Source organism: Mesoplodon densirostris, chromosome 4 (assembly GCF_025265405.1).
Source record: "Mesoplodon densirostris isolate mMesDen1 chromosome 4, mMesDen1 primary haplotype, whole genome shotgun sequence".
Lineage (NCBI taxonomy): Eukaryota > Metazoa > Chordata > Mammalia > Artiodactyla > Ziphiidae > Mesoplodon > Mesoplodon densirostris.
The window spans coordinates 13246987-13307934 of NC_082664.1; the positions used below are offsets into that span (position 1 = coordinate 13246987).

The following is a 60948-nucleotide window of genomic DNA, read 5'->3' on the forward strand; positions in this document are numbered from 1 at the left end:
TGAGCCACGTTGCCTTTCTGGGCCTCTGTCTCCTCACCTGCAAGGTGAGAGTCTGGGCCTATGACCCGTCAGAACTACCTGCCTCTAATGTTTGAGAGACCATTCAAATCAGAAGGCAGGAGGTTGAGGAGGAAGGATCAGCTGGGGATTCCTAGTGGGTGTGAAGGCAACACCAGCAGAGAAAGGCCGAATTGACACTGACAGGGAGACAGTTAGAATTCAATGTTGAATGAATGAATAAGGAATGAATGAATGAAATGGGAAATGTGATTGATATATAGGACATTTAAAGAGCAACAGTTTCCTCCCAAGGCTGTGAAAATAATATAACGAAATTTGCTTCTGAGGGCGAATTATATAATCCCCACAAAATGGATAAAATCAGAATTATCCATATACTTAAATAATATGAAGAGTAGCCCTTATTGAGCACTTACCAGACCTTGTTCTTTGTGTGTTACAACTAGAACCTCATTTAGTCCCCACAGTAATATAAAGTAGTTAATATTATAACCCCCAATTTAAAGATGTGGAAACTGAGGCACAGAAATGTCCGAGGCTAACCCTGTAGTCTTGCTTCAGAGCCCTTAGGCTAACATTCCCCAGGTTAGCCTCATAGTAGTTAGAAAGGCTCTTAGGTCAGAGCAAGCCTTAGCCACATGTCCCTGAGGTGTGTACTGTTTACCTGAGATCTGCCTCCATCACCTCTTCCAGATTAAGAGTCCTCCACACTGAGCGGGGCAGGAGGTCTGAGCTTTGGACTCCCCAGCTTGTCCAGTTAGAAACCTTCAGGTTCCCCAGTGTCCTGCGCCAGCTCTGCCAGGCACCAGGTTCACAACCCAGCTGCTTGCTGCCTGGAACCCAGGCCACAGTGCTCCCTCCCAGTCACCAGCAGAATCAGGGCTGTGGGGCAGGAGGGTGTCCCCCGACCCTTCCCTGACCTTTCTTGTGCCACAAGCAGGCCTGGACTCACTCCAGAACCCTTACCTCACCACCAGCAGAACTTTTCCTCAAGATGAAAACTCAGGGGCAGGTGCCAGGCTTCCTACAGGATGATCCCATCGACAGACCCCAAATCCTGCACAACGCAGGGGCCTAGAAGTTTGGGAACGAGTTTGTGGGGAGCTCAGGTCCTCAGTCTGGTTCCACTACTTAAAAATGACCTCAAACAGACCACGGCCTTTGCTCATTCCTCATAGCCTCATAGTAGCCAGAAAGACTCTTAAGTCAGAGCAAGCCTTGGCTACACGTCCAGGACGCACGCTCCTGGTTGGCAGCAGAGGGCTAGAATATCAGATGATTTTTTTTTCTGTCACAGGCACATGACTTCCAGCCCACACAGTAGCCCACAGAGGTAAATACACCATTTTTCATCAGTTCTAAGACATGCCATTATTTTATAAGCCACTAAGAAGGGGGAAATGCTACTAGTGAAATTTTGACGTGCAAACAATTTTAAGGCTCATCCCAATTTCAGAGATGTTAAAATGTGGGAAAATGTGCTTTTCGGAATCAATGAAATATGATATAATCCTCATTTGAGAGGTCAGAAAACCAGGACTTTGATGTAGGTGAACGTATTCAAGGTCACATGGTAAATGAGGACGTGTGGTTTTCAAGACCTGTTCTGACAACAAATCCTACTTGTTTCTGCTTTGTGTCCCACTTCTCTGAGAGGTCATGGAAGGAAAGGAAGCGGGAGGGCCAGCCTTGCAGAGAGAGATGCACATTGATCAGCAACGGATTGTTTATGGGATCAAACTTGGCCTCGTGCCCCTTCGGGATCCTCTAATTGCAGGGAGGGCAGAGGGTCACAGGAAGACCTGTCCCTGTTCAGGAGGCAGGGAGGAAGGGACACTGGAAGGGCAGGCAAGCCCCAGTGAGGCGAGTGAAGAAGGAGGGTGGAGACCCCCGAATCTCAACCCTCCTACTCATCACCTGGGTGGTCCCTGCCCTGACCCCATTAACAGAAGAGGAAACCAATTCTGAGGCAGATCATCAACGAGATGGATGTTGAATAACAATGCACTTTGAAAACTGTGAAGCACTAATATTTAATTTCCTAATATTACAAGTGAAAATACACAAACCCGGGCTGCTGTGCAGTTCCATCTCAGCATGCTGTCACCTTCAGAAGAAACCCCAAAATGACTGGAGAGCAATTTAAATCTTTATTTATGCTAGTCTCTTCAAAAATTCCAAAATGGGATTCAATGTCTCTTGTGCTTGTCCTATGTGATACAAGGTGTATCTCTTACAGCATCACCCAGTAGCTGCCTTGAAACTGCATTCAGGAAGTTCAGTCTCTCTTCCTCCCTCCCCTTTCTCTCTCCCCAAGAATTCCCAAAACAAAGGACAGAGGGGGAGGGGGAGAGAGAGAGAAAAAAGAAAGCCTAGCCCACAATGGCCTTTCTCTTTTCTCTCAGTTCCTCCCATTTCGGTATTTACCCCTTTTCTCTTGTATGCAGATCTCTGCCCCTTTGGAAATAACTCAATCTACATTTTCTTTGCCCCTAAAAATTCTGCAGTTCTATCCCCCATCATCATTAGCACACCACCACCCGCCCAGGCCCAGGAGCTGCCCACATAGCAAAGGATTAGTTCTCTTGTGGGTGGAGTATGGGGAGGATGTTAATACTTTTTTTCTGGCATATAAATAACTATCAATGACCTCTTCACCTATCACATAGCAGCTGTTGGATTCATGATTGGCAGGTAAATATAATGCAAAGTATAAGTTCTCCTGGTGACTAAGCTCTTATTATATACACACAAATATTCGTCAAGATTCCCCCCAAAATTATCCCTCAGAAAAGGGAGCTGCCTTAGATCCTTACAAAATCTAACATGTTACAGGAAGCTCTCTTATTTAAAACATTAAAATACTGTTTTGAGAAGACACATCAGTCTGAAAAAAAATCGGTGCTAATTAGGGATGCTTCTAAAGATCCTGATAATCACCTGATAGAAACAGTAACAAAGGAGACAGACACTTAACACAGATTTATTTAGTCTGTAAGGGGAAGGGCCTTGCAATTATGTGAAATATTGTTTTTTAAAAAAAGCTTTTTTACAGACCACTAAAAAGCAATGCGTTGGGCTTCCCTGGTGGCACAGTGGTTGAGAGTCTGCCTGCCGATGCAGGGGACACGGGTTCGTGCCCCGGTCTGGGAAGATCCCACATGCCGCGGAGCGGCTGAGCCCGTGAGCCATGGCTGCTGAGCCTGCGTGTCCGGAGCCTGTGCTCCGCAACGGGAGAGGCCACAACAGTGAGAAGCCTGTGTACCGCAAAAAAAAAAAAAAAAAAAAAAAAAAAAAAGCAATGCATTTCGCAAGGCTGGGCACCTGCTGGGTCCCCACCAATCTCGGGCATCCTGGATGCCTCTCTCCCCCTCTCTTGGGCTTTCACACCCAACTCCACATTGCGCTGGGGGATAAGCTCACTCAGAGAGCCCCCGCTGAGGTCTTGCAGCCTCTACACTCCCTCTCTGTGGGGGGCAGAATAATGGCCCCAGGATGTCCACGTCCTAATCCCCAGAATCTATGAATATGGTACCTTACATGGCAAAAGGGACCTTGCAGGTGTGATGAAGGCTCCTGAGATGGGAGATTATCCAGGTGGGCCCAAAGTCATCACAAGGGGCCTATAAGAGAGAGGCAGGAGGTCAGAGAAGATGTGACAGCAAAAGCAGAGGTTGGTGTGATGCAACGCAGCCGCAGACCATGGGCCCAGCAATGCAGCAGCCTCTAGAGGCTGGAAAAGGCAAGGAAATAGATTTTCCCCCTCAAGCCTCTAGAAGGAACGCAGCTCTGCCAACACCTTGACAGTGAGACTCTTCAGATTTCTGACCTCCAGCACACTAAGATAATAAATTTGTTAGTTTAAGGGGGAAAAAAGGCAAGGCACTTAGTACTTATAATGCAGAGGTTATGAATATGTGTCCACAGGAGGAATTGTTCCCTGTTTCCAGTGACAGCGTCACACACAGTTTCAAAAGAGTTTGCATCTCTACCAGCATGGGCTGAGGTGGTAAACTGTCAGAGGACTCAAACGAGTAAGGACAGAGATACAGATGTCAATGAACCTCCAGCAGAGCTTGGATGAAATTGCTCCATGAAACAAGACAGGGCAAAAAAGCCAATTTCTAAATTAATATATCCTTTTTATATAATGTGTGGCTTTTAGATATGGAGGGTACAATAAAAATTGAATCATAAATACATAACTATTTTATTTATTTCTCCAGAAGTTTATATATTCAAGTTAGCCAAAAACGTTGGTCTTTGTTTCCTTGGTTGTTTGGTTGGCTGGTTTTGTTTGAGCATGTTTTAAATGTTTTCATTGGGATAATGGGAAATTGCTTTATACTTAGAGTTATATGAATTGGGCATATATGGGCATAATAGGAACAGAATTAATGGGCCTAGAGTTTACGTTTTAGTCTGAAGGGAACTAAAACCTAAACTTACCTGCACTTTTAGGTTGATGGCTCCATATTTGGAGGGATGCATATTTGCTTCCTGGGCTGTGACTTGAAGAGCAGTCGTTGAAACGTTTGAGACACGCAAAGGCCAGGTGAGCCCCTTACCATTGTCACTGGAAGCATTAGGCTGGGAATTCCTTCTCTTTGTAAGATCTACAGAAGACCTTATTAGAGGGGGAGGGAAAGGCAAATTCAACTAGCGTTGTCCTTTTTCATCAGAGATTTTTTTTTAGATAAGAATATTGTTATTGTTTAATACTTGGAAGAGTTCTAAGTATTTGCAGATATCAGTAACCAAGGTACTTTCTTTTTTTAAAATTTTTATTGGAGTATAGTTGATTTACAATGTTGTGTTAGTTTCAGTTGTACAGCAAAGTGAATCAGTGATACATATACATATATCCACCCTTTTTTTTAGATTCCTTTCCCATATAGGCCTTTACACAGTATTGAGCAGAGCTCCCTGTGCTATACAGCAAGTTCTTATTAGTTATCTATTTTATATATAGTAGTGTGTCTATGTCAATCCCAATCTTCCAATTTATCCCTCCCCACCTCTTACCCCCTGGTAACCATAAGTTTGTTTTCTACATCTGTAACTCTCTGTTTTGTAGATAAGTTCATTTGTACCCATTTTTTAGATTCCACATATAAACGATATCATATTTGTCTTTCTCTGTCTGACAGCTTCACTCAGTATGACAATCTCTAGGTCCATCCATGTCACTGCAAATGGCATTATTTCATTCTTTTTTATGGCCAAGTAATATTCCATTGTATATATGTACCACAACTTCTTTATCCATTCTTCTGTTGATGGACATTTAGGTTGCTTCCATGTCCTGGTTATTGTCAACAGAGCTGTAATGAACATTGGGGTGCATGTATCTTTTTGAATTATGGTTTTCTCTGGATAATCCCAGGAGAGGGATTGCTGGATCATAGGGTATCTCTATTTTTAGTTTTTTAAAGAACCTCCATACTGTTCTCCATAGTGGCTGTACCAGTTCACATTCACACCAACAGTGTAGGATTCCCTCATCAGAGATTAATTCTAAAGAGAAAATGTCTTACCTGTGACCTAAAAGCCCTGGCTTTCCCAGGGTCCTTCAGAGAAGAGCAGAGTGGTGTAGGGCAGGAAGTTGGGGGAGAGTGATGCCCCCCCACCAGTGGAGGCCTGAGTTCCCCATGCTCTGCCTAGTCCCTGCCTTCAAAGATGTAACCAATGACAATCTATCTCCTGGGATTCAATGTCTAAAGAATTTTCCAGATCAAGCATTAGCAAATTCTAATGCAAGCTACACCCTACCTCTTTCCAATGCTTCATCATCTTCCCTATCATTAAGGAACTTTTAGAAATCCAAACAGAACTTGCTTTCCCCTCTACAGGGCCTGGGTAGTGCTTCTCTTGATGACAAGAAACAAAAGGAAAAAAAAAATTTAAGGAATTTGGTGCCATATTTTGAAATACTAAAAAAAATTTAGGAACATCTCTGATTTAGCAACATTTCTACTCAGAATTCCCCAAAGAATCTTGATTTGAGAGAAGAGTTGACTAAAAATTATTCAGTGGTACAGTCATGTAGTGTTTTGATTTTCAAAGGGCTTGTCAATCTATCCTGTTTGATCCCCTCAACGACCCCTCGAGGTAAGCAGGGCAAGTATTACCTCCAATTTGGAGATCAGAGAAAAATGAGAACTAACAAATATTTGTTTGGCTCTTACAATTGTTTCGTCCTATGGGCTGGGCCCTCTTTAGTTAGAACTCTTCTAGTGCAAGTTTCAGAAAAACCATCTCAAACCAGCTTAAACAAATGAACAAACCAAAAAAAGGAATTCATTGGTTCATATAAGAAGTGCAAGGGGTGAATTCAGAGGAATTCAGCTCTCTCCTCTCCTTCCTCTTGAAACAGAGCAGGACCCTGTGGTCCTCGCCCCCTATGTCCTCAGCCTGACTTTTGTCTGTGGAAAAACTTTAGCCAAACAATAAGTTTAATCAGACAAGTGAGAATATGCAGAAACAAAGGAAAACAGTCAAACAAGACCAAATAATAATAGTTTAGTCATTAAAGCAAAGTCAAGGAACTTAATTCCTCCTCGAGGGCTCTAGATCATATTCTGAGCCGTATCCCGTGAGCTGTCGTATAGATACTGAGATCCCCACCAGGTGGAAGAAGTTACCTACATGATGACCAGACTGCCACCATGATATCAGCTGCCACAGTTCTGAGAACTGGCCTCAAAGAAATGGGAACAAACCGACCCTGGCACAGAGGACTAACTGTACTTAAAATAGCCAAGATGCTGATCAGACCACTGCAGGACCAATTTCAAGATGACGGTCAGAGCTGACTGTGCTCTTTCCGCGTGCAGCCCCCTCCCTCCGTCTATAGCCGCCCCCCATTGTCAGTGGCGGGGAGTCGGCCTTCGGACAGGCGTCCACCCCCTGCCCAGCTCCCACAACAGGTTGCCAGCCTGTGAAATAAAGTAGACTTTCCTTTCCACCAAGCTTGCCTCTTTCTTGGCTTTAGAGGAGCAAGCAGCCAGACCCCACTTTTGGTTACACACACTCTCTCTCTCTTTTTCTCTCTCTGTTCCCCTCACCCCTTCTGTCTCCAACTTCAGCTTTCTTCTGTGTTGCCTTCAATCTCAGGCAGGCTGTCCCCCAAGAAGCAGAGATGACCACCCCAGGATTAGATGCTACCAGTTTAGCAGTCCAGTGGAAAGCAAGGTCCTTTCTCACCACTGTTTCAATAAAAGTCAGATGCTGGGCCTCTTCAGCCCGACCTGAGTCACATTCCCAACCCTGAACCAATTACTGTGGCTCTGCCTTGTGTCAATTGCTCCCGAGGGCGTGGTCATTCCCCTTCCAGTCAAATGACAGGAGACCCAGGAGAGGATGAGTCTCTCAAAGGCAACCTGGCGTTGTTACTAGCAGAAGGGGGAATGGTTGCTGGGTAGACAAAAACTACAGAAGTCTATTCCATTCACCATTTTCATTATTCAGGTGAGAAAAGTGAAGTACAGAGGCATTGTCCTGGGTCTTATAGCCAGATCTCAGACCACAGAGCCCATGGCCTCTTTGCACATTGGTGGGGACAAATCCATTGACATGATACCTGAACTTGGGCTATCTGCTGTTCGGCTCTAAACTCATGCTCATGGCCAGAAATACGAGCTTATATCATCCTACTATGCCTCACATTGTTAGCTCACCTCCCACCACCATCCCAATAAAGCAACCTATCATTTAAAGAGAACATATTCTCAGGTCCAGAGTAAGTCAACCGTCAAGCCTCTTCATGCTCTTCCTTTAGACCTGCTGGGAGGCAACGGGAAAGCCAGCCAGGCCCCAGCCTCCATTTCTTCCTGAGATTGGCCCTGCTCCACCCTTGCTCCCCAGCCAGTAGGAGGCGCTCAGTAGTGTTCTCCCACTTCCTTCTTTCTCTCCACCACTCTGCTCTTGGGTGTCTATCCAATCAATACAGTTCTGATCTATCTAAGAGACTGCCATACCTGTGCTCTTAAACATATAACTATTTAATGCCAGGGATGGCACCTTATTTCTTTTCTCCCCAGAATGACTAGCCCCGCACCCTGAAGGTAGTCAGCTTTCCACAAATGATTCTGACTTGCACTACTCCCACTTTGGTGGTATCTTGAGGGTTAACATTCAGTAGATTAAGAGACGGCATAATGATAGGTATTACTCATTTCTCTTTCTAAATCTTCTGATCACAGATTTTTCCAGAAGCCACAGATTGCTCCAGAGTGGATGGGAACAATTCCATAAGCATTGCATTGGGTATGAATTGGTCTTAGGGTTATTTTTCTAATCAAAGCATCTTTCAGTTGCTTTACAGTGTATTTTTTAGAAAACAATTTCTCCAAATCATGTCTTTTCTTAGCCTAGTTCCTCACAGTAAAAAAGCCCCTCTTTTACGTTTCTCTTTCCATTCTTTGAGATACTCATTTTTTTCTATAGATAGATATAAATGAATTAAATATATTTCATTTTCCTCAAATTTTAATGTATCTTCTTTAGATTCTATCCCCTAGTTCAGGCTGAGAATAGGGAGTTAGAATATCCAGAGCATTAAAGATTTATCACTTCCATCGTAATTTATAGGACTTCTCTTATTTCTAAGGAATATCTCATTTGCTTAGGTGATTTTGCAGAAGAAAGGGGAATTAATATTTTCTGAAGCTCTGTATGAGTTTTCAAAAATCTGTTGGATGGTGAGTTTTTAATAACTCCAACTAATTACCCTTTTTAAGATTAGATGTTAGGTAGAAGCCTTTTGGTTTCCCACCATTGAAAACTACTAATAAAGCCAATTTATAATGAACAAAATGTGGTTTCAATAAGAAGATACCTCCAGGGGACAGCCATTTGTACAAGAATGATTTTCTGCAATTCAGGTTTGAGGAGATCTATAGTAAATCCTTCCAACAAAGGAATGTCGGTTGGAAGTACTAAAATTACGTGAGCAGTTTTCCCCTTTGCTGAGAGCAGTGGGCTGAATTAATGTGATATTTGTTTTCTACCTGCTGGGTTGTAATGGTAATGAGGATGGGGAGGGCCTTGTGGAGGATGAGAGCTGTGGGGGCCCCAGAAAGTCTTCACTTGCCAGGTCTTACTTTTATTACCTATTCCCCACAGTGCCCTGGATCTAAAAAATAGAATGTTGTGCCCTAAGCAGCACAATATGTTTGACTTGGGTGATAGAATCATAATGCAGGCAGGGTCTTATAAATTATGCAGACTAATCCCACCCCAGGTCAACTTTATGGATAAATAAAGTGAGGATCACAGAGGACCAGAGACTTGGCCAGGGTCCCCTAGAAAGTGGCAGTACCCAGCTTTCCGAGTCTCCAATCGGCGTTCTTCCTACACTGAGACTCTCCTTTGTTCTCACTCATCATGCTTGTCATCCACTTTGGGTGGCCAAGCTGAGGACAAGACCCAAATTTTTTGAACATGTCACCTGAAACCACATTTAATATCGGAACTTGTCCAGACTTTAGCATATATTGGAAATGAGATGGACAGGGGTCCATTTGCTGCAAGAGTAGAAATGGGAGGGCAATGAAGCCAAGGGCAGTGATGCTCCAGGAGAAATGCTTCCATGCAGCCTCTCTAGCTTCATGCTCTTTCCTCCTCCCCTACTACCTCTCTGCAGCTCCTCTGTACACTGGCACTGAGGATTGCTGAAGAAAGGGAAGGTGGGAATTTCCATGTGACATCCACACAGTGTCCTCTTAGATGGAGTACTCACTGAGGCAAAAGAATGAGTAAAGCTCATGAACCAAGAACTGGGAAATGTTTCATCTTCAGTGCAGACCTAGGTTAAAACCTTCCCTCAGCCATCTGCATATATGGTTTTACAAAAATGTAGTCATACCTTATGTATTACTCTGCAACTTATTTTTTCTCATTTTCATTAATGTGAACATCTTTCCAGGTCAGTATGTAACATGAATGTCAATCAAAATTATTTTTTTAATGGGTGCTAAATATTCCACACTGTGGAATAATCAATTCAACACCATAATCATCCCAACCTCTCCCTTTACATGGATGTTCAATGTTAATCAGGTTTGCTCTTCAAAAAAATGCAGTAATAAAGTGCTGAGGCCAGTGCCTGCGGTAAAGGCACACCAAATGTCAGGCTCCCTGTCTTCCTTAGCTATTGGTGCCTTCACAACCATAAATGGAATTAAAACAGGAGTCAAAGGTAACAACTCCGAAGACTCACTAATCATTTTGTACATCTCTGCTTCCTGAGTTCTTAAGTTTTTCTTACTTTCTGAATTTGCACTTGACCCCAGTCCTTTTCCTACTTTATTTCAAAGGAGGACATCTCAAAATGTTAAATCTGTCTGGAGCAGCTCTATCAGCAGCAGAAAAATGCTCCAAAGGTGGGACAGGGGAAGCAGCAGCATGCTGTGGAAACTTTTTTTTTTTTTTAACATCTTTATTAGTATGGAGGTTCCTTAAAAAACTAAAAAAATGGCAACATTTAAAACAAGGGAAACATCACATGATTCTGGATTAAACATCAGCTTTAAGCTGACCACTATTTCTATTTTGAAATAGTGGTGAGGAAAGCAAGTTGAAGACCTGGGAATAAACAGATCCTGAAGTTTCAACCCAATGGACAGAGAAACATGGAGGCTTCCTTCTCTGAAAGATAGGAAATACACTTGTTTTATATCTCCACATTCTTTCAATCCATACAACTCTTTCCTTCCTCTTTCCTCAATATCTATTTGTTGCCACATTGGGATAGGCCTACAATTGTAGTCAATCTTTTGAAGTCTTTAATCTATCATACGAGTGTAGACTTTGGAATACTCAGAAAATCTGGATTCATATCCTGGCTACAGTTGTTATTTACTAGTGATTGACACCTGGGAAATCCTTCGCGTGAGTCTTCACTTCCTCATCTGTAAAGGGGGGTAACTTGTTAAATCTGGCTGCTGCGAGGGTTAAATAAAAGTAATGCAGAGCAAGTGTGTGACAGTGTTCAATAATAGTCCTCTTCATTCTGGATTAATGGAAACACAGATCCTTTCTCTCCCTAGTGTATTAGTGTATAGCATACTATTGTTACAGCTTATAATTTATCTCTGTTGTCCTTCATCAATTTCCATAGGACTGCCAAAAGATATTAATCCTTTCTGAGCAACTGGAAGAAAAATATGCTTATACTGACCTCATTTTTCAGGAAACCAAAGTCATGGAATGAAGAATTCACCCAAGACTAAAGCACTGCTGTTTCTAGGAGTGGCTGCAGGAGGCTGATATCTGTGGTTAAGTTTTGTACAGTTGCTCACGTGCTCTGCCTTTTCCCACTGTGAAACATGGTTTGGTTTTGTTAATTTATTTATTTTTGACTGCATTGGGTCTTTGTTGCTGTGTGCAGGCTTTCTCTAGTTGCGGCGAGCAGGGGCTCCTCTTGGTTGCAGTGCGGGCTTCTCATTGCGGCGGCTTCTTTTGTTGTGGAGCATGGGCTCTAGGCGCACAGGCTTCAGTAGTTGTGGCACCCAGGCTCAGTTGTTGTGGCTCACGGGCTCTAGAACGCAGGCTCAGTAGTTGTGACCACGGGCTTAGTTGCTCTATGGCATGTGGGATCTTCCCGGACCAGGGCTCGAACCTGTCTCCCCTGCACTGACAGGCGGATTCTTAACCACTGCGCCACCAGGGAAGCCCATGAAACATATTTTTAATAATTACTAGCAATAATGTAATGAAGAGAGTGACAGTTCTAACAAATCTTTAAAAAAATTTTTTCTGGCTCCCCCAGGACGGTCAGGGTCAAATGTAATGTCATAAGTTTTGAGAGAGAAACCTTGGGTGGGGGAAAGGCAGCAAGAGAAGGAAAGATAATTCACATAGAAGATGCTGGCACTGGAAGCAAATTCTTGGAACAGTTATGTTTGGGGGCTGGTGGTGGGTATACCACTGATGCTCTCATTTAGTTGTTGAATGTTGAAGATGTTACTTTTCTTCTCCAAAGAAAAGGTGTTGACTGCACGTTGAGTACATAAAGCCAGGTCACTATTGGGAAACTGAAGAACACAGCAACTTCCCTGATAGTCAGTTGACTTGGATGCTTTTAGTAAGATCCTTAGCTCATTTCTTTGTAAGGTACCCTCTTTTCCAAAAAATGAGCCCTACTGCATACTCCAACTCATATTCTCAGTTTCTATTTGCAGTGGTTTCCAGGCCATTCAACAAGCTGGTTACTCTCCTCTGGACCTAATTCAGATATTAATGTCCATAAAGAGTGGTACTTAGGCTGTTTGCAATTATGAGCTAGTACTAATACCATCACCATGATGCAGGACTTTATGAATAAATCTCTATGCATTTCAGATTATAGAGAAAAATTGGAAACCATCCAAAAACTGGGAAGAGCTAAGTAAATAATGATACAGCCATATGATGGAATATTTGCAGCCATTAAAAGATGCTTATAGGGCTTCCCTGGTGGCGCAGTGGTTGAGAGTCCGCCTGCCGATGCAGGGGACACGGGTTCGTGCCCTGCTCCGGGAAGATCCCACATGCCGCGAAGCGGCTAGGCCCGTGAGCCATGGCCCCTGGGCCTGCGCGTCCGGAGCCTGTGCTCCGCAATGGGAGAGGCCACAGCAGTGAGAGGCCCACGTACCGCAAAAAAAAAAAAAAAAAAAAAGATGCTTATAAACCTGGGAAATTCTTCTCTAAAGACAAGTGCAAAATTGTACACGTAATACATAAACATTTTATTGCAAGAGATGGAAATTGGCCCAAATGATAAAAGTACTACATTTAGTATAGGGCTTTTTCCTGTTTCTTTATGCTTTTCTGCACCCTCCAAATTTCCTATCATGTGCATTTATTAAATATTAGAAGGGAAAGTAAAAAAAAGGGGATGGGGAGGGAGAAGGGAGTTTTCTGAACTAAGTGAGGCCTTAACCAGTAGAATGAAGTAGCAGGCCCATCACCATCTTTATTTTAAACACTGTCTTAGTAATTACAAAGTCCATGTGTCTATTAGTAATACGGCCCTAAGTCATTACCTTTTTTGACAGTTATCTTTTTTGACAGTTATCTTTATACTCAGCTTATAGTCCACTGAACTTCCCCCCCCGCCTTTTTTTTTGGCCGCACTGTGCAGCATGCAGCATTTTAGTTCCCCAACCAGGGATCGAACCCGTGCCTCCTGCATTGGGAGCGCAGAGTCTTAACAACTGGACTGCCAGGGAAATCCCTGAAATGCTTCTTTATAAACCTAGAATCCTAGGTTTATAAATCTAGAATCCTAGGCTAGGGTTTTCTCTCCGTTATATATTTGTGCCATTGGTTTAGAAAGACAGGTGAAATTTCATTTTCTCAGATTTCACCGTGTCCAAACTTGTCAGGATCCCTTTAGGTACCAATGTTATCTTATCATACAAGAGCTATTTCTTCTAGTGGCAGGTCCTTTGCAAATTGTCTTAACCTACCACCAATGTCCTGAACCAGAAAATTTATAGAAATGGCATGTAAGATGAGGACCAAGCCTGCTAATTCAGACTAGCACATGCCCACCAATGAGCAACTTTTAGAAATGGCTACAGAAGGGTTAGAAACCCACTTGACTAAATCTCACCCAACCCCCATCTCTCCCTCTTATCCATAAGGATTTTTTTTTTTTTTTTTTTTCGGTATGCGGGCCTCTCACTGTTGTGGCCTCCCCCATTGCGGAGCACAGGCTCCGGACGCGCAGGCTCCGGACACGCAGGCTCAGCGGCCATGGCTCACGGGCCCAGCCGCTCCGCAGCATATGGGATCCTCCCAGACCGGGGCACGAACCCGTATCCCCTGCATCGGCAGGCGGACTCTCAACCACTTGCGCCACCAGGGAGGCCCTATCCATAAGGATTTTAAGGGAAAGTGTTAAGTGGCTTTTTGGAATCAATATATAAGCATTCCTGGATAAATATATCCCAAGATTCTCATGCAGCTTGTGGGTTTTCTCATTTTGACCGAGGGAAGTCTGCTTTCTGTAATTCCATGGGGAATAACATCACCAGTAAAGATAAGAAAAGATTCAGTATCTTTAGATTAATGCATTATCACCTTGACCAAAGCAGAAAGTCTGCTGCATTTAAATTGTCTTAGAAAATGTCTAAAGATAAAAACGTCTTTGATCTACATTAGGTCATGTGGGATAAATTCCACTGTTATTTAGAGTAAACTGAGTAATACATTAGAAGTTACTTTGAAGGATCCTTCTCTAGAAGCTAAAAGGATAAATATTAGAGCACTTTTTGTAAATCAAGTGGTAAAAGTACCCGATTCACTATTGATCAGCTATGTGACTTTGAATAGGCCACTTAGACACCCCAGAGCCAGTTTCTTTTTCTGTAAAAATGAGGTGATACGTAGCCTTTAGGGTTGTAATAAAGATTGAATGAGGTGATGGATGTGAAAGTGGCACTAAATGATTATTTATTATTTATTTTTTATTTTTTTGTGGCTATATATATATATATATTTTTTGCTTTATAACAAATTTAATCAGTTATACATATACATATGTTTCCATATCCCCTCCCTTTTGCGTCTCCCTCCCACCCTCCCTATCCAACCCCTCCAGGCGGTCACAAAGCACCGAGCTGATCTCCCTGTGCTATGCGGCTGCTTCCCACTAGCTTACGTTTGGTAGTGTATATATGTCCATGCCGCTCTTTCACTTTGTCACAGCTTACCCTTCCCCCTCCCCATATCCTCAAGTCCATTCTCTAGTAGGTCTGTGTCTTTATTCCTGTCTTATCCCTATGTTCTTCATGACATTTTTTTTCTTAAATTCCATATATATGTGTCAGCATACAGTATTTGTCTTTCTTTTTCTGACTTACTTCACTCTGTATGACAGACTCTAGGTCCATCCACCTCATTACAAATAGCTCAATTTCATTTCTTTTTATGGCTGAGTAATATTCCATTGTATATATGTGCCACATCTTCTTTATCCATTCATCCAATGATGGACACTTAGGTTGTTTCCATCTCCGGGCTATTGTAAATAGGGCTGCTATGAACATTTGGTACATGTCTCTTTTTGAATTATGGTTTTCTCAGGGTATATGCCCAGTAGTGGGATTGCTGGGTCATATGGTAGTTCTATTTGTAGTTTTTTAAGGAACCTCCATACCATTCTCCATAGTGGCTGTACCAATTCACATTCCCACCAGCAGTGCAAGAGTGTTCCTTTTTTCCCACACCCTCTCCAGCATTTATTGTTTCTAGATTTTTTGATGATGGCCATTCTGACTGGTGTGAGATGATATCTCATTGTAGTTTTGATTTGCATTTCTCTAATGAGTAAAGATGTTGAGCATCCTTTCATGCGTTTGTTGGCAGTCTGTATATCTTCTGTGGAGAAATGTCTATTTAGGTCTTCTGCCCATTTTTGGATTGGGTTGTTTGTTTTTTTGTTATTGAGCTGCATGAGCTGCTTATAAATTTTGGAGATTAATCCTTTGTCAGTTGCTTCATTTGCAAATATTTTCTCCCATTCTGAGGGTTGTCTTTTGGTCTTGTTTATGGTTTCCTTTGCTGTGCAAAAGCTTTGAAGTTTCATTAGGTCCCATGTGTTTATTTTTGTCTTTATTTCCATTTCTCTAGGAGGTGGGTCAAAAAGGATCTTGCTGTGATTTATGTCATAGAGTGTTCTGCCTATGTTTTCCTCTAAGAGTTTGATAGTTTCTGGCCTTACATTTAGGTCTTTAATCCATTTTGAGCTTATTTTTGTGTATGGTGTTAGGGAGTGATCTAATCTCATACTTTTACATGTCCCTATCCAGTTTTCCCAGCACCACTTATTGAAGAGGCTGTCCTTTCTCCACTGTACATTCCTGCCTCCTTTATCAAAGATAAGGTGACCATATGTGTGTGGCTTTATCTCTGGGCTTTCTATCCTGTTCCATTGATGTATCTTTCTGTTTTTGTGCCAGTACCATACTGTCTTGATTACTGTAGCTTTGTAGTATAGTCTGAAGTCAGGGAGCCTGATTCCTCCAGCTCCATTTTTCGTTCTCAAGATTGCTTTGGCTATTCGGGGTCTTTTGTGTTTCCATACAAATTGTGAAAATTTTTGCTCTAATTCTGTGAAAAATGCCAGTGGTAGTTTGATAGGGATTGCATTGAATCTGTAGATTGCTTTGGGTAGTAGAGTCATTTTCACAATGTTGATTCTTCCAATCCAAGAACATGGTACATCTCTCCATCTATTTGTATCATCTTTAATTTCTTTCATCAGTGTCTTATAATTTTCTGCATACAGGTCTTTTGTCTCCTTAGGTAGGTTTATTCCTAGATATTTTATTCTTTTTGTTGCAATGGTAAATGGGAGTGTTTCCTTGATTTCACTTTCAGATTTTTCATCATTAGTATATAGGAATGCCAGAGATTTCTGTGCATTAATTTTGTATCCTGCAACTTTACCAAATTCATTGATTAGCTCTATTAGTTTTCTGGTAGCATCTTTAGGATTCTCTATGTATAGTATCATGTCATCTGCAAACAGTGACAGCTTTACTTCTTCTTTTCCGATTTGGATTCCTTTTATTTCCTTTTCTTCTCTGATTGCTGTGGCTAAAACTTCCAAAACTATGTTGAATAAGAGTGGTGAGAGTGGGCAACCTTGTCTTGTTCCTGATCTTAGTGGAAATGGTTTCAGGTTTTCACCATTGAGGACGATGCTGGCTGTGGGTTTGTCATATATGGCCTTTATTATGTTGAGGAAAGTTCCCTCTATGCCTACTTTCTGGAGGGTTTTTATCATAAATGGGTGTTGAATTTTGTCGAAAGCTTTCTCTGCATCTATTGAGATGATCATATGGTTTTTCTCCTTCAATTTGTTAATATGGTGTATCACGTTGATTGATTTGCGTATATTGAAGAATCCTTGCATTCCTGGAATAAACCCCACTTGATCATGGTGTATGATCCTTTTAATGTGCTGTTGGATTCTGTTTGCTAGTATTTTGTTGAGGATTTTTGCATCTATGTTCATCAGTGATATTGGCCTGTAGTTTTCTTTCTTTGTGACATCCTTGTCTGGTTTTGGTATCAAGGTGATGGTAGCCTCGTAGAATGAGTTTGGGAGTGTTCCTCCCTCTGCTATATTTTGGAAGAGTTTGAGAAGGATAGGTGTTAGCTCTTCTCTAAATGCTTGATAGAATTCACCTGTGAAGCCTTAGACACTTAGACACCCCAGAGCCAGTTTCTTTTTCTGTAAAAATGAGGTGATACGTAGCCTTTAGGGTTGTAATAAAGATTGAATGAGGTGATGGATGTGAAAGTGGCACTAAATGATTATTAACGTGTACTGAGGCGCTTACCATGTGCCAGACACGCCACATGCTTTGCATGGTTCATATTATTTAATCCTCATGCAACCCTAGGCAATGGAACCATTACCATCCCTATGTATTTGAAGTGCTAAGATTTAAAGTAACTGGCCCAATCCACACAAAGTGGTACTCAAAACTAAAGAACTCTAATGATATATCTAAACAAGTACATACTGTCATGCCTATTATGTGTCAGAATTGGGAGACAAATAACAGACCATAAGCTTAAGTTTCCACATCTGTAAAATGAGGTAATAACAGTGTCCATCCTGCCCATGATCATTATGGTTAAATGAGACAATGCATATAAAGTACTTGGCACAGTATTTGGTACATAGTAAATACTCAGTGTCAGCTACTACGATAGGGGCTCAGTTATTTTTTAGTAAAAAAGCACTTGTACAATTATTCCCATTAGGTGAACCACATCTCTAAAATGGAAGTGATTATGGCCACAGACTCCATTTTCCCATTGGTAGGATTAAGTTCTAGTAATTAGTATACAGGTTCCACATTTGTTACATAACTGGACTCCATCTTAAGCTTACTGAGGGATCATTTGTCCAGGGGCATATTATTCCTCCCACTCCACATTGTTAAGATTGAGGAATAACTGACTGTTTAATAAAAGAACACCTCAGCACTCGGTATAGTGAACTTGGCTGTGACACTCCTAAAGCTTAAGAGTTAAGGGGGTGGATGATCCAAACGATGAAATGACAGGCAAAGTTTTTTGCAAGGACAGTTATAAAATAATATTAACACAGATCTTAAGAGCTGTAACTGCTAATGTGTTTTGCTTAGACAGCATTTTGGATTGTGATCGCCATGTGTGGTATCCTCTTGCCAGACCCGCTACTCCCCTGAGACGGGGTTTCCACCTCCTTCCTTTTCATACTCTCCTCCACTAACCCCACTCCACAGTGATCATTACTTTGGCTTAACTCTAGAGTAGGAAATAATGAGGAAAATATTGTAGCAAAATAACCAAGACAAATACCCAAAGACTATCAAGTCCCATTCAAAGTAGAAACCCTCAGAACCTGTGCTTATTTCACCACTGCTGGACCATCATGTAAATTGGAACAGAACATCTGTTGAGGCCAAAGGTGCCTTCTTTAAAATACCTGCTATGGGGTTCAATGGGCAGGTGCTGCCATGGAGCGAGGAATAGAAGGAAACTTTGTTCTCGTGGCAGCTGTGTGCAGGGGGCTTCAAGCAAAGCAGCCAGCCCCATGGTCAAAAATTGATTAATTACAGGGGAGTGAACAAATAAGTGACTACATTGAAGATTATGGGAGCCCCTGTTTTTACTATAGGGTAAAAGGAGGTACAAATATGAAGAGAGGGAAGGCTAGAATAAACCTTGTGGAGTAGAGGTGGAACTGGAGATCAGTGTGAACTTGTGGTTTTTAACATAGAAAGATGGATGATGAGGAAACAAGCGTAGATGTAGATATTTCCTAATTGTATACTGAGGACCTGGTAGCAATGATAGCAGCGTGGCAATGAGCACAAGTGAGCGAGTCTTGGTTCTAAATGACATTCTCCACTAAAGTGAACCAGGACTCTGGAGAAATGGCTGATCCCAGGACTGGGGTAGTGAAAATGCAAGATGGAGCCTGGAACATCTTGTGGTGACTGAAAGTTAGGAAGTGCTCAAAGAACCATGGGGACGTGCAGCCATTATGGAAATCAGTATGGAAATGCTTGAAAAATTAAAAATGGAATTACCATATGACCCAGCAGCCTCACTGGATATTATCCAAAAGATGTGAAAGCAGGATCTCAAGGAGATATTTGCACACCCATGTTCACTGCAGCATAATTCACAAGAGCCAAGTGGTGGAAACAACCCAAATGTCCATCGACAAATGAATGGATAAAGAACATGTGGTACCACCAGATGGTGTACTATTATGCGGCCTTTAAAAGGAAGGAAATCCTGTCACATGCTACAACATGGATGAACCTTGAGGACAGTATGCTGAGTCAAATAAGCCACTCACCAAAGGACACCTACTGTACTGTTCCACTCATTAAGTATCTAAAGCAATCAGAACCATATAAACAGAAAGTAGGAAGGTGATTACCAAGGGCTGGGGGAAGGCAAGTGAGAACATTAGTGCTCAGCGGGTATAGAGTTTCAGTGCTGCAAAATAAAAAAGTTCGAGATCTGTTGCACAACAATGTGAATATACGTAACACTACTGAACTTGTACATTTAAGAAAGGTTAAGATGGTAAATTTAATGTTTCGTTTTTTACCACAATTAAAACAAACAAAAAAGAACCTGAGACCATGTCAAAAGAGCACAGAAGCCAGCTTAAAGGTGCTCCCACTAGCCAAATCTAGGAAAACTGTAGCATCAAAATGAATCACGATAGTTTGTAGATTATAAAACAGAATCCATGTTCCACACCGATATAAATAATGAACAAACAAATGGGGGAGAAGAGAATGTGCTTACACTAGAACGTCAAATAAATGTAGAAGCCACAGTGTAATCAGGAAATCACCTTTTGGCAATCTTATCTGATTTCTTCGGATAAGAATCATCAATAGATGCTAAAACTAGAAGATAAATATTTATAAAGAACAGGATATTGACATAGTCTCAAAGTAGCTCCCCACAAAATATTTATTAACTTGACAGTGGAGAAACCTTGGAAACATAACCATGAAAAATTAACATCACCAGCAATGGGGAAAGTTGACACTATGTGCTTCCTGATATAATGCAGAGAAGAACAAAGCATCATTTACTTCTCTAGTATTCCTGTCAAAAACCCATAACCTGAATCTAATCATGAGGAAACATCAGACAAACTCAAAGGAAGGGCCATTTACAAAGTAACTGATCGGCACTCTTCAAAAATGTCAAGGTCATAAAAAAAATAAATTTTAAAAAAGGAAAAACTGAGGAAGTCTTCCAGATTGAGGAAGACTGAAGGGAAAACATAACTAAACACACGCATCATCCTGGACTGGATCCCAGACCAAAAAGGAAAGGATAATTTTAGGGACATTTTGGACTAGCTGGTAACATGTGAACGGGGTTTGTGGATTAAATGGTAGAATTTCATCAACACTGGTTTCCTGACTTTGATGGAAGTTGTGTAGTTATGCAGGAGAGTCCTTGTTTTTAAAAAATACACACTGTAGTGCTTATGGCTAATGGGATGTCATAACTGCTACTTAGTATCAAACCATTCAAAAAATAATGTATATATAGATAGAATGATAAATAAATACGGCAAAATGTTAACAACAGGAGAACCTAGGGGAATGATATATAGGATCTTTTAAACTATTCTTGTAACTTTTCTGTCAGTTTAAAATTATTTCAAAATAATAAGTTAAAAAATAAGACACACACAAGTGGTCTTTTAGCTATTATGAATTTATTACACTGGTTTTTATACTAGAAAAATCTCTGCTTAATGGTTTCCTTATCTCAGGTAAAACTATTCAAAAGAATATTTGAAATAAATGTGAAAGAAGTTTTTTTTAATGGGCAATAATGTAGATATAAGATTCTGCTTAATAGTTAAAAATGCACAATGTTCTGAATCTTTCTCATTAAACATAACTTCTTTCTTCCTACAATAGTCTGTCTCCTTGAAAAAAATTACATATGGGAGATATTGAAAAACCTTGAGAATTTGAATCCTATACATTTAGGTAATTTGTTTTTCTTATAACTAATAGAGGATTTCCATAATCTCATTAGAGACATACATCCTTTGATACTTGAGCAGGAAATTTAACCTGAACAATGACCTATTGATGATGTTGGGAATGACAGCATCTTTATAATTTCTGGTATATTCCACTGCTTTTATTTTCATTATAGTTTGGTATTTAATAGATAACTTTTTAATATCAAAAATATCCTATGATAGCAAATGTCTGTCCATAAAAGAAGAGCTTTTAAATATTTGGGGGGGTCATTTAGAGTCAAATGGTAATGGCATATGTTGGGCCAAGACCACAACGTGTTTCTAAGCTAAATTACATTTCTCATAAGCTCGGTAAATGAATCTGAAGAGAAATGAGAGCTCCAAAAATATTTAAAACAAGGACAGCAGGCAGCACCGTTAGAATAAAAACAGCTTCCCATAGAGACTTGTTTGAAGGACTTCACTAGTTTTGAATGTACAATTAGTGGTGACTTAAAAAAAAAAAATTGTGTCAAGAAGAAAAAGGAAATACAATAAATTAGATATTGAACATTAAAAATAACTTCAGAAAGTGATATAGTACGTCCTTATGAATCCTTTGTGTATTCTCTGCTTGAAGCTATCACTCAGTATCAAATGTGTGAGTAGAATCCATGGAATTCCATTAACAATTTCACAAAAGAAGCACATACACTTTCGGTTCTCTTCAACTACAATGAGGAGAGATTTAAAACTCTCCAAACTCCTATTTTGCTCCTCGAAATCACATTTTGACTTCAAGGACTAAAATGAAACGGGCTTGAGTAGTGAAGGAAAAAGCACCAAAAAAAATAGAGCTGTGTGGGAATGGGGCGGGGGCAGGGAGGAGGGGGGACCAACAGGAGAGAGAAGCCAAGATACCCTCACTTCCAGCAAAGTCCTGGGTTTTTACTGTGACAATTTTGGGTATTTTCTCACAAACACAATTCACGTGGTTAGAGTGAGAGAAAAGCAAAAGAAGAAGGAAAAAAACCTTTCCTTGATCCCCGCCCAGGTAGGCAGATCTGAAGATTCCTTCTCTAGTTCGCACTGCATCGTCACTTAGCCATCCACTCTGTAGTTTCCAAATGGCTGAATAAAGAAGGGGTTAGGGGTGGCAGAGAACAACCACCACACAAACAAACAAGCAAACAATCAACCTCTCAATCACTGAATTACTAACCACTATTTACACCCTTTGACTTAAGTGGTAATGAGTTCATCAATATTTAAAGGACAATAACCGTGTAATAAAACTCTAGAACCTTAAAGCCAAAGAAAAGTACAGAAGGTGACATTTACCTTTTCTCTCCCCGCCCTCCCCACCTTCACTGGCCATCACACAGAATGGAAGCAGTCTCTCTCTCAGCAGGCTGTTGTCCTAATAACAGCTGCCAGATGATGTTCTTAGAGCAGATAAACTGAACATATTCCCCCTAAGCAAAGTGAAAATAACTAAGAAAGCGGAGCAGTACAGCAGTGCAAGGAAAAAGGTAGTTGAAATTTACAGCTTAAAATCTCAGAATGTTATGCCTGAGAGGAACTGCAGAACTCATGTAGTTCAACATACTTATTTTAGTATCGAATCAATGGATTCTACAAGGATTCTAGATTCATTCATTTAATATAAAGTGAACGGACTCTATGAAGGCTAGGTTCCAATTCCAACTCTGTCTCTGACCAGCTATCTGACTCAAGCAAAACCCTTACCTCCCATAGGCCCATTCATTCAATACTAAAATAAACATGTTGAACTAGATGAATTCTATAGTCCCTCTTAGCCATAACATTCTAAGATTTTAAGCTCTAAATTTCAAGTACTTTTTTTTTTCCTAATAAAAGTGAGTGGCCTTTTTACAGAAATTGATAAACTGATTCTAAAATTCATATGAAAATGCTAGGGAAACAGAACAGCCTAAACAATCTTGAAAGAGAAAGTTGGAGGATGTACACTTGCCAATTTCAAAATTTAACACATAGTTACAGTATTCAAAACAATACTGGCATAAGGATAGATGTATACATCCGTGAGATAGAATTGAGAATCTAAGAACAAAGTCATATACTCATGGGCAACTGATTTTCAACAAAGGCGGCAAGAAAATTTGATGAGGAAATAGTTTTTTCAACAAACGATGGTGGGGCTACTGGATATCTAAATGCAAAAGAATGAAATCAGACCCCTACCTCACATCATACATAAAAGTGAACTCACAATGGATCAAAGACTTAAATGTAAGAACTCTATTAAACCATAAAGCTCTCAGGAAAAAAAAGAGGTATAAATCTTTGGGATACGGGATGAAGCAATGGGTGTTTAAGATATGACACCAATAGCACAAGGGACCAAAGAATAAAACAGATAAATTAAGACTTCATCAAAATTAGAAACTTCGGTGTTTCAAAGGACACTATCAAGGTAGTGAAAAAACAAACAGAATGGGAAAAAATATTTGCAAATCATACATATGATAAGGATTTAGTATCCACAGTGTATAAAAAACTCTTTAACTCAACAATAAAAAGATAAAGGACCCAATTTAAAAATAGGCAAAGGATCCGAACAGACATTTGTCCGAAGAAGATATACAAACAGCCAATAAGTACAGAAAAGAAGCTCAAAATCATCAGTCATTAGAGAAATGCAAATCGAAACCACAATGAGATACTTCTTCACACACACTAAAATGGCTAAAATAAAAAAGATGGTGAGGGCTTCCCTGGTGGCACAGTGGTTGAGAGTCCGCCTGCCGATGCAGGGGACATGGGTTCGTGCCCCGGTCCGGGAAGATCCCACATGCTGCGGAGCGGCTGGGCCCGTGAGCCATGGCTGCTGAGCCTGCGCATCCGGAGTCTGTGCTCCGCAACGGGAGAGGCCACAACAGTGAGAGGCCCGTGCACCGCGAAAAAAAAAAACAAAAAAAAAGATGGTGAGTAACCAGTGTTGCCGAGGATATAGGAATGTAAAATGGTGCAGTCACTTTGGAAAACAGTCTGGCAATTTCCCAAAAGGTTACACAGAGTTACCATATGATCCAGCAATTCTACTCTTAACGTATATGCCCCCCCAAATTGAAAACATATGCCCATACAAAAAACCTGTACACAAATGTTCATAACAGCATGATTCATAATAGCCAAAAAGTGGAAACAAACCAAATGTCTCTCAACTGATGAGTGGATAAACAAAATGCAGTATATCCATATGGAATATTATTCAGCCATAAAAAGAATACTGATACATGCTACAGCATCGATGAATCTTAAAAGTTATGCTAAGTGAAAGAAGTCAGACACAAAAGGCCACATACTGTATGATTCCATTTTTATGAACTGTCCAGAATAGGTAAATTCATAGAGACAGAAGATAGATTAATGCTTGCCTGGGGCTGAGAATGGGGAGTGACTGCTAAAGGGTACGGAGTTTCTTTTCGGGGTGATGAAGTGTTCTGGAATTAGATGGTGGTAATGGTTGCACAACTCTGTAAATATACTAAAAAAAAATAATAAATGTAACTTTAAAAGAGTGAACTTTAAAAGTATGTGAATCGTATCTCAATTTTTTTTAAAAGGCAAAGGCCCTCCTTAGAAAATTGATTTTCTCACTTCTGTTTCAGGCCACCTACTGGTTCATGAAAATACAGAAAGTTTGCAATGATACTTGACATTTATAATCCCACTGCCACAAATATTACAACAAAATTTCTTTTTAACCAAATTATAGATATCAGTTGATGGTCCATTGTATTTATTTTGCCTCTGAACAATGACGATCTGAAAGTGCCTCTGAGTTCATGATTTACCTCAGAGTCCTTTTTAAAATGTATATTTTTCTTAAGTAACTGAGACTAAACAAATGCCTTCATTTTTGAAATTTTAGTAATACTGTCATCTAGAAACAGGTAAAAATATTGCTCCTGCATTGACATTAGTTAGCACAGCCATCTTCAAGCAGTACTTTAAAATTTAATTCCTGTTCATAGGACAATAAAAACGCTAGGCAAGAGACAATTTTTCAATATCACTATTGCAATGTAATATGTATAACCAGATGCTTTAAGCCATGAAACAAATGCAGACTTTCTTTTCCCTGGAATATAAATAGGATTCTAGGCTTACTCTATTCAGTAGTAAGAGTTTAAGTGATTTTTTTTTCAAAGCTCTGCAAAGAAGACATACTCTTTATCTTCATCGTCTGTAACTTGTTTTCTCTGTCTGGTTTTCAGTACCAGAAGGCTGTAAACTTTGCATTAGCAATTTAACTCACAATAAAAGCTTTCTAAGCATTTGAAATAGAGTGAAATATTAATTCTTGTCTAATATCACTGGGTTGTATTATACATAGTGCCATATAAGTTAAACAAGAAATCTGACCCTTCTAAAAAATGCTTAAGTGTAAAGAGGAGGGTTTAAATAAGAAATAAACATCAAGGTCTGTAATGATTAAGCTACATTCTAAAAAAGCACCCACAGATTACAATAGGGTGGCATGACTTTCATTTTTAAGTTCAATGAGAACTGCATACACTGTTTTTACTCTTAAACACAAGCGGTTTATACTGTATCAGGGCTGGTAGCCCCAAGAAAGACATGAACATAGAATGGATGGCCTTATCCAACTTCAGTATTATTTCTGTAGTAATGTGTATAAAATCCAACCACTGCTTGGGCAAGCTTAGGAGAAAGCAAGCCTAAGAGATGAAGACCTTTACACCTTTTAATTATACTGCTACCTTATAAAAATGTGAGGTTCAACATTTGTTTCCCTAAAAGCAAAGCACAAAACAGTCTCCAGTACAGTAACCTAGCTGATAGTTAAGATGTGTTTAAAATGTATGCAGGACCTTTAAGACTAGAACACGTCAAGTTTTTCTGAATTATATATATTCAAATGATGGTGTTATAATTCAAGCTGAACAACAACAACAACAAAATCTTGATAGAACAGGAAATGGGAGAAATAAAAACTGGTTTCTGAACCAAATGTGTACCATCTCACAGTAGAGTGAATCACTGGGAAACGTAGGCATGGAGTAGATAAGCTCCCTGTGATGAAAACTGCATACAGGAATTCAAAAGAATTATAGCACACACTCTTTGTTTTTTTGTTTTTTAAATACATAGGCTCAAAAAACTGTTTTATCAGGGTTTTTTTTATAGCGCATCTTTTTAAGATAAATTCTCATTTTTCATTCCAGAAAATGTAAGAAACAGTTTGCAAGAATTCATGCAAACATGTTTCTCTAAGGCCATGAACTGGTTTGCTAAGTTGCATTGTTTTATTCAAGTAACAAGCCCTTCTAGAATAAGGGGTCTCTAAAGGAAGCCAATCACCTTCAACTCCAGGGCCTGCACACTTGTAAGGATCTCTCACTCTGAAAGCCAAAAGGTAGCATGCTCATTTGAGCATTAGCAATATGGTTTCTATTTACATTTTTAAAAATCTAATGCATGTTAAGTTTTTCTGGCAGATTCTTTTTGTATGTTACAAAACAAAAAAGCAAAAGCTTAGAGTAAGAATCCTTTTTTCTTAGAAAGGTCAAACAGATACTTCTTGACATCATGTCCTTTACACAATGGCATACTGTTCATATAAAAGGTCTCTTATCCTATAAAAATCTTGACAAAGGCAGCCTTCTAATCCAATGCGTCCAGTTTCCGTCTAGAAACCAAGTAAAAAAAATAAGTTATTTAGCAGACTTTCTATCCATTAATATGCAGACATAATAACCAAAATATATCAACTAGATTGCTCTATGATTGATTAGGAAATGGACTGCTCTGATTCACAGAATATGGATATAATATTCAAGCCATGAATTTTACATAGACACACAAATGTCACAGGATTCAAATAATAAAAATTTACAATAAAATTATATATCATGTCTTTGAGAGTCACTTTTAAAAGCCGTCAAGGTCATCACTATAAATGTGATGTCTTCACTATAAATTACTGATCTCCAGTTTGTAAAATTAATTCAATCCAAGAATTACAGAATTCAAAATAACTAAACATCAAGAGCATTTGTTCAATTCAGCCCTTCTTTAAAACACACTTACTCTACGGACTGCTACTTGATTGTTGCAAACGAGTACACCTCCTACGAACTCAGCTTGGATCCCCTCCCTTAAAAGAACTTGTTTGAAGTCCGACAGTCTTGGTTCATTCATAAAAACGGACTGATGTCCAGGAACCTTAGATAAGGTTAAAGGGGAAAGAAGAACTTCAAATAAAACACCAGACACACAGTTGTACTGAATAAAGTGAAATAACACATGATCTCTAAGATATTTCCTATTATCCCCTGAATTCCTTTGACACGTCATTTCAAGATTATACATCACACTCCAAGCTGTTAGTCTGAATTTTAGCTCATTATTTTACATTACAAAGCCCTTCAAATTTTCTGAATGTTTCACAATCAATTTTATTAGTCGTACCTCATAATAACAGAAAGCCGTTTGATAATGTTATGCTCTTCACTCCCCCACTTGCCTAAGGGGGTCAACTAGAGTGCAAGCAGGCAGAACTGAACAAAAAATTCATTTTCCAGATCCCAGTCCTTTGTATACAGTTCAGAGGATAATTCTCCCCTGATCCCACTTCCACTTTCCTTCCTCCCTCACAGTGAATGCGTGGGTTTTAGAATCAGAAAGGCAAGCGGTTCAACCTAATGCCGCTGCTTTGAATATATTCTCTAGCCAGAGGACATACGCTTTGAAGTTGCTTTGAAGAGTGCCACCTTTAGCACAGAGAGAAGAAAGTTCCTAATTCCTCCCCACAATTTTGTTGTACTTGAAGGGAATCCAATGACAGAGGCCGTCTCTCCATTCTTTATTGCACAGAAGGGCCAAAGACATCACTTGACAGTCATGTCAGACTCTCATAATATAGTTTTAATATTGCTGTAAGTTAATTACCTGAAAGCTCTGCCAGTTAACTAGCTCTCTCTTGAGAACATGTAAATAAAATACCAGACTAAAACTATACCTATAGGAAATAAATGATTTCTCACTGTATCAAAACCAAAAGTGGTTAAGTTGAATCAATAACACACAAAAATGGAGTACGAGAGTATGACATTCTTAGAGAATTATAAATCTCCTGACCGGAAGCAGGTAGATGACCCTCACAATCATCAAAGTTAATATTTAAAAATCTATACTGAAAAACAAATCATGAAACAATTATGTATCTTATAAGAAGATCTGCTAAAGGTTTCCTTACAATCGTCATCATTCTCCAGCCATAGAGGACATACGCATGCACACTGAGACATATCTTGATTAATTTTTTTAAAACTCCAAAATGAGCCTATATATGACATATTTTAAATGGTTAAAAACATTTAAAAAAACATTCAAAGGATGACAAATTAAAGGAGAGAAGCAGCACATGCTTTTTACCTCATGAGGTGGTAAGGGTTCCAAAGTAGGAATGATCTCACTTTCTTCACCTGTTTCTTTCTCATCATCTCCAAACAGACTTTTCATGGCCTTCTGCTGTGCTATAACGCTAGAATCTGAAGGAGCGTCCACTTGCATTTCTGAGTCTTCTCCGTCATCCTTTAGTTCTCCTTCTTCTAAAATAACTCCTGTGTCCACTTTGGAAACTCTCATGTCTAAGACACCATCTATCCAAGCTAATTCAGCATCTTTTGCCTTACAAAACTGAAGGGAGCTGACAAGTGAATCTTTTAATCTCACCTAGATATGATGCAAAGGGAAGGGAGAGAAATAAAGCCCAAAGGGTATAACTTAACAATTAAATATGATCTATTATCATTTTCTAACTCTAGTACTGTGTATTAAAATGTGAAAATCTTTCATTCATCTGATCTTCACTGTCACTGGTAATGACCTAATGGCCTGTAAAATCATAGGGCCCCTGTCTACTTTCTTAAGGTTCTTAACCTTGACTGTACATTGGGACCACACGGAAAGTTTGTTTTTTTTTTTTAACATTAATGCCAGGGTCCCACCTCCAGTGATTCTAATATAACTGGTGAGACTAAGGCCAGAACATTGAGCCCCTTGACTCCCCCAAAGCTCTCCAGATGTGTAGCCGGGGTGGAGAACCACTGATCAGTCTCATCCCCTAGGACCTGATGCTACTTCAGGAGTGCTGAATGGCTTAGGGTTTCCTCAATATACCACGCAGTTTCACACCTCCATATTCCTGGAACACTGCTTCCTCTTTTTCTGCCCAGAATGACGCTGCTGCCTGGTGAATTCCAATCCATTTTTTCCAAACAAATATAGACATCACTCTTGCCTTACCTGATACCATCACCCACTACCAGATATGAGTTAATCAAGCCCTCCTCTGTGCCATTCCTATTTTCTATACCTGTCTCCACTTTTTTCAATTAGGAATAGAAACTTAACATTTGTGAATTTTTATAAAACTTCTGAATTCCTAAACACTCCCCACTCCCCTCACCTCTATACTTTCACAAATGTTGTTCCCTCTGCCTGGAACACTTTTTCTCCCTCTCTTTACCACTCTATATACCACCCGGACAACCCATCTAAATAGCCGTCGGGATTCAGCCTAGTTATCCCTTCCTCTGGGAAATTGTTTCTAAACCTCCCAAATTTGGGTTGGAATCTCCCTCTTTATACTCTCATAGCATCCTGTACTTCCTCTATCAGAGGTATAACAGTATGATAAATGCTATTTCCTTGTTACAAGCCCCACAGACTATAAAATCTCCTAGGACAAGGGACCACATTTGTTTCACTCACCACTGTATTCCTAATCTATCTGTCCTAATCTGCAACAAAAAGTACTTATTTCTATGTGGCTCAAATGCCAGCATACTTACCTGGTAGATATGAGTTTCACTAGTGGCATCGACTGTTTCATGTAGCTTTGGCATATACACTTTAATATCTTTCCCACCAAACCCACGGCAGCACTCTGCAAGATCCTGACTGGCCTCTGGTGGTCCATGGACAATGATCAACTGTCGTGGTTTCATCTGATTGATGATTTTTTTAATGGAATCCCCATCAGAGCGTCCTTCATAGTCTATGTAAGTAACCCTGGCTCTGTAATTAGATGATTATTCAAGCTTACTCTTCTGGTAAGTTAATTCTAAAATTAGGTTTTTAATGGCTTTTATCATCAGGAAAGAAATGTATCAATATATAGAATGAGGATTTGAGGAATACACGTGTTATATTGTTAGTATGTATTATTGAGCTCTTAGCCATACCCAAGAATGTATACTAGATGATACCACTAGACAAAAAGCCACTTTGCTCTGATAACTTTAAAAAATATATTCCAAAATGACCATTTACTGGTGTTAACTGCACTAAATAGGGAAAAAAAGGGTCACAATTTTTTAAGGCACAATGGTTATTTTTAAGGCACAGTGGTTATTTTTAAGACACAGTGGTATTTTTAAGACACAGTGGTATTTTTAAGACACTGCTATTTTTAAGATGTTAATGCACTCGCAGAAATGTTTGAGTCAAGTTTATTTTATTAAACAAGCGTTTAGAAAAATTAAACTTGGAATTATACAAGCTCACCTGCTACTAGACTTACTAGAAAGACCAGAAAGAATGTTTTTTCACATACATGTACAATTTAAAGTTTAACCCCCTCCTCACCACCAATTCATTTTGGCATTCAAATATCATTAATGAAAGGAAAAAAACCACCATACTTCACAAGAAGAAAAAAATTAAATTTTAAAGGCACAAACTTACTAGAGGATATTCAGAAATCTCACTTTTGAAACAATGTAAATTATGTGATTCAAGCGCTTGAAATTTTACCTCGTAATCTATGCTCAAAATGCAACAAGAGCACTTACTTTATTTCTATAGATTCTGTTGTAGAAATACACTTAGTAGGAACATCAGATAAATCCTGATCCATGGGTTCATCTCCATTTGTCAGGCCAGACTCTAATTTGCTTTTTTCTTCTTCAGTAGCTTGAAGTTCTGGCACTAAGAAATCCTCTGGTCTAAATAAAAAGTCTCTAATTAGAAGTAGCAACAAGCAAGCCGGTATTATTTAATACATACAACTAATTAGTAGATGGCATAATTTTTAGACTCCTCACATATATCAAGATTCAAATACACATTTGATCCAAAGTCAGTGCAACTTCACAATATCAATTATCAGATGACTGCATATATTATGTTCTTCATGACCAACAAGGAGTACACTTTAAAACACACTACGTGGGTGAGTGAAAAGGCTCTACCTAGACACGTCATTAGAAGACCTTGGTGGTTATCATAAGTATTCTTGCAACCTGACCCTGCATTTGTTTCAGTAATTCTTTTTCTCAATGTCTGTGGTTTCTCTTGTCAATTTCCAATCCTTATAAATCTCAGATCTCCTTTGGTTTCCTTAAGACACCCACATTATTCCTTCCCTGCCAGATGAAAGCAGATGACTCTCCATTTTTGCACATTACAGAGAAACATGAGACACAAAATCATTAGCTCCCTCAAAAGCCTTCATCTTTATTTCAACAAACTACTAGCACAACTATTTTCCAATATCAGAGAGAGTTCTACATTAAAATTAAAAAGCAAACTTTTTTTTAATGTTCTCTCTAATCTCTGTATTTATCTTGCCCTACCCCCAACTCCCCTCACACTCCTGAGAATCCAGGCCTCTGTCACCCAACATCTAGATTGCTGCAGGAGCCCAATATCTCCAACTGTAATCCACATAACAACTGTAGTAGCAACCACTTAAAGTGCATTTACTATGAGTCAGGTGCTATGCTAAGTGCCTTAAAAAGCCTAACCTCAATCGTATTCTTACCCCCATTTTTCAGATAAGAAAACTGAAGCTAAAGAGCACTGTCCATCTGATAAACAGATTGGACATTAATTAAGGGAAATGGTAAGCAAACTCACCAATACGGTTTAGATTGTTAGTTTTTCTCCCTACTATTTTAGAGGGCCAAGTAAACAGTAGAATTTTCCTAATTAAATTCAAGGATGACCTAAGACCATATGCTCAAGATATTTACAAAGAAAGTAAAAGAGAGGGAACTAACTGTGTTGCGGTGGCAAGGGAGAGACAGGGAAGTTTTCCAGTGGTTTGTGAGGTCAGATTCAGCAGCCTGAAAGCTTGGGATGGGAAGGTAGAACCAGGCTGAAGGAAGAACATGGGTAAAGGCATGACATGAAAAAGCTGAGCAGGGGGAAACTGAGAGAAGGCTGGAACCACCAGAGTGGAGAACACACACTGCTGTAAGAGAAATATAGAGAAATATAATAGAAAAGTAGGGAGAAACCAAATTGTGAAAGACAGCGTGCATTATGCTAAAAGGCAGTTGACATTTACTGATCTTTATTCAGGATAGTAGTGTGGTTAGAATGTGTGATTTCAGTTGTTTTTCTAATAGTGGGTATAGATTTGGTAGATTTTCTATGGTTCCACTCACACTATCTCCTATTCCTCTTGTAACTAAAACATGTGTGCAACACTACTTGAGACATAACCCATTTCCCAAACTTAACATAACCTTAGCCATCAAAATTCTTCCTACCATACGTCTTTCTCCAATGCACATCCTTTACCTCTTTTTAAGTGGGGAGGGCGTGAAAGAGTCTTGATCATTGTTTTAAACATTTCACATACCTAAGTAATAAAACTACCAGTTTTCCTTTATTATTAACTCTCTATATGTTCCTCAACCTTTCTATTTTTACATTTCAAACTACAAGCTGAGATACTCAGAAACTAAGTACATGATGACCAGAAAGACCAAATTCTTTGAGCTAAAATGACAATACAGTTACTACCTCCAATCTGTAAGAAAGAAAAACTTGTTTTGCTCACATACTTGATAATTTCTCCATATTCATCCCATTTAATTCTTTCTTCTGGGGCAGGAAACATAGGATAAGACTTTTTAGCCTGTTTGAAGAAACTTCCTTTACGACTACCTTCACCTTTCATCATCAGGTCATGCTTAGTCTTATGAGCTGATGGCTGGTCAATATCTTCCTCAACATCACTCTCATCACTGGAATCTATGTCTGCCCTAAAGGAGTTTGGGAAAAGATAAAGGTCATAAAGTCCCCAAAAGACTTTTAATTTTTATAAAATTATTAATAAATTAACATTCACTATTAATTCAATGATACTGATAATATTATTGGATTGATATTTTGTGAAATATAGCATTAACTGCCAGTTAATAAATACATATTAACATTAGCACTGAAAGGATTTAGTATTCTAGCACCACTGGAAAGATGTAATAAACTTAATAAAGTCAAAAGAAAATTTAAATATTTTCAATTAAACGTTTTTGTCTAGAAATAAGTTATCAGATTATTTACATAAACTTCTAATCTGTCTGAAAACAACTTACTCTTTTGACTGTTCAAGTTTTTTAGCAGCTTCTTTCTTTAGTTTCTCTTTTTCCAAGTATTCTTCAAGTTCTTTCCCTTCAAGTTTCACACGTTTCCTCAACTACAGAAAAAGAGCAGATGAAAGGAAATATCAATATTAGGGGGTTAAGGCAGTGGGGTGTGAGATACGTCACATCTCTAAATTGATTCATCATCTTTAAACTAAATTTTCCTCTGAAATTATTTAGGTTTCCATTATGTGCAATTACAGATCCTATTTAGATTAGTACTAAAATTGAGCTGTCACATTGCCAGGATGGGTTTACTTTAAATCAAACTGGCTAAAAATCACCAATCAGGCAAAGAAAATACAGAGAAGTATTTTTATAATTTGGTGTAGGTGAGACCTACACATGATATAAAACCCAAAAGAAAACGTGAATAAATATGGTGACAGGGAAAAAAAAATTCTGACATTTTAAATCTCAAGAAATTTAAAGAAACTGAGAAAATTATTTGCAGCACTATTTGACTATCAGAAGCTACTCTGTCCTAGGAGCTCTTCCAAATCAGCTAAGAAAAAGATCAAAAAAGGACAAAATGATATACAAGCAATTTATAAAATAAGAAAAATAACTAATAGCCAAAAAAAGATATATAACTTTACTAATGATTTATGAAAAAGTTTTAAATGTAATACCATCTTTTAATTTATGAAATTGGCAATGCTAATTACTAATGGGGAAAGGGTACTTTCATCCGCTCTGGGAAAATTAGTGCAACTATGATAGAAGGCAGTTTGTCAACATCTAAAACTAAAAATGTGCTTGTCGTTTAACACAGCATTTCTGCTTCTAGGAATTTATCCTACTGAAATGATCACACAAACATGAAGAAGAAAAGTACATGGCAGCAATGTTTGTAATAGTAAAAAACTGGACATAACTTTAAAATCCATCAACATGGAATGATTAAATCAGTAGTGCCCAAACTTTTTGAGCTCTTTTAGACTCTTAAAAATTACTGAGGGCTTCCCTGGTGGCGCAGTGGTTGAGAATCTGCCTGCTAATGCAGGGGACACGGGTTCAAGCCCTGGTCCGGGAAGATCCCACATGCCGCAGAGCAACTAGGCCCGTGAGCCACAACTACTGAGCCTGCGCGTCTGGAGTCTGTGCTCCGCAACAAGAGGCCGCGATAGTGAGAGGCCCACGCACCGCGATGAAGAGTGGCCCCCGCCTGCCGCAACTACAGAAAGCCGTCGTACAGAAACGAAGACCCAACACAGCCAAAAATAAATAAATAAATAATAATTTTTAAAAAGTGTTAAAAAAATTACTGAGAACCTCAAAGAATTTTTGGGTTTTGTGGGTTATATTTATTAATATTCACCATATCAGAAATTAAAACAGATTTAAAAAATATTTATCTTTTCATTAAAAAGTAATAAAACCATTCATTACATGTTAACATTAACATCATTTTTTACAAAAGATAATTATATTTTCCAAAGCAAAAAAAATTATTAAGATGTATGGCATTATTTTACATTTCTGCAAGTCTCTTTAATATCTAGCTCAATAGAAGACAGCTGGATTCTCACATCTGCTTCTGCATTCAATCTCTTGCAATATATTGTTTTGGTTAAAGTATATGAAGAAAATCCAGCCTCACAAAGATGAATAGTTGGAAAAAAATTTTAAATAGCCTTTTCATGAATATTCTTCTTTGATATTACATTAAAACTCAGAAAGTGGTAGTTTCTTAAAGGTTAGCTGTAATGTGGAATCTGTAACCATACCGATAACTTTTGTACTCTGTTACTAAAATTTACTGATTTATCTTACACTTTGACTGGATCTTTTATTTGTACATTATTTTGCAACTTCATGCATTAGTTATTTGGAAAATACTAGTTCACTAAGTTACACAGATCTTACAAATATTGACAATATTTTTAAAAATTACATTTGCAAATATCACCACCAATCTCATCAGAAAAGTCTTTTAAGTTGTCAGTCTCATAGCGACGGGCGGAAGTTTTCCAAAATTCTAATTTTCACTTGAAAGTTTCAATTTTATCAGATTGAGGCAAGAAATGTTGTCAATTGTTTTCCTTAGATCCACAAGCTCAATTATTTATTTTTGGGAAAATATTTGCCAAATAGCCAAGTCTGAATAACTATGTCATTACTTCAAGTAACACCAGTGTTTCAGGAAAAAAAAAGTGGCTAGTTTAACTCAACAACTCAAACAATTACACAAGTGGTTTTCTTCAGGACAAACATCATATTTCAGTATGCAACACAAGTGCTTTTGTATATTTTGCATCTTGGCACTCAGATTATTAAAAAAAATTTTACTAAAAGGATTTAATTAAGTTAATAACTTTTACTGCTTCATCAAGGACATTCTTTTTTTTTTTTTTTTTGCGGTATGCGGGCCTCTCACTGTTGTGGCCTCCCCCGTCGCGGAGCACAGGCTCCGGACGCGCAGGCTCCGGACGCGCAGGCTCCGGACGCGCAGGCTCAGCGGCCATGGCTCACGGGCCCAGCCGCCCCGCGGCATATGGGATCCTCCCAGACCGGGGCATGAACCCGTATCCCCTGCATCGGCAGGCGGACTCTCAACCACTTGCGCCACCAGGGAGGCCCATCAAGGACATTCTTAAGTGAAACTGACTTTTTTGAACTACAAGTGTGTGGTAATGAAAAATGCAGTGATTAATACAGTTTGCTGCCACTGCAACTACAGTGGTAGTGTGTGGTAATGAAAAATGCAGTGATCAATACAGTTTGCTGCCACTGCAACTACAGTGGTAGTGTGTGGTAATGAAAAATGCAGTAATTAATACAGTTTGCTGCCACTGCCCTGATTTATGCTAAGGCACCAGCACTTTACCCACCATTGCTTTCACTCATCAATATAAATGCAGACACAGTAAAAGGCAAATAACATCTTAATATTATCATGAAAAACAGTCTGTGGACTCCATAAAAGTATCTCAGGTAGTCCCCAGGGGTCCTTACACCATACTTTTGGGAAACACTGGATTAAATAATCAAAGTACGTACACATAATGTATTACTAAAGAATTATTAAAAAGAATTCATTCACTTATTAAAAAACATTTGAAAGTTTATTAATACCAAGTATTAAATAAAGTAAATCTGTATCTACTTTCACTGTTCAAAAATATGTGGATAATTTGGCCCCATTTCTTTTTTTAAAAAAATCATATAGATATTTGTATGTGAACAGAAAAAAAAATCTAGAACATATATGCTTCAAAAATGTCAAGTCATGACAACTAAATGCAATGTGTAATTCTGGATGGGATTCCGAACAAAAAAGGAAAGGGTTGGGCTTCCCTGGTGGCACAGTGGTTGAGCGTCCGCCTGCCGATGCAGGGGACACGGGTTCGTGCCCCGGTCCGGGAAGATCCCACATGCCGCAGAGCAGCTAGGCCCGTGACCCATGGCCGCTGAGCCTGTGCTCCGCAACAGGAGAGGCCGCGACAGTGAGAGGCCTGCGTACCGCAAAAAAAAAAAAAGGAAACGGTAATTATAAAGGACATTGTTGGAGCATTCACCAAAAGTCAAGTGGAGTCAGTGGATGAAATGGTAGTATCATATCGGTGCTTATTTCCTTATTTCAATGTATTATACAACAGTTTTGCAGGAGAGTCCTTGTTTCTAGGTAATACACACTGCTGTGTTTAGAGGTAATGATGGAATATCTGCAGCTTACTTACAAAAAAAATGTCTAATATTGTGTCTATATGTATAAAAAGAAGTCATAAGGCAAATACAGTAAAATGCTGACAATTGGGAAATCTGGGTATGCTATTTTTTATAACTTTTCTGTTAATGTTGAAATTATTTTAAAATAAAAAGCAACAACAAAAAAATTAAACCAAAATCAAGTGTTTCTACTATATAGGATGAAAGAGTGATTTACATGTTACACCTGGCATCCCACATTTGCTTACTTGGAAATAAGTTCAATTTAGAAAAGTGTCATTATTTTCCTGTAGTACACACTCTCAGCAATTTACACAGATCTCTACCTTAACCACAAATAAACTTTGACAGAACATTTACCTCATGATTTAGTTTATGCCTGTTGCTATAATAAATTTTACTCTCCATCTTATTTTTCATTTAAGGTATCTAAAGTTAATGGCTATATTCAGAAACACATTTCTAGAATAATCAACCCTAAGATGTTTTTCCCCCTAGTCCTTCATTGTATTACCTCCAAGTAATTCCTTTTTCCTAATCAAATTTACTCCAATTCATTAATCCTTATTCATTTACTGTTTTTGCTCTTCTTAAATGAGTAAGATTTGACTCTAGAGTGATAAATGTAGATGAAAAAATACCATACATAGTAAACTCTTATCTAACATGATAAGAAATCTGGCTTATTGCCTATTCACCTATTTGGTCATTCATGAATTCAACCAACACATTTATTGAGGACCGTCAATGTACCAAGCACTGTTCTGGGTGCTAGGGATATAAAAAAACAAGATCCCTTTCTCATGGAACTTGTATGCTAGTTGGCAGTAGGAAAAGGAAGACAACAAACAAAGGAAAATATCAGATAGTAATGGGAGCTAGGAAAAATAAAGTAATGTGATGGGTTGGCAACTAACTGAGTAGTAGACTGGTAGTCAGAGAAGCCCTACCTGAGGAGGTGACCTTTAAACTGAGACTTGAATGACAAGGAGTGACCAAGTGCAAAGCTGGGAAGGAACATCAGAGGCAGGAGACCCTGATGCAGTGAAGCAGTGTAGAGCATAAAGAAAATAGAATGAGATATGGTCAGAAAAGTGGGTGGAGATCAGATCAGTGGGATCTTGAAAGCCCAGGTAAGGAGTGTGAATTTTATTCAAAGAGTAGAAGGAAGCTACCTGAGGGTTTAAGCAAGGGAATGATATGAAATGATGAATTTTTAAAAGATGCCTTTAGGAGTTGTTCAATGGGTATAGAACTTTTTGCAAGATGAAAAGTTCTAGAGATCTATTGTACACCAATGTTCATGTAGTTAACACTGCTGTGCTGGACCCTTAAAAATAATTCAGATGGTAGATTTAATGTTATGTGGCTTTACCACAATAAAATGAGAGACAGAGTGAAAGGGAAAGATATGTCTTTGGCCGCTATGAGAAGAAAGGATTAAGGGAGTATAAAAGTAAAAACAGCAAAACCAATTAGAAAACCACTGCACAGTCCAGGCAACACCACTTAGCATGGGCTAGGATGATTGGGAGTGGAGATGGAGAAAAGTAGACAGATTTAGGATATATCTGGAGGTTGAGTCAATAGGACTTGCTGCTGGATTGGATATGGGTAGTGAGAGAAAAGTAAGGAACTGAAAATAAATTTTAATAATCTGTGCATTAGAAGCCTGGATAGTGGTTACCCTTGGAAGGATAGGGAGGATCAGAAAGGGGGCATCTGGGGTACTGGTAATAGTCTGTTTCTTGGTCTGGGTATAAGCTAGACAGGTGTGTTCAATTTGTGAAAATTCATCACGCTGTACACTTACAATATGCAAACTTTTCAGTATATATTACACTTCAATGAACATTTTTAAAATTTCTGTATTTGGGGCTTGAATAAATATGTGGAAAGCACTGCTAGTCCATGACATGAGGAAGACTCAGAGAAGAACAAGTTTGGGAATAGAGGAGGAATAGTAAAAATTATTTTGGATGTCACCAAGTAGAGGGAAAAGGTGATAGATAATGGAGAGAAAAAGAATAACTACAGAAGAAATACCCCTAACAAGGTGAGAGGGCAAAGAACCCTAGACATATGGGGATTCCCTGGTGGCGCAGTGGTTGGGAGTCCGCCTGCCAATGCACAGGACACGGGTTCGAGCCCTGGTCTGGGAGGATCCCACATGCCGCAGAGCAACCATGCCCGCGTGCCACAACTACCAAGCCTGTGCTCTAGAGCCCGTGAACCACAACTACTGAGCCCACACGCCACAACTGCTGAAGCCCGCGCGCCTAGAGCCCGTGCCCCGCAAGAGAGAAGCCACTGCAATGAGAAGCCCACGCACCGCGACGAAGAGTAGCCCCCGCTCACCGCAACTAGAGAAAGCCTGTGTGCAGCAATGAAGACCCAACACAGCCAGAAGATGGAACAATGATGATTAGCAGAAGTGGTGAGGTTCATGAACTGAAAGTCCCAATGGGACCAAAGAACTGTTGGCATGAGAGTACTAGAGAAAGTCAGCTATGAGACCAGAGTGGGATGCTTGAGGGAGAGATCTGGAGATCATAACGAGGTTAAAGGTATGACCATGGGAGCGGACAGCATGATTATGGGAAGGGATGGCTGAGGTGGAGTGGAGGAAAGGATCATTAAGAAATAAGGTGTCAAGGAACTGAGAGGGCCAAGAAACTGGATAAATCATATATATGGATGCTAAGGTCATCAAGAATAGAGTCCTGAGTATGAGCGGACTGGAAGACTGTGAACCAGGGTCTAAAGTCACCGATGAACAACAGAGAATGACCAAGAGATCAGTGTCTGAAACAAGGAGGGGTCAGTGTATTTTCAAGTCTGATGGCATGAACTACAGAGGGAAGAGAATGGCTTGAAAGCTGCAACGCAGAACAAGGATACCTACCCCACCCAAAGTACACGAAGCATGAAAGAGAAGGCTACAGGAAAAAGAAATCATTAGGAAATAGCCAGATTTCAATTACAGGAAGGATGTGAAAGGAATTTTTCCAAGAGTGAATAAGAATACAGCACATATGTATACTCTCTGGGTATGGTTCCAGAGGATACCATGGAAGGTTCAATACTGAGAGTTTCCAATTAAGGAGCTCTGAAATGTGTGCTATTAAAGCCTCTCTACTGTTAGATAAAAATCCTGAAACAACTTCAAGTTTTATTTTGGGTCACTGTTATAAACATCTTGTATAATGTAACCCCCAAACAATTTTAAGGTAAGGTTCATGGACTTCCATGGCAGTCCAGTGGTTAAGACTCCGTGCTTCCACTGCAAGGGGCACGGGTTCAATCCCTGGTCAGGGAACTAAGATTTCACACGCCACACAGTGCAGCCAAAAGAGAAAAAAGATAAAGTTCACATACAAGCACTTACCTCTATTTCTGTAATTTTTTCAGAAGGATTATCAATTAGGAAACGTGCTAAAGTCCCAGGAGTAGTTCTGTAAGTTAGAATGATCGAGTTTTTAGGGTCCTGGCACCACTGAATAAAGAGATCTCTTGAAAATCCACATTCCAGGTCGGGCTGGCTGGCAAGTACCACTTTAGGGCTAGGTACTCGAGCCAAGTCAGAAAGACCATGACATAGAGAGAGATGACGAAACTGAAATGGATTATTTCTTTTGTCTTCAAAACATCTCATCAATTTATCACTCATCCATTCTACCTAATATGGAGGGAAAAGGTGACAATAATTAGAAAATACTGTATTATAACCTCAATGTATCTTACAATAGTCAAAGAGTTCAAGTTCCATCTTGTTTAAAGTCTTTTTTCCACCACTGGTTGCTTATATTTGTACCATGTTAATAAGCAGCTTGTCTGTTTCTATTCCCCATCAGATCTTCCCAGACCACTGTTCATCCCTAGAAATCTAATTTTGCATTATGTTTCAGTTATAAGTCACCTTAAATCCTATTCAGAAGGCGGTATATAAGTTCTAAATGAATATCTTACCCCAGACATTGCTACTTCAAGAGAAAGAGCTTATCCAAAAGGAAGAGAAAAACAGATTCTAACAATTATATCCTATGAAGTAGGTTCTATTTTTGCCATCATTTTACAGATTGTGATACTAAGCATTAGAGAACCAAGTTGCCCAATCTGTAAAATGGGGACAAAAACAGAACCTACTTCATAGGATATATAAGGATTAAATGAAAATAATACACAAAGTGTACAGAACAGTAAGTGGTTGATTTTTAGTTTTTATCATCATCATCATCATTACCAACATTATTATCATCAACCCCAAGAGAAAAAGAAAATCCAAAGAGCAATTAACACATTGTTTTCCATAAGCCCAATCTCTGTAGCAAACACCTTTATTACAAATGATAACATGAAAACAAACCTGGGACTTAGAAAACTCCACCACATTATAACTGACATTATTTAGGAGTGCCAGTGAGTAAACACCCAATCCTGCATCTTTAGTTCTCCAGATTTGATCAAGGAGTTGAGCAAGTTCCAAAACTCTGCCTGCAGTGTCCACTGCTATTAACACATTTCCATCACCTCGAAGTGTTTCCAGGACATTTGCTAGAAAACAAGAATGTAAAATCCTTATAGAACATAACAATACTTTGCTATAAAATTAAAGATAACTTTATCTCCATGTTTTTACTATAAAGACTATAGTTTATAAGAATGCCATTAACTCTCAATTTTTTTTTCCATTGAAAAATTATAAATCGGTGGTTTCCAACCCTTTCACCCACAGTACACATAGAAAATGACATTTGTATAGTACACTGGGAAAATTGGGTGAATAGGGCAAATGCAATCAGCCTTGGGTTTCCAGGTCACTCTGGTCTTACCTGCCTACCTCAATGAACTTCATTATAAAACATAATTCCCATATTTATACACACACATTTATAGTTTAGATTAGTTAAATTCAAACCAATTAAAGCATCTTTCTGTAAAAATACTGATATGGTCACATAATATTTTTTCAAAAAGACTAGAGTTAGCCAATCTCATATGACAAGAAAAATGTCAAACAGAATAAACAGTAATTCATACTACCATGTACTTCCACAGCTCTGTAGAAAGGACAGTATGCAATACATACTCAGAAGTTGCTCGTCTCTTTGTTTTCTCCTGGGCTGCACATACGTAGCATTAAATGAATCTGTGATAAGTAGAGAGGGTCTGCTTAGCATTTCCAGGGAACATCCATTTAAGTGGCTATAACAAAGTTGAAGAAGAGGAATACTTTACATCATTTCAAATAAACAATAGCTCTTCTTACCTTAAAAATAACTTCTTTTATAAGGTTTTTTCCCTTTCTAACTATAAAAGTATACATGTTCCTTGATATGAAAATCTGGTAAATTCAAAAAAAGAAAATTAAGCTCTTCCAGAGTACCATCACTCAAAAGATAATCGATATAATATTTTGGGGTATATCTTCTAAGTACATAAATTTTTCTATGCGTATATAGGTATATGTGTTTTACAAAGGTGATATTCCATGTATATGATTATATACTCAGTTCTATATCCTAGTTTTCTCCCATGACATTAAAATCATTTTCTAAATCTGATTTTTAATAATTATAAAAGCTTTCTGTTGTGTTTGTACAATATTTATTTGGTCACTTCCCTTTATTGATATTTAGTTTACTTTTTTTGCCATTATAAATAATCTGTCAGAGAAAACTTTTGCAAAAAGCTTCAATTGCATTTCTAGTTGTTTCTTTAGGACACATTCCTAGAAATGTATTTACTAGAATATATGATATTGCTAAATGGCTTTCCAGAAAGGTTTAACCTTTTTCAGAAAGCTCTCCCTTTTCCAGAAAGGGTCAACCAGAAAGAATGACCAACTTACTAAATATTTCCCAGAAGAATACTACCATTTAAAAACAATTTTAACAGTATTTATTTAAAAAATCATTATCATTTAAATTTTTTCTTTTTTGACTTTATAACTTTTGTCCATTTTGCAACTGGTATCTTTTTGATTGATTAATACCTGGTCTTATAAATAAGTCTTTGCTCAACTTGAGGTAAATATTTTCCCTCGTTCATAGGTCTTTAATTTAGTTTGTTTCAGACATTTTAAACCTGTATGTAATCAAATCTAGCAGTCTTCCCTTGCAACTTGGTCCACTGCCTCTCTGCTTACAAAGTCTTTTCCAAATCAAGAGATCAGACTCACCAATACTGTTTCATTTTCTATTTAATTCTAATCCAACTAAAATTTATTTCATTATGCGGTAAAAAAAAGAACCACAAACCAAGTTTTTTCCCAAAATGTTTGAATACCATTTACTCAAATACCCATCTTTCCTCATTAACCTGTGATTACAAGAGCCTAAAATTCAACTTATTAGTCTTAAATACTTCTTAATAAGATACAAAAGATCTTGAGGATACTGTAATCTAATATAGAATAGCTATGTACTTGATGTACAGAAATTACAAAAGAAGCCAAAACAATTTTATAGAAATGCTATAAGTACAAAATGAAGTTTTAAAATTAAACTACTGTGTCCCCTTTTAAAGGGAGTCTGACTTTAAATATAGTTATATTAGATGTTATTAATGACTTTATCAAAAACAAAAAAAACAAAAAAACCCCACCTGCAAAGTTCCTCTAAATAGCAGGTCAAGAATATATAAAATATAATTTGTTGTACAAAAATTAATCTCCTTTGCAACATCTCCAGAGAGATATCTGTTTTATAGAGTGGATATTTGCATGTAAATTTCAAAACAATGTCTTTTATCTCATATCAAACTTTTTCCCTTACAATGCAAATAACTCGGAAAACATTCACCGTTTGGTGTTTTTAAATTGCTCTAGATTTCTAGTTAAAAAAATAACTTTGTTTCTAATTTTCCCTCCAAAGAATGAAATAATACGCATTGCATTTCCATTAGCTTTTGTCTTGATATACCTACATCTCCCTCTTGTGGTTGAAGTCAACTGCATAAACAATTTCTTCTTCTCCATCTTTGACTATCTTCCATATTGTTCCACCTATCATATGACCAGCTGGCAGAGGTGTGATAGACAAGCCATGTCCTTTACCTATGTCAGCAAGATAATGACAGTACTCAGATTTCTTTTTACAACCCTAAAGAAAGTTTATTTATTTTTAGCTATTTTTAAATAGGTAACATATGCAATGATACAAAATTCAAAAGTAAAAAGGCATACAGTGAAATGCAAGTCTCAGCCGCCTATCCCCCAGCTACCCCATACCTTCATGCAGGCACTCTTGTCATTTTATTATATATTCTTGCACATATATTTGTGCTGATAAATAGAAGGCTAGAGATTGCCATTACTATTTAATAACTTAGCATGAACTAATAAATTTTAATATTTCTATTGTGCACATAATTATCAAGTGTTTCCATCTTCACTAACCTCTAAATTGACAATTCTTATCTCATTATGGTAAAGAATGTATCGTATAGAAAACAAGTACAAGCAAAACTGTTAAGACCATTGTTACTTCCTGGCTAATCTTCAGAGTCCATTTTGTGCCATTTTTTCATACTTATGGGTTCAAATTTATGAAACTGTTTTAATATAATTCTCTCTATAGATGAAAAATGTATACTTAATATATGACTTCCCAACCTAATTAAATGACAACTTTCTTTTAATGTTCAATTCTAGAATTCAGGCATGTTCTACTCTGTGCTGCCATAGCACTTCATTTACTTCAGTCACTACATTTAGTCATCTGAGCTACTCAACCTACATCTGATCCGCTGTCCTCAACTTAACTGCGAGCTCTTGGGAAGAGAATCTGGCCACACTTACCTTTGTGCACTATATACAGTAAACACTAAATAAGTGTTTCCCAAATGAAATGTGAAAAGGCCTGAGCTGTTACATTTTGTTAGAATATAGTCTGGAATATTTTAAAATTCAAATGACTTCGGGAAATTTCACAGTTCCCTATGAAAAAATGCTAATTTTTTATTCTTCAGACAATAGTGCCTATAATTTTTTATGACAAATTCCCCTTGTACTTTTCAGTAGTTTAAACCCCATCAGTCCAATTATTTACTACTGGAAACAAGTTTTACCTTTCAAATTCACAATCTGAGAGAATTTTAACTGTTGTATTTTATCAAAGGCCGCATCCACATCATCTAGTGTAAAGAGGGTAAAATCTTCTGTATTGTGTCGGGACTAAAAGAACAACACAAATAAAAGGTCAAAAATGCTCACTGCAGGAGTGTTAAAAATTTTTTTTAATTGCTTAAGTTACCTGATAAAGATCATACATGAACATCTGCCCCATTTTATAAACAGGAATGGTTGCATAGATGGCACAGTTCAGACCCAACTTTCCGACAGCATACGGAAGGGCGCCAAGATGGAGAGGATCGGGGTGAGATAACAGTACGGCATCAACCTGGTGCACATGCCTGGAACACAATCAAAATGACTATTTCTCGGTCTTGTTCCCAAGGGTAATGGCAGGATACGCAAAATTAATTTGCCAGTTCTGATTCCTCTCAGTACTCTGAATCGAAGACTATGCTGGGGTAAAAGAGAAAAACTAAGAGCCAAAATTATGTTACCTATGAATTTCAATTATTACTACCCCTGTCCTACATAGAGATCAAAACTATGGTATAAGTTGCACATAAATATATAGTGTCTAGACACGTTTTTAAAAAAGGAAAAAGAAAGGGAAACGGTAGACGCCACACATAGGCTGATTTCAAGTGGCTATCTTGAATACTATTAATGTAAGTTCAAGAACTCAGCTTAGAATTTAAGAAATTGTTAAGGAAAGGAGATTTAAAAGGCCACATATTTATTATGGATTTTTGTCTCAGCTTTTTAGCATGGTGACTGACAGTATATTCATGATAGTAAAACTTCAATTAGTCAATGAATAATATGTTCTCATCGACAAAAAAATAAGAAAAAAAATCTTTGCCACAAGTTCTAAGTGTTTTAAATGTTTAAGTCCTGGTTCCTTCCATAATTAGTACAATACTGCTAACGTAACTAAATTTGTCTTTGATGGATTAGTATCCCTTTGTATCTCATGGTCTTTATTCTAAGCACCAGTTCTCAAACTGAATCAAAAGATAACAGGAATTGCATCAAAAGACAATAGAAAATAAGCTAATGTGATTTGACTGAAGAACTTTTACAAGGAAGGTTTTTCCTCTCTTCAAATTCTTATAAACTTAATCTTACTCTTTTTCTAAAATTAGGGTGCCAAAATTTCTACTGAGTTCCATCGGGCAAGTAACAATTAACTTAATATTTTGCTGAATTTCAATAAACACAGCTTGAGTCAATCAAAACTACACACACAAAAAAACAGTCAGTATTTGGCTCTTCGGCATAAGTAAAACTAAATATTTTACTATCAACTAAATTAGAGCAAAAAAGCAAATACTGTGTAACATCAAAATGGTATAACAGCATAAAAAAGAGAAGTTGATTTACTAAAAGGGTGGAAATATTAACAGTAACTTACTTCCTCAGGGAATCTATAATATCCATAGAAAAGTGCTCATCCCAGCCACAGTCCAATAAAAATCTAAACTCATCGACTTGGAGAAGATAGCAAAGAGCAGACTCTTCCTGGACCCCAGAAAGGGTAGTTAATTTGATAATAGATGTCATTTTTTTCGGTCCAATAACAACAATCCAAAAGGTTCTTTCAATAGAAATAAAAACATAGTTAAACATAAAAGTCACTTTAAAGACCTATTTCCATCATGGCTAAGCGTAAAGGTACAAACATAATCTTACACACTCCTGTTTACAAAGAGTCCTTCGGTGGCTCCCCAGTGTGGTTTAATGAAAAGTAGTAGATTTTGGAATCAGACAGACGCGTATTTGAATCTACTCGTATGTGGTTCTGGGCAAGTTAATTAACTTTTCCTCACTTATGCATCCTAGCCTATAAATCATGAGTATTAATATGTGCATAAAAAGGATGTTGGAAGATTTCAAATAATGTGTAAATTACCTAGAATGGAGGCTACTAAGTTCCTCAATAAATAAATGTATACTAAATTAGTGAACTTATTCTTCACGGTAAATTTGTTCCTCCTTTATTTTGCTCTGTGATGGCAGTAATTACAGTGCATTACAGTTATTAGTTTATGGGTCTTTCTCTACTAGTACACCAGTGGTCCTTAAATAAAGGGACCCCCCCCCCCGAGAATCTGATAAAGGGCTATGGACCTTTCCTTCTCCCCCCAGTCCTTAAAAAAGACGAAAAGGCCCATATACATGTAAAAATGCATGTAGTTTTCAGGGAGTTTAATGTTAAGAACTCTTGCGCTGGAATGTGAGCAACTGAAAAACAGAGGTAGCACCTTATGTTTGTAATTCCTAAAAGAGAACCTGACACATAGTAGGTGCTCAACACACACTTGATAGAATATAGTCAGGATGCCTACTACATATTTCAAGAAGATACAACATGAACACATGTACTGGAATTTAGGACCTAGAATTTGTGTGCTATTAAACAGATGTTTTTAAAACCATTGATTAGCAAAGTACAACTCCATAGCAACATTTCAGATCTTAGCTTTAGCCTTTCCTGGCTAACTACGCAAGTGAGAGAGGTCACTGCATATTTCACGATCCCTCGCCATCTGCCCAAGGTCATCTCAACAAACTAAGGTAAACTGCCCACCTTTCTTAACAGGCTGTCAGGGGCTAATCCTGCCATATCTCCCATCCTTGTTCACCTCGGTCACAGCCAAACATCCAAGACTCCTAGGTTATCCATAATCACTGATGTGTACATCTGACTGGACCCAACCCACTACCTCTCCTCCCTCTGAAACCCTTTCAGTATGCCGTCTGGGACTACTGCGCTCACCTGGAACCACAACCTCTTCTCTGAACATTCTCCTCACCTGCAAATCTTCACAGAAACCTAGTTTCTCCTGCAGGCTTCTCAAGAGGCCTTTTTTCCTCTTGTACTCACCGACCTCCAAAGCAGGAAGGATGTGCTCCTTCCTCCTCACTGCGGCTTCCAACCTGTCTTCTCCTTCCTCCTCAAAATACCCCAGTCCCATCGAAGGTCATGCTGCCCAGCCAGCTCACTGTGAGCCTTTCCTATTCTTCCTTATTGCTGGCATCTATGAATCTGACCTCACTCACTGAGGACTTTAGTTCCTGACTCAGTCTTCCTCTGAGTAGCATCAGTACTGACCTCTTAGTTCCTTGACTTTCTCAACTCCAATAATCTTCATTTCACTTTAGCTACCCACCACCACAGTCACAACCATGACCTTATCATGACCAATAAGCTGCAGCACTTTCAAAGTATCACCTTCAACTATCTCCCTCCCTCACTCCCACCTTCCTTACTCTAGAATTCCCACTGCAAAAATCCTTTAGCCTCACTGGTGTCTCTAATCCACTGACTACTTTTTCATTGTCCATGACCCCCTCCTGTCTCCACTCATGTCTTACCATTGGTCAGCGATCCATCATGATTGTTTTGCAAATACTCTCAAGTATCTTGCTGCTCTAATCCTTCTTTGTACGAGCCTGGCAAAATCCCAACCCTCATTGACTCCAATCACTCACTTTGTCTATTCCAGCAGCTCAATGTTGCCAGAAGGGGGAAAAAAAACAATCACAAAACTATGCTACTTGCTCTTCAAATTCACGGCCAAAGATCTCAAACAGGCACTATGTCCTACCTATCAATCTGATTTTTCTTAGTAGGTTGACTTTCCATCTCTGAGAACATCATTTCACATCTCCTCTTCTCTGCTCAAGTATCACGCACCCCTCTCTCCACCCTACTCTCTGTTGATAATCTCACCTCATTCCTCAGTTATAAAATAAAAGTAATCAGACAGTAACCCCTCATTTTCCAAATACCGTATCTGTTAACCTACCTGCATGTATACTGTTGTGTCTCCTATCGTAAGAAACAAATAGCTCAGCTCTCATCCAAGGCCAATCCCCTGTATGTGCTCTGAATCCCACTCTCGTTTCTCTTCTAAAGATAACTTCTTCAGTCATCCCCTCCTTCTCCTGTATCATCAACGTATCACTGATGTACCATTCCTATTAGCATACAAAGATACTCTAGAATTTCCCAACTTAAAAGAACCCTCTCTTAATTCCCCAATCCCCTGCAACTGCTTCATCATTTCTACACTCCCCTTTCACAGCAAAATTTCTCAGAATATTTGCCCACAGATGTGTCTCCACTTTCTCACCTCCCATTCACACTACTAAATCTGACGTCTTTCTCTACCCTATCACTACGAGAGCTTTCATCAAGGTCACTGACAAACCTCTATATAACTGAAGCCAACAGACACTTCTGTGGTCCCAAATTACTGGAAATCGTAGCAGTAATCAACAAAATTAACGGCTCCATCCTCCCAGAAACACCTTCCTCGTCTCCTCTGTCAACCCTCGCCTGGTTTTCTTTATATCTAACTGGCCATTCCTCACCCTCCTTAGTTAATACCTCTTTCTCCCCTCAACCTCTCAATGAGGCAGTGCTTTCCAGCAGGACTTTCTTTTCTCTCTTCTCTCTAGGCAATCTCACCCAATCCCACAGCATTAAGACCATCTGGCCTCTGAAGGCATCATCCTTGAGTCCTTCCTTAACTTGTTGCTCACATCCAATCCATCAATGAGTCCTGCATTTTTACTTCTGCTGTATTTCTCAAGTATAATAATTTCTCAAGTATTTCCTTCTATCTCCACTGTCACCAAGATCTCTAACTAGTTTGAGCTATTGTTTTCCCTGCCTCAAATTTATTCTCTCAGAAACATTTTCTGACCACCCTAAAGTCCATCCCCACCTCAGTTACATCCTGTAACGTGTATTTTCCTTCTATTTTCCTCAAAATACTTAGTGCCCACCTGCACTTGCTGCTTATTTACTTACTCACTTTGTCCATCCCCTTCTCTCCTCTTAACCTCCACACCAGAATAATGACTCCATGAAAGTAGAGACTTGGTCTATTTTGATCATAGTTATACTCCAACACCCCACGGTGCCTAACACATAGTGGTGGTCAGTAAATGCTTCTTAAATGAATAAATGAAGATGGCTGGTGTTAAATGAGCTTAATGCTATTACCACACCATTAACAGCTACCTATTTACATATATTTCCTCTGGCTTGGGAGAGCTCTCTGAATGCAGGACTAGGTTTGATCTATTTTTGTATCCTTACTATTTTAGCACGTCTTACACGTAGTGGTTGTTTAACAAATAGTTACTGAAACAAAGAAGTTAAAATTAAAAATATATTGACTTAGGGACTTCCCTGGTAGTCCAGTGGTTAAGAATCCGCCTTCCAATGCAAGGAACGCAGGTTCGATCCCTGGTCGGGGAACTAACATCCCACATGCCACGGGGCAACTAAGCCTGCGTGCTACTAACTACTGAGCCCACGTGCCACAACTAGAGAGAAGCCTGTGCGCTCTGGAGCCTGTGCACCGCAACTAGAGAAGCCTGCGCCCACCCGCGCACCACAACAAAGATCCTGTGTGCTGCAACTAAGACCTGACGCAGTCAAATTAATTAATTAATTAATTAATTTTAAAAATACATTGACTTGGTGTGTTCCTATTTGTAAGGTATGAGATATACAAAGATACTAATTCTCTATTTGATGAAAAATATTTATAAGTACAGTTTTGGATAGGACTTGAATCTCCCTGCCAAAAAGCTCCCTGTACCACAATTATATTAATGGCCTAAGAGAAACTTTTCCTACTCAAATCTACCTTACCCCCCACTTTCTTTATTTAGAGTATGAAGTGAAAATACAAAGTTTCTTGCAGGTAGAACTGAATGAGTTCATGTTAAAACTTTTTTGCAGACAGACCCAGATTTCAGTAGATGAGAAGATTTTTATTACAATTGCTTCTAATACAATAAAGCTGTATCTTTATTAGACAGTCTTTACTTACTGGTATCTCAGTCGTATATAGGATGAAACACCATGAATTCAAAGAAAGAGCTCTTTAAAATCTAAAAAATAAAGAAATAGGAGTCTCATGAATGCAGTATAATGATTTACTTCTCTTTTTAATTATGGTATTTAATGTCTATGTCTTGCCCTAAGGTGAAGACCTTGAGCAAGTCGAATAACATATGCTCCTTTTTTTATGGCCGTGTGGCAAGGCATGCAGGATCTTAGTTCCCTGACCAGGGATGGAACCAGTGCCCCCTGCAGTGGAAGCGCAGAGTCTTAACCACTGGACCACCAGGGAAGTCCCTATATGGTTCTTTTTTAAAAAAAATAAATTTGTCATAATTTTAGGAGGCCTAATCTTACATAAAAAAATAGGACTAAGATAATAAAAGACAAAAATAAATAACATGAAATTGGCTCTAATCAGGGGCTGAAATATGCGGCTTAGGAAATAAGATTTTAAAAACTGACATTAGCTTATCCTATTGAGAATCAGAAAAGAGGTGGGATCATAAATTATTCGATTGGTAAGGACTGGTAGGCCGTGGGCAGAAAGAGACAAAGAGAAAAAGCTATTCAAAACAGGGGAATAACATGATCAAAGGCATAAAACAAAAACTTAGAGTACCAGTGACAAAAGTAGCCTGGCACACTTTCATATAAGCAAAAAATGAAAGAAAAGTCCTAATGAATAGAAAAGGGCCAGCTAATGAAAGGCCTTAGAAACTCTGGACCCAGTTCTAATTGTTGAACAGAGAACAGGCAACAGAGAGACATTTTAAGATCACTTATCAAGTAAGATGATGTGATACAGGTAGTTCTGTATTTTAGAAAAACTAGCTGGAGTACATGATTAGATAAAGATAGAGAAAGCAGGGAGATAAAAAAGGAGAGTATTTAGGTATTTAGCAGCACACTTCCTCCTTTCAACTTAGCTGGTTCTATTTTGAGACTAGATTTCTTTAGACTCAGATGTACCTTATAACTCTATGACATGACTTCTTAATTGTTATCGAAATAAACAAGGCTTGAAACACTCCTTGTTTTATTCCTTCCTTTACTTCTTGAACAGACTGTTACCAACTCCTGATTATTTCCCCCTGAGAATGCCTTGTACATTTAATCATTCCCTTTCCATTCCTACTGGAAGTACCTTAATACAGGGCCTCATTACCTTACATTTGGGTTTCTGTTTCTTTGCCTCCAGCCTTTCCTTCCTTCATCTCAACGTATACCTTACTACCAGATTAATCTTCCAAAACACCCCTGCACATAGGGTCCCTTGCTCAGAAATCTCTGAAGGCCTCCTACTGCTTGAAAAAGCAGAACCTGAATGCCTTAACTGGCAGTGGAGGGAGCCAGCAAGCTGCTCTGACATCACCGTTGACTATCATCATTTTAAGGCCCAGCTCAAATCCCATCTCCTCACTAATCCCTCTATCATTAGTCTAGACTAGAACAGCTCTGTCCAACAAAAATATCATGCAAGCCAGATATGTAATTAAAAATTTTTTTCACAGCCACATTGAAGTTTCACAGGTGAAATTACTTTTATTTAACCCAATATATCCAAAATATTATCATCTCAACATGTAATAATTAAAGAAATTATTGAGATTTTTTTTTGGTACTGAGCTTTCAAAATCTACTGTGTATTTTATAATTACAGCACATCACAATTCGAACTAACCACAATTTCAAGTGTGCAATAGCGACATGTAGCTAGAGGCTACTGTAATAGCAGAGATTTCTAGAATCTAAAATCAATGCTTTGGACTGTAGAGCATTGTGCTTTGCCACTCCTAAAGCGCAAGTTGGCACCATACTATTCTTACATACATGTCTTAGGTTTTATTTAATGGTATCACCAACCACTTAGTCTCCCAGACTAAAAATTCTGAAGTCACCCTCTTATCACCATTTTGGCTGCCACCAGTTGAATCCTATTTGATATTTCAGCAATGTCTGACATCCTTTACTATCCTGCCTCAAAGGAGGCATTCATTACCTTACCTGAATGATTGCAATTTCCTCTCATCTAGTTTTCCTGTTCCAAGTTCATCTTCCACACAGCTATCAGAGACCATCCTAAAAAACAAATATCCTCATGCCCCTTCCTTGTGCAAAGCAGTCATTGACTTCCGGCTAAATACTGAATAAAATCTAAACACCTTCCTTGGAAAGCAAGGTCCTTCACAAGTTTACCTCAATCTCCCTGTTGCTTCACCAACTGCCCTTACACTGCATGCTCAAGCGCATTCATTCTCCCGCTCTCCCTAAGCATGCCAAAACTTCTCAAGTCTCTGCATCTCTGTACTGCAGCCAGGGATGACCTTCTCCTGAGCTTAGTACATTCCTTTTGACCCTTCGTGACCCAGCTCAAATATTTACTCCTTTATAAAGCTATTTTGGTGTCTCCAGGCAATGTTATTTATTTTTAGTTAGCACAAGTGGGCACAAAGAGTATTATGTTGAATGGATGTTAAATGTATGGGGGAAGAGTAAAAGTGAATTTTTTAAACTCCAATACCAAGCACAGCACTCAAAGCAACATAAATGTGTACTGAAAGGAATGAACCTTCACCATATCCTAAATCCCTTCGGGGCAGTGTTTTCTGACGGATACCATTTCACCTTAATTATCTATCAGTTACTTGCTCTCTCAATAACGATCATGCATGTTGATGACAACTGAGGGGAACCATGCAAAATCTAAGGGGAAACAAAAGAGTCTGGGTTAGCCCTGGAGCTCAAATGAGAAAAGTCTCCTCCTGGTCAATTCCGGGACAGCACGGGTTTCACAACACGGTCAAAGGGGTTCTAAAATTAAAACTTAGGGCATGGGCAATGATAACGCAGGCTCGCCTGGTCACAGGAAGCCAGACTTGCCGGAGTTAAAATTATTCTGACCTCCTGTTTACTGAAGAGCATGTAAATAGAGTGATGATACTGGAAGCGCTCAAAGGAGATGCGGTGGGCGGGGGGGGCGCGGGGGTCTTTGGAGTCGATTAACCAAAAAGAACGCCTACTTTGTGCCCAGTAGCCTCGTGATCTCTCAACCCGAAACCACGGGAAGACCCCGAGCGAGGAGGCTGAGAACAAGGTAACCACAATGCTAAGAAGCCAAAGCTGGCATCGGATTAACTCCTCCAGCGACGAGAGACTGAAAGGCCGGAGGGAAACAGCAAAAAGGAGGAAAGAAGAGTCTGGGAGTGAATCGTAGGAACTGCCACAAAAGAACGAGAGCTTTAGACACTTGGAGAAGTCACTCTCTTTCCCTCGCTGAACACTTCCGCCAGAAACGACCAGGACAGGCGCACCCGCAACCCTGGGGGAACGTCCGCGGCGGAGACTGGGTTGGAGTCGGAGCCAGGCTCTCCCCGAGGGCCGAGACGTTCCCTCCCCCATCCAAAGGCGCACTGCTTTCTTCCGCCCCCACTTGCCTCGTCAGTCCTCCCCCAACGCCGTCCACTGCCCTTCTCAACCCTTACTCGCATCCAGGTTCAAGAGCGAGAAAAGATGAGGTTGGCTCAGCAGCGCCGGTGAGGATCACGCAGCAAAAGCCCCTCACTGGCGGCCGCCATTTTGAAACTGGAGGCGATCCGCGGAGGCGGGGAAATCCAGGGTGATACCATCTTCGGGGGTGGGAGGGACTAAGCTGGAGGAAGGAGGTGGCATTTACACGGAGTCTCGTCACCTGGGGCGGAAGTTTTATTTTTAAAGAATTTACAATATGTTGAGGCTAAAAGAAATATGAGAAGAGTCAAGCAGTGAAAGGAAGAAGAGGAATGATTTATCGGAGCCACCCCTCCCTTCGAGCGGGCGCGGAGAATGGTGGGTCCCGAGGCCGCAGCTTCCGCCGGCGCCGGTGGTTGGGCTCACCGCCGCCCTAGGTCGTGGTCTTGTTGTTGCTCCTGAGGCTTCAGGTGGGTCCGGGATCCCGGGCGGTCGAGGCGGCGAGAGTCCCCTTTGTGCAGGCGGGGAGGGTGCACCTTTAGGAAAGCCCTCAGCGGCGGTGTGTACCTGCGGGTGGGGGTGGTCTGGGCCTCCCCGTGACTGCAGCGGCCCCCCTTCCCGAGGCTTCCAGCGAAGGAGACAGGGAAAGGCGAGGAAATAGGGATTGCTTTGAGGTGGGCGGCTGCGCTCACGGTTCCCGCCTGGCGCCTTTGGGAAGGGGTACTCTGAGGCTGTCCTAACTGGAAAATATCTTTAGGTTCACGGCTCCTAGGCTGCAGCGGGGAAGGGACTGCTTCTCCGCGAGGATCTCCGATTGGTCCAAGTTTTAGAGTTCTGTCTTCCTCGTTATTCAGGATTGGAAGCTAACCTTGCTCTAAGTCTCCAACCCTCTTGAGCCGACCATTCCACAAAATACACACTTTTTCAAAACTTAATTTTTTAAAAAGTAATACTTATGCTTGATTTCTAGGGCGTATACGTCATTAAGACGGGGTTCCAGATCTTAAGGAGTTCCGTTTCTCCATGCATCCAGAACTGTTTTTTATAGGTTAAGTCGACACTTTTTGATCACTACATATAAAGTCCCGTAGGGACTAATTAGAGTAGAATTTATTTTTTTAATGTCTAGTCGTCTATATTATTCCAGCGTGAATTCAGAGGGGCTTACAAAAATACACACTATATACAATTTTCTTTTTAGAAGTTAAGCGGAAAAAAATTGGGTTGAAGAAAAGGTAATACAGGCATATCTCATTTTATCGTGCTTCACAGATAATGCATTTTTAACAAACTGAAGGTGTGTGGCAACCCTGCATTGTCAGATGTTGGTTAGCATTTTTTAACAATAATGTGTTTTTTAGTTAAGGTATGTACATTGTATTTTTAGACATAATGCTATTGCACACTTTAAACAGACTCTAGTGTAAACCTAATTTTTTTTTTTTTTTTTTTTTTTGTGGTATGCGGGCCTCTCACTGTTGTGGCCTCCCCCATTGCGGAGCACAGGCTCCGGATGCGCAGGCCCAGCGGCCATGGCCCACGGGCCCAGCCGCTCCGCGGCACATGGGATCCTCCCAGACCGGGGCACGAACCCGTATCCCCTGCATCGGCAGGCGGACTCTCAACCACTGCGCCACCAGGGAGGCCCTAAACCTAATTTTTATGTGCACTGGGAAACCAAAAAATTCTTGTGACTCGCTTTATCTCTATGTTCGCTTTATCACGGTGGTCTGGAACCAAACTCATGATATCTCCAAGTTATGCCCTTATTAGGAAAAACGAGATAAAGCCAAAAGTAAGGTTAATATAAATGTTGACCTTTATACTTACTGTAAGAGACAGTAAAGCACCAATGAGCTTGGACCAAGGATCCAGACTGCCTGGGCTTTAATACGAGTCTGCCACTTACTGAATCTGTGACCTTAGGCAAGTTGATTGTCCCTGGATTTCCTCATCTGAAAAAAATATTCCTACTGCATTGGGGACATTGTATTAGTTAATACATGTATAGTAATGTGAGGATTACATGAATTGGTGATTATGAAAAGCATTAAGAACCATGCCTTACAGAGAGTACTCCAAGAGTCAGCTCTTTCTAAAGGTAGAGAAAAAATTTTGAATCATTTTGGTATCAGAGGATACATCATCCGTTACTCAATTCCCTAAGTCCATAAGATAAAAACTCGTTTGTTTTGTTTTGTTTCAGGAATAGCATAGCTACTCCCCAGTTCTGAAGTAAAAACAAAATTTTTCTTGAGAGGTCTTCATATAAAGAAGATACTAATAATATGTACAGTGACGTTGAGGGCACCCATGTGGATGTCACTCTTTATCCAAGCCTGGACCTGTCTCATTAGAGATCGTCCCAGGTGCTTGCTGCCCTTTGCCCATCAGATGAAGCCATCTTACTGTCTTGAGCCCGTGATCAAGAGCCTGTCTACGTTCCCCCTCCTGTCCTTTCTCTAGGGAAGCATTCTTGCTCACTTTTTATGTCCATCAATCTTTGTCTTCCCTGGTCATCCCTTTGTCTCCGCAGTGACATATGCAGGACAAATGATGCTGAGTGCCACTGGGTCCCAAAGTCCATTTAGTAGTAGATTGTACAGTTGTAATATGAAATGCCTGTGGGGCTAAGATTTGCCATTTATGTCTTTGGGATGGAATCAGGCTTCCATCATGATAGTTGAATCCTGTAGAGTCTCTGTGAGAGCCTGTATACAGCAGGAGTCTCAAGGGCTTGGCTCATCTCTTCTGCTTAGAGTAAAGCCAGACAGAATTGCCTTCTGGCCCTGTTAGAGGAGTGCCAACAGTAATGGCTTATAGCCCACAGGTGGCCATGGGCTTATTTAAAAAGTCTTGGGCTGAGAGTCAGCAATTACTTTTTTTGTTGGTTAAATACAGTTATCTTACAGTCAGCTGTGCTGAGTGTTAGAATTGACACCTCTTAAGAAACTTGAGGAACCTAATAAGGACAGGTGGGAGAATAGATGACCCCCAGACTTCTCTAGAAACCTATATTGTCTAGTATTTTGTAGTTTAGTGCTTTCCAGGTTACATCATTTGATTAAGGCATGCATTGTTATTCCCCTACTTGACTGACTCAAGTTTATAAAACAAGTGGCTGACTTGATCAGAATCACAAAAAGTACCTAAATGTTTATCAAACAGTATTTAAGGATCTAAATGCAAATAATGCTAGTTAGGGAATGTACAATGCTAAGAGAACCACCATCTTTTAGGAATAAGGTAAGATTGGTTACATTTACATTTATATGTCCAAGAACTATTTGCAGCAAATCAGCTGGGGAGTTATTTCAAACATCTCATTTACTTACATCATAATTTTCTAGATCGGTGATATTCAGACTGGAATCTTCTGTGTGTAATATTACACTCTGTGAAAGACAGTATGTAGTCATTGTGTGACTTAACCCAGTGCCTTTAGATAGTAAAGCTTGAGAAATAAAGAATTAGAATGTGTGTGAGAACGAGTATCCTAGAAGGAGCAGCAGGAATCCAGTCTACATAATCCTAGCACAGTTCAGTGCTAAGCCCTTTTGTTAGCAGTAATGTATTATCTTTCTCTGATGTTGTCCTGTCTTCTCAGCCATAATATAGGATTTATTTATTATAGATTCATGTGCATACATATGTATTTTGATTTCATCTTTGGATACAAATTTTTACAGAAAATTGATGATTCAACTGTGTTTTTATTGAATTACTGCAGATTCATTTTCCATATGATGACTTCTAGATCTTCTATGAAGAAGTCCTCCTCTTCTGCCTTTTAGAAACTCTTAACACTTAAAAAGTCTTAAGTACCATAAATATCAATTAGGGGAAGGGTCTCTACAAGAGGCATTTGGATATGATAGAAGGAGCTAGAGCTTTGGAATGAACCCGAGTTTGAATTCCAGATCTACACGTAATACCTATTTGGGTTAAACTGTATTCTTATCTGTAAAATAAAGATAACAATATTTTGTGTTATATATTGGACTATATGATGGCTCTGGTACCTAGTAGTCATTCTACAAAAGTAAGTTTCTCTGTCCCCATATGTTCTGTAGAATCATTTAATTGATATTCAGATCTGTTGTGACATTATTCAATATGATTTTTTTTTAATTTCTCATATGTTTTCCTTTCAAAAATTAGTTTTAAAAAAATAGTTTTCAATAATTACAGCTTGAAAGAATTCTGCTTCTGACAAAATACTATTATATTTGGTTTAACATTATGAGAGGTTCTAAAAATATTTTACAAATGTAAAGGTTCTAAATCAATACTAGGAGGATGCAAATACTCAGCTTTTGCAGGTAGAATTTTTTTTTAATACTCTCTCCATTCCTGTGTTAGATCACTGGTGGAGCTAGAAATAAAAGGTAGTAAATTGACTTTAGTGCAGTATAATTTTTTTTTTTTGCGGTACACGGGCCTCTCACTGTTGTGGCTTCTCCCGTTGTGGAGCACAGGCTTCAGACGCGCAGGCTCAGCGGCCATGGCTCACGGGCCCAGCCGCTCTGCGGCATGTGGGATTTTCCCGGACTGGGGCACGAACCCGTGTCCCCTGCATCGGCAGGCAGACTCTCAACCACTGCGCCACCAGGGAAGCCTGAGTGCAGTATAATTTTTATACTAATCATTGTACCTATATAATCTTCATCAAGTAGATTTTAAGTAGTATACTACATTCGAATGCCAAACAAATGTAAAGAGGCTTATTATGCTTTTAACATCTATATCCTTATCTTCCTGTTTCAGATGTGATTTAAAAGATACTTCAAAGGCAGTTATGTTTCTGGTAATTTTTTTTTTATAGCATTCATGATGAACTTACTTCAGATTGTGCGTGACCACTGGGTACATATACTTGTCCCTGTGGGATTTGTCGTTGGATGTTACCTAGACAGAAAGAATGATGAAAAGCTAATTGCCTTCCGGAACAAGAGTCTGTTATATAAAAGGTTAGTTTTTGTATTTTTTTTATTAAACCAACAGTCAGGTTTTAGAAGTATTCTTCTTAATGTCATTTGTGCCAAAATAAACAGAAGGGGTAATTTTCCCCCCTGAGGATTTAGATTTAAGTGATATTATTTTGTAGTCTTGTTTGTTGCTTAATCCTTAGACAAAACTCTATGATTACTTTTGGAATGTAAACAAGTCTTTAGTTTCTGAACAGGCTATTTCAGATCTTTGAAAGTCTTTTTTTTTTTTTTTTAAGTCAAGGTACATTTTAACGTAGAAACAGTCTTAAACCAGCTTGCCAAAGTCTCCTCTATGTGCTTTAACATATATGATCTTACACTGTCTTACTTAGGCCATGATGTAGCTGAAAACAATGGCACTAATTGTGGCTTGGTGCTGTGTTCTCAGCAACACTGGTTGAGAGCTTTAGACATGGTGGTTGGGTGATCAAATAGCAGCTGGCAGCTGCCTGGTCCCACTGTGTCTCTGGAGATGGCACCAGAGTTAGAGTTAGCAAGACAGGGTGTCTGCCACTGACTGTGCAGCCGGGCAGGAGGAAACTCAAGGGACAAGCGAACCAAGCAGCAGCCAAAGGCGTTGTGTAGAGGAGGTTCCAGCCAGGGATTTCAAGAAAGATAAAATGAGCTAGAAAGAATATAAAAAACATTAAATGAACTCACTGAGAGGATAATTGCTTTCATATAAAAATAGACTAAGAAATTACAGTTCTTTAATCTGGAAAAATGAAGAGGTGGTAAAAGTTTAAAATCATGAGAGAATAGAATGAATATGTTGAATCTAATAAAAACTTTTAAATGGGTCATCTTAATACAATATAAAATACTGAATCCATATTCTTCTGACTTTCCCTTTTATCCTCTCATAAAAGTTTTATTTACACTTTTGCTTTTTCTTCCTTTTTTTTCTTTCCATGCAGGGAACTAAGACCCAGTGAAGAAGTCACCTGGAAGTAAAGGCTGCTGCTGAATTACAGAATGTTCACAGTTTTTAAATTATAAGAGAAATAAAAACACATTCATTACTTAATTTGAAGACTTTGAAGTGTGATTCTTTTTGTGCTGAAATAATCTTTCCCATTTCAAGTAACAGACACACTTAGTAATTAAAAAATAATCACTGAATCATATGGGTCAATTTTTCAGAAAATTTTTTTCAAACATGTTCTTCAAAGGCACTCTAAAAGGATGATGCTAGGATTTTATTTGGCAGAAATCAATAGCTGAAAATTTTAGTGACCTTGAATTTAGCAAAGATTTCTTAAATACAATACATAAAGCATGAACCAGTTTTAAAAACCAAGACATTGTACTTTATCAAAATTAAAAACTTCAAAAAACACTGTCAAGGAAATGAAAATGCAGCCACAGACTAGGAGAAAATATTTGTAAAACATACACACAACAAA

The 60948-nt window shown here is 39.0% G+C and overlaps 2 protein-coding genes across 7 annotated transcripts; one reads left to right on the forward strand and one right to left on the reverse strand.

The window, feature by feature from the left end:
* Positions 1–24016: 24016 nt before the first annotated feature.
* On the reverse strand, positions 24017–54697 carry CPSF2 (cleavage and polyadenylation specific factor 2). 6 transcript variants are annotated; one of them, XM_060095708.1, is made up of 17 exons: positions 54587–54692; positions 53109–53183; positions 51091–51151; positions 46650–46832; positions 45417–45576; positions 45232–45337; positions 44089–44218; positions 42251–42366; positions 41528–41715; positions 40550–40840; positions 33442–33542; positions 32908–33108; positions 30907–31059; positions 29905–30130; positions 28484–28783; positions 27137–27271; positions 24020–26735 (listed from the first exon to the last, which is right to left on the reverse strand). In XM_060095708.1, the coding sequence occupies exons 4-17, from the start codon at positions 46796–46798 to the stop codon at positions 26643–26645; spliced, it is 2349 nt and encodes a 782-aa protein (XP_059951691.1). In that variant the 5' UTR covers positions 46799–46832; positions 51091–51151; positions 53109–53183; positions 54587–54692; the 3' UTR covers positions 24020–26642. The 6 variants fall into 6 exon arrangements, with proteins under 6 accessions (XP_059951695.1, XP_059951694.1, XP_059951691.1 ...); XM_060095712.1 differs by lacking the exon at positions 46650–46832 and having other exon boundaries at positions 24017–26735; XM_060095707.1 differs by lacking the exon at positions 53109–53183 and having other exon boundaries at positions 54587–54694.
* NDUFB1 (NADH:ubiquinone oxidoreductase subunit B1) lies at positions 54208–60569 on the forward strand. Its single transcript, XM_060096020.1, has 5 exons — positions 54208–54314; positions 54547–54692; positions 54857–55021; positions 59377–59521; positions 60460–60569. The coding sequence occupies exons 1-5, from the start codon at positions 54208–54210 to the stop codon at positions 60494–60496; spliced, it is 600 nt and encodes a 199-aa protein (XP_059952003.1). The 3' UTR covers positions 60497–60569.
* The last annotated feature ends 379 nt before the right edge of the window (positions 60570–60948 follow it).

What these genes read in the sequence shown, in the direction of transcription:
- CPSF2 (XM_060095709.1), bottom strand. Translation starts at nt 46,798, where the DNA reads ATGACATCTATTATCAAATTAACTACCCTTTCTGGGGTCCAGGAAGAG. An exon ending in TGGAGTTTTCTAAGTCCCAG is followed by an intron (nt 40,841 to 41,527) that starts GTTTGTTTTCAT and finishes CCTCCATATTAG; the next exon opens with GTAGAATGGATGAGTGATAA. An exon ending in AAACTTGAACAGTCAAAAGA is followed by an intron (nt 33,109 to 33,441) that starts GTAAGTTGTTTT and finishes AAACTCCTTTAG; the next exon opens with GGCAGACATAGATTCCAGTG.
- NDUFB1 (XM_060096020.1), top strand. Translation starts at nt 54,208, where the DNA reads ATGCTAAGAAGCCAAAGCTGGCATCGGATTAACTCCTCCAGCGACGAG. An exon ending in GAAGAGTCTGGGAGTGAATC is followed by an intron (nt 54,315 to 54,546) that starts GTAGGAACTGCC and finishes TTGCCTCGTCAG; the next exon opens with TCCTCCCCCAACGCCGTCCA. An exon ending in TGTTGCTCCTGAGGCTTCAG is followed by an intron (nt 55,022 to 59,376) that starts GTGGGTCCGGGA and finishes TTTTTTTTATAG; the next exon opens with CATTCATGATGAACTTACTT.